This window comes from Benincasa hispida, chromosome 10 (assembly GCF_027475165.1).
Source record: "Benincasa hispida cultivar pf3 chromosome 10, pf3_genome.v1.1, whole genome shotgun sequence".
NCBI classification, from domain to species: domain Eukaryota; kingdom Viridiplantae; phylum Streptophyta; class Magnoliopsida; order Cucurbitales; family Cucurbitaceae; genus Benincasa; species Benincasa hispida.
In genome coordinates this window covers 8,437,058-8,509,146 of record NC_143487.1, presented here as the reverse complement: position 1 = coordinate 8,509,146, position 72,089 = coordinate 8,437,058, and the positions used below count along the sequence as shown (strand labels likewise).

The window sequence follows — 72,089 nt, the reverse complement described above, 5'->3', positions numbered from 1 at the left end:
GTTACGCAACAAAGACAAGTTTATGCGCCAACTTCAGTGCAAGGGCAGTTTCATTACCCTAGTACGTGGCCTTCTCACAATTTAACGCCAGCTCCTGGATTTATTTCCCCACAAAATCCTCCGTCATCAATTATAAACAATCCAATCCATTTGTCAACACCCACTTCAAACGTTTCTAATGTACCATCATCATTTGCACGTCCACCTGCTCCAGTTGCTTTCAATCCAGCTTTCCGAGGCCCTCCTGTTCCTCCGCCCAGACAACAGTTACATGTACAAGACTTACAGCAACCTTTCATGACTCAAACCAGTCATGTTGGCCAACCCAGAGTTCATGCTTTGACGATTCAACAGCCCTCACTAGTTCCATCTAATGTCTCAAATCCGAACTTCAGTGGTAGTGGTCCATTACCTTCAGGACTACTCCCGAATATGCCAGGATCATCTTTGCCTCACCTTGTTCCCAGTAGCATTCCTCCAGGATCACGGCCTGATCGTCCATTGGCACCTAGCATAGTTTCTACTGGTTTTTCTGGACCCACAATTGGCAGTTCAGCGTCTATGGGTGCAAATAACATGGGACAGATGGCTTCATCACTTCCCCCACCCTTTGGGCCTCGTGCAGCTCCACCGCTGGGTGTTATTTCTTCTGGCGCAGCACCTGCAAATACAGCAGTAGCCAATGTGGATGGATATGCATCTTTTCCTTCTGGACCATCCACTCCCCAAGCAACAGGTATAAATACAAATCATCCTAATACAGCTCCACTTCCGTCACCCCAGATGGGGCTTCGGCCACCATTTTCAGTGCCTTCTGCACTATTACCGTCACCAGCACACAATCCTCCTGGTAACTTCATTGCTGGATCTGCTTCAACTCCTCCAACACCACCTACCAATACAAGCAATTTTACATTCCAACCACGTGGCCCTCAAAATCCATCTCAAACAATTTTGAATTTAAACATTCAAAACACACCAACCGTACCTACATTGCAACAGCCTGCATCTGGGGCACTATCTTTCCATCCACCAGCTCCACATTTTCCGAGGGTTGCCAATCAACCCTTTCCCGGACCCCAAGCTGGCAGCCAAATTGGTACTCATCAAATGCAAGAGATAGCTTCGAATCCTATTGGCATGCAGGTCTCAACTAGAATTCCTGCTTTTCTCGATCCAGGTCCTCGAACACAACTGCATCAAAGAAACTTTGGTCCAGGCTTGCAAATGCAAATCCCAAAGTTGCCAGGCAATTTTCCTCAGAGACCGGGAAACCCCATGCAATTTGAACAAGGTTTCCCCATGCGAGCACCTCGACCTGAACTCCGCTTTACTCCCCCACAGTACAGGAGCAACCTGACGTTTGTTTCTGGTAAGCCACCTTCCAGTTCCGGAGGGCAGCAAATTTATGATCCATTCTCGCCTACATCTGTATCTGGTCCACAACAGCAGGGAACAATCCACTAAGATGAGAACTTTTGAACTGCATCATATGTTTGTAGCTCTGGATATGTCAAGTGTTGCACGTAAGAGGGAAATAGCTCGAATCTTTCGCTAAGGCCCCTAAATGACCATCCTGTGATGAAGGAGGTAGGTAGGGGTGATGAAAATCTCTTAAACTTAAATATTGAAATTTAACTTTGTGTGCATGTTTTGCTAAAAAAAAATAAAATAAAATGAAAAATTTCTAAGAATGGATGGATGTCATTTGATGCTTTGATGGTGAATGATACTTGCCGTTTCAATGGATCCTATGGGGCAGGGGGTTCGATTGCACTTAAATCCTCCAGTTTCAACAATAATATCCTAGAGAAGCATTTTATGCTCTCTGTAGAATGCTGCATTCTGGCAGCCTCTCCGAAACTCGAGAGCGAAAACTTATCGGGCTGTGATTGATGATATATATATACAGTGAGTGTAGACCATTTATTTAGGCTTTAACTCATTGTTTTTGTTTCTTTCTCAGTTAGCCTTTCTGACCTCCGAAAGTATCTATCTTCTTTTGAGCCCTCTTTGCCTCCGACTGTATTCTCTATATTGGGGGTGGCAGCAAACCAATGAAGTTCCACTGATAGCCATATTAGATTTAGCAGGTTCAGATAATTATCTTTTCAGCCGATATTCTTCTGAGATTTGGGATATATATATTTTTGAACGAGGGATTTGGGTTAGAATTTAAAAGCCATAATTACAAATAATAATAATAAATAAATCCTTCCAAACTCTGCCCTTCGTTTATAGAAAATGCTTTTATACTTTCAAATGTTACGATCTAAGGATCCTTAGAGTAGAAATTTGTTACAATGTTGGACAAAAATTGAGATGTAAGATAACATGACAATGATTTCAAATGAAAATTTAGTTTAGTTTAGTTTTTTTTTTTTTGTGTTATTTATTTAACGAATTTGAACATCTAACCATTTTGTGCAAAAGTATCATGTGTGATGAAAAAACAAATCTCTAGTTTGTTTGATAACTCAGAATGAGTGATTCTAACTTAGCCGATTTCAAATGAATAATTTGTTTTTAAGTGTAATGGAAGGATCAGAACTCTTGAAAAGAGAATTTTCTTTGCTAAGAAAACTATATTTTGTAAGATTTTATCCATAGTATTAAATTTTCATCGACATGTCGATATTTCTATCAATACTTTTACATTTTCATGGGTTTGATATCGATATGGGGAGTAAATTGATATATCAATTATATCGTAGAAAAATCTACTGAACACAAAAATATAAACATCATAATTCCACTAATAAAATTATAGTATAAAATAATAGAAATGTTTATTTATTTAAAAATAATAGAATGTCTGATTATTAATTTAAGTTTATTTTTTCAATTTTTTTGTTTTATAATTTTTCCAAAAGTATCTATCGAAATTGATATTTTATCAATATTTTCATAGAAATTCCTGTAAAATTAAGACTTCGATATTTTCAGACAAGTTATCCATTCTCGTTGTCTACTCTCCTAAGATAACTGAGAACCTTTCCTCAATGGGTTGTTGAGGGATATCAAGTACTAGAGCTCATGATTTTTCCCTTTTTGAACATCACTAAGATAGGTTTTTTCCCGAACCATCGACTGACCCTTGTTCGGGAGGGAGAAGTTTATTCATTCAGACTCAGACTAGATCAAACAAATAAAGCTATACTAGATCAATGAAGCTTTATTTGTTTGATCTAGTAAGGGCTATCAGACTCACTCATTTGATAGGTAGAGTGTTGTATCACCGATATCGATATTTTAAACTTTGATTTCAGGACATATCGAGTTAGTTTAACATAAAACGAGTAAACTATACTACCTACTCCTAAACTTTGGAAAGTAATGCTTCTAAAAAGGGGTAAAACATTGACTTCAAATTTCGAAATTCATTCAGCAGATGTTGAGTCAGTTTGAAAGTCTTAGAGTCGGAGGTATTAGGTATTTAGGTTGGGTCATAAGATTTTGATTCTTTCTTTAAAGTTTCTTCTTGTCAAGTGTAGCTTTTGCTAAAACTCGAGTGGTTTCTTCTCAATTATAAAATGTTATATTTCTTATTCTTGAATTTGTTTAAAAATTCAACAACTTTGAAATTTTTCAAAAAATGTTTTCTCGATAAAATAAACGATAAATGTTGATGTCATAGCTAATAAATATGGATATAGTAATAAAAGTTTGAAATATTGATGTCAATGGAAATATCGAGAACCGATATTATGGAAATATCGATATTGATGTAACTTTCGAGAAAAAATATGGAGTTGATGAAAATTAATGGAAATTGTTACAATTAGTTAATGAATATTTGATTGTGGCTTAATTAAACTATAATTAATAATTTTTAATCATAATTTCTATAAAGTAAGACAACTTTTAGATGTCTACTGTAAATGTTTGTGCAAATGTTGATGCGAGAGCAAAATATTTTTTTTAAAAAAAATGGAAAATAGTTATAAAATAATATAAAGTTTAGAAATATTTTGAGGTGAAATGATGTGAAGATTTAATGAAAAAAAGTTTGGATGAGATTAAAAATAAATAAATAAATAAAATATATATATATATATATTGTGATTTTTTCAAATTCAATTTCTTTAAAAATGAAAGTTTTGGGTAAAAAATAAAGCTAAAATTTGAGAAAAGTTGGAAATTAAAAAAAGTAACATAAAAAAGGCTTAATCATTTGTCAAAAATGACATTAGCCTTTGAATAAAATTGTGTATAATCAAGACCATAAAATTTTAAAACTTGAACTGAGCTAACGTAGTTAATTAAAAAAATCAAATTTTTCTCGAAATGTCAAAATTTCTCGAAATCCCAAAAATTCGAAGAAATGAGGAGAATCGTAGACCTAAGTGGTCATATTGGATCCTTGGGAACCATCACATGTATGACTGACCTATATTTGAACGAGAATGTTGTGTCGTCCAGCGAAGCCTAGAAGAAGGTGACTCGTGCAGACAACTAATTCCTTTTCAATAGAAAGGAATAGCCAAACCAACCCAGCTGGTTGGTCAATCTCAAAGATCTTATCGGCCAGCAAATCGGAGATGGACGACCACGATCCAGACCTTACTAGCACCGAAGGTTTACTAATCAATGAACCCTCGAAACCTACTTTCTTTTCTGACAAAATCAACCAAACCTAACCAATCACAATAGGTTGATATTCTCGAAATTTCAAAATTTTCAGAACTTTTCTCAAAATTTCGTGAAAATTAGAGAAAAAAACGAAAAAAATTTTCCAATCAAAATGTTGAGACCATGGAAATTTTGATCCATGAAAGTAATTGACGTGAAATTCAAATATTTAGATTTAGATATTATTTTGATTTTCATATTTCAAATTTTCAATAAAGTTATTTTTAAATATAGAAAATGAATCCAAATATTTACAAATATAGAAATTTAATTTTACTGGAAGTGTGTATAATACTACTTAAAATTATATGAAAATTAAGATTTATTATCGTCATTTCATCTCAACAAATATCCTTTAAATTATTTATATAATGATTTTAAACACATTAGCTACTCAATTTAGATGTCGTCTAAATAACAATTATGGAAATGGGAAATTGAACCCCAACCATGAATTGGGAGTATATATATTAGCCAACTTCACTTTGGCATCTAAGAATGTAATTAAAACATAACCTAAAATTTAGAAATATTTTATATAATTTAACCAATGATTTAAAATCCCACACTAGTAAATATTTTATTTTATTCTTTTTCTTTTTCAGTAAACATCCCAACAAAGAAATTGATTTTGATTTCAAATCAAATCAACTCTCCAGGTTCAAACACAAAACTCTTCGAGTTTTTTAGAAAAAGTAATGGAAAGTGACTTTCTGCTAATGTCATCCACATGTGATTTTACCACTTTGCCCTTGAGATGCACCCTGCACGTCTGGGCCTACCAAAGAACTCAATCCTCGATTACTCGTCATATGATCCTGGTTGGCTCATCACACAATCCTCGATGCACGGTCACTCTATACATGTGCAATCAACATGTGTATACTCTATCATAGTCACATCATACTTGATGCTCGATTAACGTATACTTGATCATTTTGAACCTTTTGAACTCTTAATCCGTTTGAAGTCCATTATTTCACCACTTCAACTCGTTTCTCAGACTATTCTCTCTTGTCTCCCGATTTTATATCCCTCGACGACTGCATTTCTACACTTAAACTCTCTCGATTCTCTTTACGTTAGGTAACATTATTCTCTTTGTTTATACATTGGCATCATTCATTTCTTTGTTTGTTATATTTTGTCATTATGAACTTGCATGTTTCTCGATGCTTGATCGATACAATTTTCATTTCGATTTTCATATCTTGGATGTTTGGCTGGAGCTCGATTTTTTTTTTTGTTTCAATTTTCATATTTCTGGTATTTCGGACCGTTTAGAGTTTATGGTTTGAGTAGGATAAGTCATGAAGTAGAAAATCAAACCAAATGCTCGATAATCGATAATTTAGTCACATGTAATATAAAGAGTAAAGGACACTATGTAGCATGTATCGTGTATCTGGTATTGAGCATTCGTGTATCATGTATCGAGTATCGTGTATCGTACATCGAGTATTGTACATCAAGTATCGAGTATTGAATGAAATGCTTAAGTTCTGGTGTTATTTGTTATTTTGTGCAATATGGCTAGACAATTCAATATTCCTCCCTAGGATCGTTCCCAAGCCAAACAACTAACCTATCCTCTCACATTCGGACAACTAACAAGATTGTGAAAGAGAACCTTACTCCCATTAAGCTTGTGCTCTTCAAGAAGACGGTATTTGGGCGATTCGTGGACATAGACATTATCTTCAATAGTCCATTGGTCCACTATAGGGGTGTACATCAATCGGGCGGTGTGGTTTTGGGAGAAAATCGACACCGAAAATCGAACCAAAAGAAGAGTGTGAAATTCGTCCGACCATCGGTTTGGTCGGTTTTGTCTTTCTTTCTTTTTTTTTTTTATTTTTTATTTTTTTTTTATTTTTTAAGAAGAGCCAAGGTGAATGAAAAGGAGAGATGAATTGATAAAGGTTATTGTTAGGTTAATAAAATGAACAACTTTTTTAATTTTAAATCAATCATTTTTTATGAAAATTTAAATAAATCATGTAATGGGTTTGAAAATTAGGTAACATAAAAAAATAATAATAAATAAATACTAAAATAGTAGGCTTGGGCTTGGGTTGATGGTAATGGGCTTGCTTTTATATTTATTTTTTTAAAAAAACAATATATATATATATATACACGTCGATCAGTTGGTCAGTTTTCAAAATTTTTTTCTAGAAAAATCGAAAATTGACCAATCGACCCCTAGTCCAGATCGATCGACCATAATTCAGTCGGTTTTCATTGGTCGGATCGGTTTTTGATGCTTTTATGTACACCCCTAGTCCACTACATTCTATTGAGAGAGGTTGTAGATGATAGGAAGGATGCAATGACCTTTGATTTGAATGGTACGGTTGTTATATTCTCCAAAGAAGACTTCCTGTTGGTGATGAGATTGTGGCGGTCACCTAATCCAACAGTTGTGAAGAGGGGTGAGCACTTGGATCACGATGTAGTAGGTACTTCAAGAATGATTTTGGGGGGGGGGGGGGGAGGACATTCACATTCGTGCCTTGGAGACAATGTACAAGGAGATGGAGTTTGATAACGACATGGATGCTGTGAAGATGACATTGGTCTATTAAACTGAATTGGGTATGATAGGGAGGGAGAAGACGAGGGCCAATGTTGACAAGACATTATTAGTTTATATGGAGAACTACGATTACTTTAATTCCATGGATTGGGGAAACGTGATATAGGAGAGGGCGTTACTTGGACTACAATGAAGATTGAGTGGCAAGACAAATAACTATAAAAAAAGATCCAGAACAATAAGAATTACATTGTTAAGTACAACCTACTGAGGTTTCCTTATGCATTCCAGATAATATCTATTCATTGGCCATAGAGATCTATTCATTTTATTTTGAATATGACTTACTATTTATTCTTGTTTTATAATTGTTTATGAATTATGGTAGGTGTGGGCATACGAGATCATATCAAGAGTTTCCGAAAAATTTGCAATCCCACTGAGTAGACATGTCGTACCTCATTCCTGAGGCGGAATTATACATACTCACCGCCGACCAAAACAATATAGTGAGATGAGTCTAGCGAGGTTAGTATATTACATCAATATTTAATTGGGTTTAAGGTGAATGTCACATATAACTAACAAATTCTTTATTCTTTTGTACAGACAAGGATCACACTCACACCACTGATCATGTCGGATAGGGAGAACTAATATAGGGATACTAGGGTTGATAAGTGACCGAATACAAGTGCACATGAGGGGTGTGGGAATGCGTACATCACTCCATGACAAAGACCAAAGAGTGTCTATGATGGAGCATAAATTGGATGATGTGTAGTCAGACTTGAAAGATGTGAAGTCTGACTTAAGTGTCCTTCAGGCTGGCGTACAAACAATCACCAGCTTACTGGGATCTTTGTGTTGGGTATGTAATATTATATTGAACTTGTTCTAATGTAAATATATAACATGTAGTGTTTGCACTAATGTACTTTGTAAACGATCTAGGGTTTAGACGTGGATTCCAACGAGACTAGTGATCCCATTCCTCCACCATCCACCGAGTCCCGTGACTCCATTCCTCTACCTTCCACTGAGTTCCGTAACCTCATCCATCTAATATCCATAGAGTCTATTAACACCATCTATCCACCATCCACCAAGTCCATTGACCCCATCCCTCCACCATCCACAGAGACCACTGACCTCATCCATCTACCATCCATTGAGACCATTGATCCCATCCCTCCACCTTCAACCGAGACTAGTGACCCCATCCCTACACTCTCCACAGAGTCCAATGACCCCATCCCTCCACCCTCCATAGAGTCCAGTGACCTCATCCATCCACCCTCTATAGAGTCTGATGACCTTATGCATCCACCTTTCTGTTGGGATTGGTATCCTAATTCTCATGGTAGTCTCATAGTTTGTAAGCACTTTGTGAACATATTGTTATTAATAAAATAAATGTTATTTTATAAGCATTTACTTAAATCCAATAAACTAAGATCCGTGGTTATTTCATGTAACTTAAGCATGTATGTGGAGACATAAAAGTGGATCATGCCTTAAGTAATAACCTAAATGGACTTTAATAGATGGATAAAGGAATGATACCTTATCCTGATGACACTACGGATACGGCCCGCTTTATAGATGTTACAAATGTTGTAAAGTGCTACAAATAGTATGATCCTGACCATTCATGTGGAGACATGTGAGTGGAGGTATCCTATACAAAGATTTTGTATAAGAATGGATCACGAGATGATTAGTCTCTTCATATAACGTCGTTGATAATTAAGACTTACATTTCACTAGAATGACCATAGTGAAGGATCTCATACCGAGAGTTCCATGAGCGTGTTCAGATCGCTCCGATCTCACTGTGACCGAAATATAACAATATACATTAATCACATACAGTTATGCAAATAAATCTAATTATCGACATGCTAAAAAAAAGATAATTAATAGGGAAAGGGTTCCATACCAGTTGAAGACTATCTTCGAACTTCAGAACCCCGACGCAGTGGATCCCTCCAACAGATCTACCAACACCCGGCGGGAACGTCGACTACAAAAACACGATCAACGCGAACACGAACACCGCAATGGGGACGACACTATCACTAATGAGCCCTGGGTATTCTCGGAGTGAAAACCCAAAGAGTGGGCTTTGGTGAATTTGGTAGAGGACAGAGGACAAACGAGTCGTGTAGGCGATAAGCAAGTGGGAGAGAAAACAGTGCTATCGTATAGTAGAAGTGCTTATCGCATAGAGGAGCTACACGATCATGTAGGAAATGTTGAACGATTGTTTAGGAAAAACGTATACGATCGTTTAGATATATCGTGAGGTAGATGATCGTTTAGACGGAGAAGCAACTATCGTATAGGCTCTCGGGCGATCGTTTCCTTTCACTAACGCGCGCTTCACAATTATTTTGGGCGATCTGACCGACGATCGAATGAAGGATTCAAAAATGAAAACCTTTTTCACTTTAACCCATCGGTTACCATAACCAACGCTGCCCACTAACCACGTTCGAATGTGGAAAAATGATTAATTATCATATAATTAATCAATCAATCAATCAATTAATATAATCATATTATATTTATATCCTATAGTTTGATATCACATATCTACTAGAGTATTTTCTCCTCTACTTGATATAAATCATATTTATATTTAATTTCTTCCAAAATAATGTATCTCATACATTTGCTAATAATATCATATATAATTAACTAGTCCAATTATATCATATATAATTGAACTTCCTCTTTCAATTTGAACATTTCAAATTAACCCAAATACTGGTTCTCGACTTTTATCCAAGCTACCTAGGGGACCTAATGGACCTGTGGCTCGAAGTTCCAACGGTACTTAAATAGCTGACTAAACTCTTTAGCCACGAGATCCACCATCCGTTAACTGTCAGTGATTCCACTAAAGACCAACAATTGAATTCTTCTTACCATAGATATATTTCTGTGTCCATCGGATATAACCAATCATGAGTACGATGACTCTTCACAGATGCTCGTAAGTCAGTTGGGCTAATTTACCGTTTTACCCCTGTAGTTAGATCTCACTCCTTAAGTACCACTGATTCCTCTAATGAAAAATACAACATAGTCCAACTATGTGTAAACACCTCTCGAGTCAAGAGAAGATGTGTAGCGTCACATCGTTCAAGCCCCGGAATCAACCCTTAAGGGAGCCATCTATCTACTTACCCCTGCCTTGGGAAAGGAGTGAATTTCATCTTGTGTAGCTAAGTTCCCAGCTCCCAAATCAGACGAATCCCCCAAATGATAGGTTTGAATCGGCGACCTGGCCAATGCACCCATACAAATCAAAGGACCGCCCTCAATGGCAGGCGTTCCCAACTCACTCAGGATTGAGGTCATGTTACCTATGGTCATCTTAGTGAAATGAAATTTCTGTCATGAACGGTGTTATATAAAGAGACGTTAACGTTTCGTGGTCAGGTCTTATACAAACTCTTTGTATAGGACGCCCCCGCTCGCATGTCCCCAACACGAATGATCAGGATCAGATCATCTGTGACAAGTCACAACACTTGTGACCATTCCACAAAGTGGGCCGCGTCCGTAGAGTTACCAGGATAAGGTTTCCCTCCTATATCCATATAGTACAGACTATTTTGGTTATCACTCAAGACATGATCCACTTGTATGTCACCACATACATGCTTAAGCCACATACAAATAACTAAGGATTATATGTTTATTGATTTGTGGTAAAGCAAATAAAACAAGTAAATGAGCAAAATACAAGATGTGAAGTAAATATCATATATTAACAACACAAACGTTCGTACAAACTGTTTACAAACTACAGAACACGAGACTTTAGGACATCAACCCCAACAATATCCCACTTGTCCTAAAGTGAAGTGGGGTTGTACAATAAACTAGGGCATAAAAGCCCAGTATAAGAAAATCTCTCACTTGCCCTAGTCCAGCCGCGAGCGATCCTGTAGACCCATGCTCCGTAGGTGACCCTCAAACACTGTAGCCGTGAAAGCCTTCGTAAACGAGTCAGCAACATTAAAATGGCCTGGATAGATTGATCCGTCTCATCTCCTCAACCTCTTAAGGCGTCTTAAGACACATTTTCGTGACAAAGTGACTCCATGCCGGAACGGCAGTAGACCCTTCTTGGAGTCCTGCATCGAGTACTTGAGCAACATCTTGTCAATGTACGATGCCAGAGACAGTGCTAGCACTTTGTTCTTACGATCCCGAAAGATCTGTATACCTAGAACAAACTGAGCCTCTCCCAAATCTTTCATTTGGAATTGGGTCATTAGCCAGTTCTTAACTGCATTCAGTAGACCTACATAATTCCCAATGAGTAGGATATCGTCTACATACAACACTAAGAAGACTACTGAAGCATTGATGATCTTCTTGTAGACACAAGGTTCATCAACGTTTTGGTCAAAGCCATACGACTTGATCGCAGTATCAAACCGTATGTTCCAAGATCGAGATGCCTGTTTCAGCCCATAAATGGACCGATTCAGTTTGCAAACCTTTTGCTCTTGACCTTGGGCTATGAATCCTTCGGACTACACCATATAAATGGTCTCCTCAAGATTGCCATTCAGAAAGGCCATCTTGACGTCCATTTGCCAGATCTCATAATTATAATAAGCTGCAATGGACAGGAGGATGCGGATCGACTTTAACATGGCAACAGGCGAGAAAGTCTCCCCATAGTCGACTCTCTCTACCTGGGTATAACCCTTTGCCATAAGTCGAGCCTTAAAGTTTGTACCTTCCCATTAGTACCCCGTTTGCACTTGTATATCCATTTACAACCTATGGGGCGAACCTCATCAGGCTGATCTACAAGATCCCATACTGAGTTGAAGTACATCGACTCCATCTCGAGATCCATGGCCATTCATCTCGGTCAACATCCTTCATTGCCTTCTTATAAGACAACGGATGCTCAATGTCGCCATTTGCTACCATGGCAAGAATTTCTGTGAAACCCAGATAGCGAACGGGTGGGTTCGCAACCTCCCACTACGTCGAGATTCCCTCAACTCTTGAGGTGGAACTGACCTACTGGATGAACTCCCATCAACAACTCTTATTGATGTAGCAGGCTCTTCAAGAACTTTTGTTGAAGTTTCAGTAGTTTCATTGGAAAGCTCACGCAACACGACTTTGCTTCGTGGACTGTGCTCCCTTATATGATCCTCCTCCAGGAAAGTAGCGTTTGTTGAAACAAACACCCTATTTTCCGTTGGATCATAAAAATAACCCCCTCGTGTACCTTTGGGGTAGCCTACAAAGAGGCACAACCTCAACCGTGATTCCAACTTCTTGGGATTAGCCTTAAGCACATATGCAGGGAAACCCCAAATGCGGAAGTGATGTAAACTAGCTTTACGCCCGTTCCACAGCTCTAGAGGTGTTCTTGCAACACTCTTGAAGGGAACACAGTTGAGTACGTACACCATGGTCTCCACTACGACACCCCAAAACGAGTCCCGTAAGGAAACGTAACTCATCATCGAGCGAACCATGTCTAACAAGGATTTATTTCTCCTCTCCGCTACATCATTCCGTTGAGGTGTACCCGACGCTGAGAGTTGGGAAACGTTTCCATGTTCTATCAAATAGTCCAGAAATGTCGAGTCCAAAAATTCTCCACCTCGATCCGATCGAAGTGTTCTAATTTGTCTATCTAATGCGTTTTCAACTTCAGCCTTGAACTCTTTTAACTTTTCAAAGGATTCAGACTTCCGTTGCATAAGATAAACATACTCGTACCTAGAATAATCATTAGTAAAACTGATAAAATACTCATAGCCACTTTGGGCTCGTACATTCATAGGACCACAAAGGTCAGAATGTAGTAACTCAAGAGGCAAGATTCGCACACAGTTAAAGAATTTTCTTCTAACTCACTTAGAAGTCCATTCTTCACCAATCTCTCAATCCTATTGAGATTGATGTGCCTTAAACGTAGATGCCAAAGTTGGGCATTTTCTTTTGGAGAAATTCATCGACGTTTTGATTGAGTTATGACAGTTCTGAACATTTCAGTATTATGGAGGGAATTAATGGCTAACGGCCTTAGCACATATAAATTCGATTCCAGATTTATTGTGCAAATAAAAACACCATCTTTATGAATAAACGTTTTCTTTAAATCAAAAGAGACAGTATATTTACTTTTCAATAAACACTTTACAGAAATAAGTTTCCTTTTTAGTTCAGGAACAATATATACATCATTTAAAACAAGAAACCTATTATGTAAAGCTAACTAGAGTCCTCCCACTGCCACAGCTGAGATGACGTGCCCCGTGCCTACTTACATCATTATCTCACCAGCCTCCAACTGTCGCCAAGATCTAATTCCCTAAAAAGAAGCATGGTTAGTGGCACCTGAATCAATTATCCAGGCAGAATCATCATTCTCCACTAACAAGTTTCAAGCACAAATAAATCATATTTATCTTTATCGCCTTGGCCTTAGCCTTGGTTGCTTTCTTCTCTTTTAGATACCGAGGCCAGTTTCTTTTCCAGCGTTCATCTTGGTTGCAATGGAAACACTTTCCTTTAGCAACTTGTGGATGCCTCCTTGAGGCGACAGGTGGTGGGTTAGCAGGTGCCTTCCCTTTACTTTTACCACCCTTATTCTTCTTCCCCTTTGCAGAGTTAGAAGAGGAAGGTGCAGATTTCGTTCCTAAGGTCGAACCTCTATGGAACGTCCTGGAAGATGAAGTAATATTTCCCTCACCCTTCTGCCTCTCCTTACTTTTCAGTAAAGATTGGTATGTCTGCAATTCGTTGAGGAGAGTTGTAAGGTTATACTTCACTTTGTTAAGAATCACATTGCTAACAAAGTGCAGGAAGCTCCTCGGCAAAGAATGCAGGATTATGCTAACCTGGCTGCCCTCATCGATAGTAGACCCATTCAACTCTGTCACATTGAAGTGGACCATCATGTTTAGCACATGTTCACGAACAGAGGTGTGTTCTTGCATTTTGGAGTTGAATATGTATTTAAGAGCCTCATGTATAAGCTGTTTAGACAGTTGTCCAAACATTCCCGTAAGGACTCCATGATCTCACGCGCTGAGACCATAGGCTCATGTTTCTTGGTCAAGACTTCAGAAAGACTTTTTAAGATGTAAGATCGAGCCTTCTCATTCGCCCTTGTCTATCGCTCGTATGCCTCCCGAACATTTCGAGTGGCATTTGGAGCTGGAATAGAAGGACAAGCCTACGTGAGAGTGAACATGAGATCCTTGATGATTAGGATCGTCATGATCACGTGTTTCCATGTTGAAAAATTATCGCTAGTTAGTTTTTTCGAAGCTTAACAACGATAACGTGGCTGTTGCCATTTGAAAATATTGCTGAAAATACGAACAAAACTTTATTAGATTTTGCTAAACCACTTTTAAACCAATTAGTTTTGCAAAACAGTTTCAAGTACCCTGAGTTATAGACTTCTATTTCGCAATGATGCCCTAGTGAGGCAGGACAAATGCCACCGATGGGGTGATCAGTTGCCCCTTCGCTGGGATGAGACATTCTCAACCATTAGGAGAACCAACTCTTGGAACTGAACCTAACAGCCACCATTTTTCGGTCCAGAATTGTTAACCTTTAACTATTCCGCATAAGTGTAACCCCTCGCTTTCGATGCCAAAGTCCTGCCCTAATGCACTTACTGTAGGAAAAAAAATAGATTAGGACAAGAGACTAAGTTACCTTATCCTCTTACAGGGGATCAAATAAAGAAACGTGCAAAACTATCATCCTTTAGGGGGACACTCCCAAGGTGCCTCGAGGCGATGCGCAGTAACTTTATTCAACCTAACGAGAGAGACCGAGGGATATACTGTCGCACTTCCCGCTCCCACTTACTATGAACATTCTCTCCATCCACCTTGATATTGACCTACCCAAACACCATCCGTTGGGGGGACATGCCAAAGGTGCCGTGAGGCCGAAGATCGATCTCACGGTGTGGACTATTGAGGAGAAAAGTGAAAGGTTTAAGTGAGACATCTTATGCCTCAAGTATCTCCCACTGAATGTTCTACCTAGGGATTCATTAATCTAGACAATCTGGCTACTGATTTTAGTCTAAGTCATCTTTTTAAACTCTGCTCATAAACAACGTTTGTCTATGAAATATGAACAAGTTCAAGTAGTCACATTTAAATACTTTAATGAACTGTCCTTAACTTGCATGCATGCATCAAATCTATCCAATTCACCTTTCCAGGTAAGTTCCCAAGTAGGGGTGTTACATTTCCGTCAACTTAAATACCCCAGCTTAGACAGAACCCGCCTTAGACAAAAAGTCCCTTATAGATAGATTTGCTACACTTTAACCTTTTATTAGCCAATTTAATCTTATTAAACTGATTAAAAGGCTAAAGCCTTAGGGTTGCTAATCGTATTAAAACCGTGATCTTAGGTCTATGTGATCCAAGTTTTAAACACTTTAAAACCATGAATTAAACCTAAGTGAGCATGCATGTCTTTCTTATTTCTTTTAGTTCTAATTTCTCTTTAACTTATAAAAAGAAATAACTAAAACTATTGTGCACAACGAGGCATTTATAACATTTATAAAATAACCTATGTGTCATGCTTCATGTAATGTCCGGTCATTACTATATATAACTTTTATATAACACGCAACAACCAATCAAACATGCTACTATTCACCCTTATACTATAACATTTATAATATAAAGATGATGCATGTCAATGCTTTTTATGCATGCATAAATATAACTCTTATATTAATGATGCATGAGCATGCTCTTACATAATTAAATCATGCTTCTCTAAATTATAACAATTACAATAAAGAGATGATGCATGATCATTTCATAACCTAAGTTGGGATTTACTATATGTGCATACCATATGACATATAAAAACATACATCGCATGTAATAAATAAAGGATTAATGGACCGGGATGAGCCTTTACAAAAAAAAAGGGGAATGAAAAACCCTATCTATTACATTTTTCATCGAGCAAACCGGGTCTTGAACCGCCAGGAGGTCTTCATCGTGTAGCAAACTCCAGCAGGTAGACGATCGTTCAACGCGCACTAGACGATAGAAGCATAAGAAAACGATTGCGTAGACGACGACGAGGCTGCGAAGCCTGACCGTCCATGCGATCGTGTAGCGCGACGACAGGTAAACGATTTACCTTGAGTTACTAAGCAATCGTTTAGTCAATTACTAAGCGATGAAGCTTGTTGACCTAAAAGATCGTCTAGCGCTCGCGCTTTAAATGATACACTAGTGTCTCATCATCTACACGATGCGTGCAACTAGGTAAACGATTTACCTTACGATACTAAGCGATCGTTTAGTCAGTTACTAAGCGATGAAGCTTGCTGACCTAAACGATCGTCTAGTGCGCGCATTAAATAATACTCAACGATCGCGTACTCGATCGTCAACCCGATGAGATCGACTCTTGATCGCATTCCCTATCGTTTAACCAATGCGTTCAACCGCGATCGCGTACTCCTTCATCTTTACGATGCGATGGACAGCGATCACGTAGAACTTCTTCTGCACGATGCGATCAACCCTAGATCGCCTTCTTCCTTGAAGAGCTGTAACGCTTGCCCAGAATTTCGATGAACGACTCAAAACTTCAAAAAAAACTTTGAATACTGACTCGATAACGATATTAATGCCAAAAAACGCAGGGGCCTTTACAAATAACTGCAAATGTAAAAGGATCTTAAAAAAACCAAGCTAATCATCCCGAAAACATCCATTAATCCGACACATCCACAGCAGATTTAACAATTAAAACAGCGTAGAAATGCACCCACTATGAATGTATATGTCATTTCGTTGCAATAGATGAAATCGGAGTATCAGAACCTAGCTCTGATACCAATTAAAGGATCTCATACCGAGAGTTCCATGAGCGTGTTCAAATCGCTCCGATCTCACCGTGACCGAAATATAACAATATACATTCATCACGTACAGTTATGCCAATAAATCTAATTATCGACATGCTCAGAACAAGATAATTAACAGAGAAAGGGTTCCATACCAGTTGAAGACTATCTTCGAACTTCAGAACCCCAACACAGTGGATCCCTCCAACAGATCTACCAACACCCGGCGGGAACGCCGACTGCAACAACACGATCAAGCGAACACAAACGCCGCAATGGGGACGACACCATCACTAATGAGCCCTGGGTATTCTCGAAGTGAAAACCCAAAGAGTGGGCTTTGGTGAATTTGGTAGAGAACGAAGGACAAACGAGTCGTGTAGGCGATAAGCAAGTGGGAGAGAAAACAATTCTATCGTATAGTAGAAGTGCTTATCGCATAGAGGAGCTACACGATCATGTAGGAAATGTTGAACGATCGTTTAGGAAAAACGTATACGATCATTTAGATATATCGCGAGGTAGACGATCGTTTAGACGGAGAAGCAACTATCGTATAGGCTCTTGGGCGATCTTTTCCTTTCACTAACGCGCGCTTCACAATTATTTTGGGCGATCTGATCGGCGATCGAATGAACGATTCAAAAATGAAAACCTTTTTCATTTTAACCCATCGGTTACCATAACCAACGCTGCCCATTAACCACGTCCGAATGTGGAAAAATGATTAATTATCATATAATTAATCAATCAATTAATTAATTAATATAATCATATTATATTTATATCCTATAGTTTGATATCACATATCTACTAGAGTATTTTCTCCTCTACTTGATATAAATCATATTTATATCTAATTTCTTCCAAAATAATGTATCTCATACATTTGCTAATTATATCATATATAATTAACCAGTCCAATTATATCATATATAATCGAAATTCCTCTTGTCAATTTGAACATTTCAAATTAACCCAAATACTGGTTCTCGACTTTTATCCAAGCTACCTAGGGGACCTAATGGACCTGTGGCTCGAAGTTCCAACGGTACGTGAATAGCTGACTAAACTCTTTAGCCATGAGATCCACTATCCGTTAACTGTTAGTGATTCCACTAAAGACCAACAGCTGAACTCTTCTTACCACAGATATATTTCTGTGTCCATCGGATATAACAATCATGAGTATGATGACTCTTCACAGATGCTCGCCAATTTACCGTTTTGCCCCTATAGTTACATCTCACTCCTTAAGTACCACTGATTCCTTTAATGAACAATACAACATAGTCCAACTATGTGTAAACACCTCTCGGGCCAAGAGAATGTGTGTGGCGCCATATCGTTCAAGCCCCGGAATCAGCCCTTAAGGGAGCCATCTATTTACTTACCCCTGCCTCGGGGAAGGAATGAATTCCATCTTGTGTAGCTGAGTTCCCAGCTCTCAAATCAAACGAATCCCCAAAATGGTAGGTTTGAATCGGTGACCTGGCCACTTGCACCCATACAAATCAAAGGACTGCCCTCAATGGCAGGAGTTCCCAACTCACTCAGGATTGAGATCATGTTAGCTATGGTCATCCTAGTGAAGTGAAGTCTCTTTCATGAACGGTGTTATATAACGAGATGTTAACACTTCGTGATCAGGTCTTATACAAACTCTTTGTATAGGACGCCCCCACTCGCATGTCACCAACACTACGGGGATTATCACTTAAGACATGATCCACTTGTATGTCACCACATACATGCTTGAGTCACATACAGATAACCAGGGATTTTATGTTTATTGGTTTGTGGTAAAGCAAATAAAACAAGTAAATAAGCAAAATACAAGATGTGAAGTAAATATCATATATTAACAACACAAGCATTCGTACAAATTGTTTACAAACTACAGGACACGAGACTTTAGGGCATCAACCCCAACACATAGGTGACATAACTTTAATTCTGAGTGAGTTGGGAACTTTTGCCTATGAAGGCGGTCCTTTTATTTGTATGGGTGATAGTGGCCAGATTGCCAACTTAACAAGCCTACTATTTTGGGGATTCGTTTTACTGGAGAACTTGGAACTCAGCTACACAAGACAGAATTCACTCCTTCCTCGAAGTAGGGGTAAGTAAATAAATTGCTCCCTTAACGGCTGATTCCGAATCTTGAACATAGTGGCCACACTCTCTCCTGACCTGAGAGAACTTAGTGATAGTAGGACTATGACTTGTTGTTCATTAGAGAAATCAGTGGTACTTAAGGAGTTAGATGTAACTACACGGGGCAAAGCGGTGAATTGGCCCAGTTGTACTTACGAGCGATTTGTGGAGGGTCATCACATTGTTGATTGATCATATGGACACAGAAATATATCTGTAGTGTGAAGAGTGGATGGTAGATCTCATGAATAAAGAGTTTAATCAGTTATTCACGTACAGTTGGAGGTTCAAGCTATAGGTCCATGAGGTCCCCTTGGTAGCTCAATGGGTTCAAGAGTATAATTAGATTTTGGGTTAATTTGAAGTGTTCAAATTAATAAGAGAAAATTCAATTATATGTGATATAATTGATATGATGTATTAGATACATTAATTGGAGGAATTAATATAAATATGATTTATATTAAATACCATAAAATAGAAAAATAACTATGGTTTATATGTTTTATATGATGAAATATTAAAACTATAGGTTATAAATATAATATGATAAGTTGGTTATTATATTTATTTATAACATATTACTTATATGATAATTAATTATTCTTTTTCTCTAATAACCGATTTGAGTGGGAGGTTATTGAAAATTTTATGGTAACTGTGAGATAAAAGGAAAATAGTTTTCCAAAATTCAGTTGATGATTCATTTAGAATAATATCACAAAAGGCTATCAAGTAAAAGTATTTTACTAAACGATAGCATAGAGAGCATACATGATCGAGTTACAAGTTAACTATACGATAGTTACTTGTTTACTCGTTACACGATCGAGTAGCAAAGTCTATACGATAAGCTTCATCTTTCTAAACGATCGAGTATTTCGTCTATACGATAGACAACATTCATCTCCTACTTACTCGATTGTCTACCTCCTGCTTTCTTCAATCCAAAATCATACAGCCCACAACTCCTGGATTCTCACACTGAGAATACCAAGGTAACCGTTGTGGTGGTGTTCTAATTTCATTCGAGGATCGAGTTGGACTCGATTGGGATCGAGGTTCATTCAGACATTCGTTGAGATCGAGTTCTGATCGTTGCATTCGAGTTCGTGCTGTTGAACGAGTTGTTGAACGAACGAGGGAAACTTGAAGAAGAGTTCTTCAAAGATTTGCATACTCTATCCTTTGTTCAGTCTTTTAAAGAAGTATGTTGTAATTTACTGTTTATGCATAATCGTTTCCGTTTAGATTGTAATTGTTTGTGTTCTTTCTCAATGGGATTTGGAACGATCTACTTCTGCTCACATCGATCTCTGTTTATATTTCCTTCACTTCCACCGTATCTAGTGACCTCATCCCTCTACTATCCACCGAGCCCATCCTCCCTATCGTTATAGTATCCACTGCTCTCCACCAAGCCTATCCTCCCTATCTTTCTATGTTGCTTCCCGAGATACCACCTTTTCCCCCATTGACACTACCACATTTTGAGTTGCTTCCACCACAAGTGTTGAAGAAGTTCAAGATTAAGGTCAAGCCGAAGGTGAAGGGCTAGCCCAATGTGAAGGGTGAGCCCAAGGTGAAGGTCGAGCCTGATGTGAAGGGCAAGTCTATGGACTTTAAGGGAGAACAGAGACGAACAAGTAAGAAGAGGAAGATGACACAACCGTATACCTCTCCAATCGCACGACTAGGGTGGCAGGGAAAAAGTAGAAATACATTCAAATAGGTCAACGTCCGACTGACATCGTCCTCTATGACCCAACACATGCTATTCCGGAGGACGTGGTGAATGCGTTCTCTGGTTAACCAATGCAAATATGGGTCCTCACTAGCCGAATAATGAAGTCTTCTTCAGGATGAATTGCACGATGAAGGAGTTGTTCCATGAGATAACATATAACAATTATTGGGTTGAGAATGACATAAGTTAACATCTTCATTACGTTTGTATGCTTGTTATTTACTATTTCCACTCATTAACCTGACTTATATATTATAGATTCTTGATACTTTATTCATGTTTCTCCAATGGAAGTTTATTAGCCAGTCGAAGATATGTGCTCGTTGGTTCATGACGTTGCCACATGGCATATTGGTATGTATTATAGATTATTAAAATTGTGCACAATTGATTTACACTTAACCTATTGTTATCTATTTTGTAGAGTCACTTGAACCTACAGGGTCCAAATAGCTTGTTTCACGTCATATATAAGAAAACGCGTGAAGAAACTACTAAATTATGAGAGAAAGAGCACATGTATGTCGATTACGTGCTCGGATTGGTAGTTGAACAACAGCCTAGATGGATATATGTCGATTTCATCTATAGCTCACTCAACTATAAGCAGCACTGGATTATGTTGGTGATAGACATGAACCTTTGACGTATCCTTTTGTATGACTCATTCCCCAAGTATATCACACAAAAGAATATGGTATCATTACTAGGGCCCCTATGGTTCACTTTCCCTTCACTAGCACATTTATGCAACTTACATGCTGCAAAGTCGACCTTGAACCTAGCCTTTGGAGGTTGAGTTGTGTCAATATAGGCTTCCTCCAGAGGTCAGATACGCTAGACTGTGGGATATTTTGTCTTAAGTTCGTCGAATACTTGGTGATCGGATCCAATCTAGAGAGTTTACAGTAAGATAAAATGCATGATTTTAGGTTGCAGTATGGTGCCGAGTTGTGGGCCGATCAGTTTTTTAATTAGATGTTTCTATTTAATTTTTTACAATTTTTTAAATGTATGAACCTGTTAATTTTATATAAGCAATTCATATATTTCCATACTTATATGAGAAATTTTTGTATGGTGCCACTACTCGATACTCGATTCTTGTCCCCCGATATTCAGTATTCTTAACTCGATGCTTACTGTTTCATAGTTTTCTCTCCCGTCATCCTCGATCCACTGGGAGCTACTCGCATGTCTCAGTGCACACTCACTCGTTCTCTTTGCTACATTCGTATGTCTCGCACAACATCAGAAAAGTAAAAAAAAAACATTAGCAAAAAATGAGGAAAAAAACTAGCAAATTTACTTACTTGAGGTGTGAGACAATATAGTGAAATGATCTGAATGCCTTTATAACTTAATCTCTGCCAAGAAAAACAGGTTTTGTGAAGTGGGTTTTTTTAGAGAGAAAGTGAGCTCAATTTTCTCATGTTTCAGTTCTGTTTGTTCTTAGTTAATAAAAAAAAATTACCACATTTCAAAAAATTGATTTGAAAGAATAGTGAGGATTGTCAAAAAATTTTCCAATTTATGTATGTTCGTACATGAGCATTAATTACAAAGCAAGTCCTCCGACAGGCGCGAGCAATTCAAAATGATCGAGTATACATTAATTGAGTATCAAGTATGACGTGACTATGATCGAGTATACATGTGTCGATTGCACACGTTTCGAGTTACCATGCATCGAGGATCGTGTGACAGGTAATCGAGGATTGAATTCCTTGGTAGGCCCAGGCGCGCGAGGTGCATCTCATGGATGAAGCGGTAAAATTATACGTGGATAACGTTAGTAGAAGGCCACTTTCCATTACTTTTTCTACAAGAGCATTTTTCATTTGGGCCTCCCAAATGAGGTCATCCATACAACAAAGGGAAATTGGAGCATATGGCAAAATTTAAGGTTCATTCTAAAAAATGGTAAAACCGCCCACAAATAAGATTTATGGCAACTCGCGTGACATGCACATGGCCACAAATTCCTCAATCTCTTATTTGCTCTTGTCTAGTTCGTAGTAGTTGTTGATGAAATTACAAATATTGGTAATTGTAGAATAAAAAATAGGGTCAAGTTATGTATATAGAGTAATTACTGATATTCCTCAAGAACAACTGTCTTCCTAATTTTGCTCATATAGTTAACATAATATCAATATTTTATTATTATTTTAGATTCTGTTTAACCACTTTTCGAATTAATCTCACCTTAATTAAATATCCAGATTTTTCTACCAAATTATATTTTAAATATCCATATATTATTAACTTTTATTTTATCCATATATTTTATTCAAATCTTTGAATGGTTTTTTTATTCCTTTATAGTATTCAATTTTATTCAAAATTTTGAATTGTTTTTCATATTTTTTATATATATTCTTAATAAATTAGTTGTATATTTCTCATATTCTTAATAAATTAGTTTTATATACTGTTTTTGCTATTATTTTAATGATTTGGAAAAAGAAATATCACTTTGTAAAAAAATGGCTATAACTTTTGTTACTCACATAAAGAAGTGTTCATCGATTTAGGTTTTGTTGTAGTTTCTTTAACAAGCTACTATTTTTGCTATGACTTTACAAACTTCTCTTTGATGGTCGATAGGAAGAGAATTCTCACTACTATGATTTTCAAAATTTTGAGGCGCATATTCCATCAAATTCATCGTTCCAACAATTTGTGGAATATATCCAAGGTAAACTTTTTCTCTCCACTGAGTTAACTATATTTCGTTTAACAATGTATTGGATTGGTTCTGTCAATTCAAATATAGTTGAAGATAAAAACATTTTTTGGTTGATGTCAGTTTTATCATAGTCCCCCCAAATTGATGAAACTACAAATAGTAATTGTAGAATAAAAAAGAAGGTTGAGTTATGTATACATGGTAATTGGTGATATTCTTTAACAACAACTACCATGCTCATGTAGTTAACATAATCCTCATATTTTATTATTATTTTAAATTTTATTAAACCACTTTTCGAATTAGTCCCACCTTAATTAAATATCCAGATTTTTCTACCAAATTTATATTTTAAATATCCATATATTATTAAATTTTATTTTATCCATATATTTTATTCAAATCTTTTAATGGTTTTTCATTACTTTATAATAGTCAATTTTATTCAAATCTTTGAATTTTTTTTCATAATTTTATACATATATTCTTAATAAATTAGCTTTACATTCTCATATTCTTAATAAATTAGTTTTATATACTGTTTTTGCTATTATTTTAACGATTTGGAAAAAAAAAATATCATTTCGTAAAAAAATGACCATAACTTTTGTTAAATATCACTTCGTAAAAAAATGACTATAAATTTTGTTACTCACACAAAGTGTTCATCGTTGTTGTGGTTTCTTTAAAAAGCTACTACTTTTTTTGCTATGGCTTTACAACGGATTAGACTCCTCTTTGATGGTCGATGGAATGAGAATTCTCACTACCATGATTTTCGAAATTTTGGCACATATTCCATCAAATTCATCGTTCCAACAATTTGTAGAATATATTCAAGGTAAATTTTTTTCCTCCGCTGAGTTAACTATATTTCGTTTGACAATGTACCGTATTGGTTATGCCAATTCAAATATTGTTGAAGATAAAGATATTTTGTGATTGATGTCAGTTTTGAGTCCCCAAATTGATGAGACTACATGTAATTGTAGAATAAAAAATAGGGTCGAATTATAGGGTAATTGCTTATATTCCTTAACAAATGGCCTCTTAATTTTGCTCATGTAGTTCACATAATATCTATATTTTATTATTATTTTAGATTATGTTTAACTACTTTTCAAATTAATCTCACCTTAATTAAATATCCAGATTTTTTTTCCAAATTTATATTTTAAACATCCATATATTATTAAATGTTATTTTATCCATACATTTTATTCAAATCTTTGAATGGTTTTTCATTACTTTATATGTATTCGATTTTATTCAAATCTATTAATTGTTTTTCTTAATTTTATACATACATTCTTAATAAATTACCTTTACATTAGCATATTCTTAATAAATTAGTTTTATATACTATTTTTACTATTATTTTAACCTTCGTAAAAAATGGTCATAACTTTTGTTACTCACACAAAGTGTTCATCGATTTAGGTTTTATTGTGATTTCTTTAACAAGCTACCTGTGTTTGATGGTCGATGGGATGAGAATTATCACATTTTCAAAATTTTGAGATGCATATTCCATCAAATTCATGGTTCCAACAATTTTTGGAATATGTCCAAGATAATCTTTTTCCCTCCGGTGACTCGTTTGACAATGTATTGGATTGATTATGCCAATTCGAATCTTATTAGGATTGTTGAAGATAAAGATATTTTGTAGTTGATGTCAATTTTGTTAAGATCCCCAAAATTGATTTATTTGTAGTGATTAACCATGTCTCATCTATTGCACCAAACATTGGAAATACACTATATTTGAATAATGAAATAGCAAACATTGATCATTCTTCCCAACTTCCTAAAAACAACATTGAAATCGTTGATTTTCAAGATTTCGATTCCTTTCAATCTTGTATTCCCACTAGAGTAGATTTACTTTTTAGGAACAAGTCTGTATTGAAAAAAACAATTTATTTCTTGCACACGTGGATTAGACACTTTGTCAGAATGCATTGTTTAGTGTGTGATAGTTGTCAAGATAGAGTGTATTTGTTGTTTTCAATTGGTTTTGAAACTCACACCCCTTTAGAATTCCATGTGGGGATAGTTTTGACAATTGTTAATCATTATTTTCTAATTTTATGATCCATTTTTACTATTTTTAAATTTTTAAAATATTTTTGCTATTTATCAGAATGAAAACTTAAATTTTACTATTTATCTAGTGAACCTTAAAAAAAAAAATTCTAAAAAAAAAAAAAAACCATTTTTCACTTCGAGTGCACTCTTTAAAATTTTCTTTAGTACCCTAAGATCGAATCTACTAGTTTTCCATTTCTTTTGTGGGTTTTCTTTTATATTATTTTTCCATTCAAAATTAATACGTAGCCACCAGAGTGGAAAAACAAGAAAAAGCTCTCTAATCACATCCATTCAACTTGTTCAAATTCATATCTTTACGGCCCTAACATCATTTTGACCAAATGCAGTACCACAAGCAGGGCACTTGCGATTCCGGCGTTCAATTCTTTGTTGAATGCATGAACTGCAGAATAGATGATAACACTTCACAATTACAACCTGCCAAAATCATTAGTAGATATATAAGTAGATCATCATAAACTACAGGAAAAGTCATCCCCAAAAAATCCATATTCGTAATGATTTAAGTGAAATCTTACCTCCTTTGGATGATCATTACAAATACTGCACTTCAGAATAGTTTTACATGCATTAATTTCATCCTGCAATTTCTTTATAGCAGCCTCTCCAGTTTCAGAAGTCAACTTGACCACCTTACTATTCAATTCCTTTAACTCTTCCTCGAGTTTCTCCCTCGAACTTCTGTTGACAAAGATTTTTCAGTTAGGCAGATAAAAGTTTGAATCGCTGCAGCTATATAACAAAAAGATGTACTTTAATCCTATGCAGTGTATGATCTGGGTAAAAAGTTTATTGAATTGGTTAGGCAGCTAGAAGTAACATTTTTTCATCCACGAATCAACAGATCGATTCAATTCCTGTACAGGATGTCCAAATTGACGATATTATACTCTAAAAGTATTTTCCCGTTCAGACGGTCCTCCAAAGAGAGACAAATATAAAATTGCAAGTTCCCCAAATGCAGCTGCAAGTGCTTGCTCGAGGAAACACTTCTACCTCATCTAAAGCTTACATATAATGAAGACGGACTACATTAGGGAGCATCTGGGGTTAAGGGATGGAGTTGTGAACTCCATAAGTCCACAAAATTGTGAAGTCTGGAGAATTGTAAACTCATGGAACCCACAATGTAAGTAGTTAGTAAGGTATAAAATTGAACTTTTTTAATAGTGAGACTCACAAACACCTTGGACCAAACAATGAGTGAAGTTCACAACTCATTATTTAGTTATTCCCCAACTCCTTGGCCTAAACACTGTTAGTGACCAGGCTATCACGTGCACAAAAGAATCTTAGAACGAGGAAAGAGTGAAGATGACATATTACTTCTTTTAACTATTTCAATAATAGCTCATGGTGTTTTAACATAAACTAAAATTGGTGAATTAAGACCGGAAAATAGTCCTAAAACACACCTTTCGCTCTCCAATTCTACTTCAATATCAGTTATCTGCTGCTGTGTTTGCTCATACTCCTTCTCAGAAGAAGAAACTGCCGTCTTGAGCCACTTCAATTCCTTCTCAGCATCAGCTAGCTCCCACTTTGCAATTTCAAGGCTAATGGTAAGATGTCTTTCTTCTCGGGTAGATCTAATTACTTCAGTCAGACTGGCCTTCATCTGCAGAATAATAAAGGTTCTTTCCTTATACTGATAGGCAGGTCATCGTCATGTCATCCTTTGCAAGGGAAAAGAAATCTAACCTGATCTTCAGTAAGAGCAATCTTAGTTCTGAGAGATTCGAGGGAGGCATTAATTTGTTGAAGTTGTTTTCCCAAGGCCTGCTTTTCAGATTGTAAAAGGCTCTGAACTTGCTTTGACTTTACACTTTCTGAAACTAACTGCATAAATCAATGATTAACTAAAATTTATCGTCCAGCTACCAACAGCATTAATAACCATAAGAGTAGATGGTGAAGTTAATCATTCGAATATGCAAGTAAATAAAAGACGCACCTTAATATTAAGATCATCCCTCTCCGTCACCTGCTGTAATAAATGCTGATTCTGTGTCTGCATATCTTCGTACGCTTGACCAATAGTCTACAAGGTAATTTTACAAGTCAAACCATGGGGGTGGGTGGGGAAAAGATTAGGAGTATACGAATATATGGAATCGAAAGCAATCATGTGTTGGGAAGAACTGAGAACAATCAATAAGCAGAGAGCAACAAAAACAAAATGAGGCACCTCTATTTCTGATATATAAGCCTCTGCCTCCCCATCTTTAATTTTTATGGCCTCAGTAAGCTCTAAGATATCCCTGCAATTAAGAATTATAGCAGACACTTTAAAACAATAAGAAATGCCCCTAAAAGGGATCATTCAGAAAAAATGTTGGAGACCAAATCATGCCTAGTTGAGAACATAAAAGTAGCAATAGCAGCTTATCCAAATGAATAAAATTTTCCCCGATCAATTCATTCAAGTCCTAAATGCCCAAAAAAATGGGGAAAAACTGAAGCACCAACCATAATAACTTCATCATATCTAGTCCTCAACAGATCTAAAACCGAGTGAACAAGCATTAGCCTTCTAGAAATATGAATAGAAGCAGACGCACCACTAACATACCCCATTCTGACCAACATTTAGTTTTACTGTGTATAGTTCTCAGATAACTCAAGTAGTTGGGAGCTTAGTCTATTGACATTATTTAGGACACACTGACCAACATACAAATCATTACTCACAAATGCAAAATAGATATATGCTCAGGTGATCTTCATCTAATTTTACCAAAACGTTCTCGCCTCAACCACAAATATTAAAAAAAAATGTGAACAATTCCTTCTTCAATGAGAGTAGAAAAGCCATTTGCACACATGTACAATATAATAACCAGTGAGAAGTTACAATTATATGTAAATAAAAAATATAAATAAAAAAATAAGTAGATGAAGATGAAGAACAAACCTCTCTACGGAATCAAGGTTGGATCTTAACTCTGCTATTTCAATTTCAGCAGCAGAAAGCCGTTGTTGACAAGCAGCTTCAGTTTCATTCGCAGCTTTCACTCTCAATTCAAGGCTATGCTCATCCAAAGCACTTCTTAAAACGTCAGCCTGAGAGCAAGCTCGGCGTTCTGATTCTTTGATCTCCACCAAATCTCTATAATAAAATTTAAAGCACGACGTGTCTTATCCAAGATAGCTCACATAAGAGTTAGCAATATGACAACGGCACAGTGTAATGTAGTCAAACAGTTCAATCGCTACCACAATGTCCTGCAAGCTTAATATGTATAAAACAGGTACTTCAATGGAAAGAAGCCCAACCAGGTCCAGTCCATTGTTCAAGATACAGAATAAGTTGCCCAAAAATTTTAAGACCTCATAATACCCAGGCTAGAGAAGAAAAGTACTACCACACAATTGTCAACTAATATATAAAATGTCTCAAATTCTGACTGGAGACACTTGGAAACCCTACTTGATTAGAGTTTCTTGTTTTCATTTTTGGAATAATATCAATACTTCGTATTCAGTGAAATAAAAGAATAACACTCAAAAGCAGAGAAAAGATGGCCCCTTCAGAACTTGGAGGTTATTCAAAAAAGAGGTACAATTTATATACAACTAAAGAACACTTCCAAAAATGATTTGTCGTACGAGTCAAATTGGAAGTGTAATTAACAACCAGTTCAAAACATTCGGCATTCTCCCGGTGAGTGTCATTGAAAGCTCGAGTGCTACTTTCCTTCCATATGTCCAAAAAAGAGAAACATTGTTCTTTTGATATTATGACACAACTAACTTTGTTAAACGAAGTCTTTTACTGACGAGGAAGGCTCCAAGAGTTGCTGAATTTATTAAGAAATTTTCTCCAGAGAGAACTGATGTAGAGTTAATAACTCTGTTGTAATATTAATTACTAAAGCTGGAACCTTAATTTTAAGAGAGTAGTTATACTAGTAACCGGCTGCCTAGGTCATTAAACCAACTTACTGGTTCAGCCGGTCACCCTCAATATGTATAAATAGGCTTCCAGCTTCTTCATTCAATAACATATTCAGATTATTCTTTAGTTCTTGGTATATTACATCAATTGGTATCAGAGCGTTGTGATCCAAAACGTACATTCTCTTCATTGGATTATTACCTCAATGGATGCGGAAGCTTCCTCATCAGCCAAAGCCTTGGAGAACAGAATGGCCTCGGTAGAATCGGCCATTGTGGACATGAAGAATGCGATGAACGACCTTCGATTTATGCTAGCCCAAATTCTGCAGCGAGTGGACGTTCCAAAACCAGTGGAAATTCAAGGACAGCAAGCTTATGGCAATCAGAAAAACAAGAATGCCTTGGCAGATCAATGAAAATCTTCAAGAAGGAACAAATACTGATGGAAATGGCCAAAACTACAATAGAACAGAAGTTGGAACCCAAGAAAGAGTTCAAGAACCAAAGAAGAACTAATCCGGGCGGACAATTTTGGGCTGACACACATATTTCCCCATCAAGAAGGCATAATTGGCAACCAAGATTGTGGGCTCCAGATGCTATGCTCAAATCCAGGATACATGATGCAAGACTCAGACTCTTCGGATGAGGATGAAAACTGCTACTTACCAATTCAAGAAAGGAGAGAATTTCATCAAGGCAGACCACACCTTCAAGAACATCAAGATTACAGGATGAAGGTGGATCTTCCTAGCTTTGATGGCAAAATGGATGTAGAAGCTTTCTTAGATTGGATCAAGAAGGTTGAAATTTTTTTTGAATACGCCAATACCCCCAAAGATAATGATGTAACTAGAAGGCTTACTTCTTTAATTAGCTATAGTTAGTTTGTTAGTTTTGACTTTAACTATAGTTAGTTTGTTAGTTTTGAACAAACTTGTAATCTCTCTATAAATAAAGTCTCTTCCCCCATTTGGAGGAGAGATTCATTTGATTCAAAATATTAGATTTTTGGTTTTCACACCAGATAAATAGGTAAAATTGGTTGCATTCAAGTTTCAAAGAGGAGCTTCAGCTTGGTGGGATCAACTTCAAACCAACCGGAGTATCATGGAAAGCCACCAATCAAGTCTTGGCCCAAACTCCTAAGACTTTTGAAGAAAAGATTCCTCCCCCTCAACTATCAACAATTCTTGTACAATCAATACCAACTTTGTAGGCTAGGGGATCGATCTATCCTTGATTACATTGAAGAATTTTACCGATTGGGGGCTAGAAACAAACTTCCCGAGCAACAACTTATATCAAGATTCATCCTTGGCTTACGAGAAGATATTAAAGAATTTCTCAAGTTACATCCAGTGGCCTATTTGGCTGATGCCATTAGCTTAGCCACCACCATTGAGGAAAGTCAAGAGGCAAAACAACTAAAAACATACCAAAGAAGACAGAATTGGGAGCGGCAACCTCCTTTCCTTTCATAGAAAGGAGCCATCTAAAACAACTGATCAAGCCTCTTCCTTGATTCAACAAGTAAAGAAAGATGACTATATCCAAGCAATGAAAGTCTAAGCCTGCTGAAACCACCTCAAACAGGAAAAACACGAATCCTTACAACCGGCCAACTCTAGGAAAGTGTTTCCATTGTGGACAACAAGGACATCTCTCGAATGAGTGTACTCAATGAAGGACGTTAGCCATCCAAGAAGAAGATGATTTTGTAGGGGATGATTGTACGGATGACAACAACAATGAACCTACTTATATTGAACCCGACGATGGAGATCAATTATCTTGTGAATGATCACATACAGAAGTGATGCCCTCCAGCCCCACTCATTTTCAGTGCCAATGATCACGTATGGAAGTGATGAGATCCAGGCTGTTTTCATCCCTCCTTTGGCTGCAATCCTTCGAATTTCACTGGAGAAAGCTACAATCAATAGGATTTTCTTAATCCTCCCTTCAAGAAAAATTCCCACTGCGACCATCGTAGCAACATGTATAAGAGTCGCCTTTCTATCTGAGTTCCCTTCGCTTCTCTTGCTGTTGTTCCTCACAAAGCAATTTGGCACTGTGTTGTGTGTCAGTTTCAGGGTGGGGAGCGAAGAGAAACCAGAAGAATGATTCATTTGGATCAACGAGTCAACCCCAAAACGTTTATTTTTTCCTAATAACCAAATACTTTTGTCTGTAAATACTGCATAGGGGAGGTGAAGTAGAGGAGAGGCAACCCTCGCCCCTCAAGGTCTAAAGTGCTCGGTTTCGGTGGGTGTTCCATTGGGTGTTGGTCGAGATAGGTTGGGTAGGGCCCCAAAGGTAGTTGCCCCATCTCTCTTCCACCCTTTCCCATGATATAGAGTTCCGCACAATTCCCTTCGTCTTCAACGTGTTCTCACACCTAAGTCTGAAAGCCACCCCCAACGTCATTCTTTATTTCGCACTCATTGCACCATCAATGGTCGAGTGTGCCAAGTAATTGTTGACAGTGGGAGCAGTGAAAAAAGTGTGTCAAAAAAGTTGATTGCTACCCTTAATCTAAAGGCTGAAGCTCACCCGAATCCTTATAAGGTCAGCTGGATCAAAAAAAGGGGAGAAGCAACAGTTCAAGAAATTTGCACAGTCCCTATTTCAATAGGCAACATTTACCAAGACCATATCACTTGTGAAATCTTAGAAATGGATACCTGTCAAGGCAGACTGTGGCAATATGACAACAAGACTCTCCACAATGGTCGTGACAATACCTACAGATTTACGTGGATGGGCAAGAAAGTGGTCTCATCCTTCTAAGAAAGTATGAAAACAACAAGAAGGTATCTTCTAATCCTAAAAAACAACTCTTTTTCCTAACCAATGGTAAAGATTTCATACAAAGAAATGATACCAACTCAATAGCTTTCATAGTTAAGTGAGATACTTTTGATACTCCCAACCTTTCCACTCTAGATCCTCGAATTTCCCAACTTTTAAAAGACTTTCCTACTCTGATAGAAGAACCTAAATGCCTCCCTCCCCTTCGCAATATACAACATCACATAGATCTTATTTCTGAAAGTTCATTGCCAAATCGACCCCACTACAGAATGAGCCCCAAAGAGTATGCAACCTTACATGAACAAATCCAAACTCTTTTAGATAAAGGCCATATACAACCAAGCCTTAGTTCGTGTGCCGTCCCTACCCTCCTAGCACCAAAAAAGGACGAGTCTTGGAGACTTTGTGTGGACAGCCGGGCCATTAATAAAATCACAATTAAATATAGATACCTTATACCCCTTTTGTCCGACCTATTGGATCAACTAGGAGGAGCCACGCTCTTTTCCAAAATAGATCTTAGGAGCGGATACCACCAAATACGAATACGGCCAGGTGATGAGTGGAAAACAGCTTTTAAGACCAATAAGGGCCTTTTCAAATGGTTAGTTATGCCATTCGGTCTCTCTAGTGCACCAAACACGTTTATGAGACTTATAAATCAAATCTTGTTACCTTTCTTGAATAAGTTTGTCGTTGTTTACTTTAATGACATCCTAATTTATAGTCCTAATTATGAGGCACATTTAGAAAACCTACATAATTTTACACTGTTTTAAAGGAACATGTCTCATATATCAACTTAAAAAAGTGCTCTTTTCTTTAAACTGAATTGTACTTTTTAGGCTTCTTAATAAGTTCACAAGGTATTAAAGTAGATCCTAGAAAAATACAAGATATCATTGATTGGCCACAACCTAAATCAATCAAAGAAATCCAAAGCTTTCTAGTTTTAGCATCATTTTACCGAAAATTTATCAGAAATTTCAGTACAATTGCAGCCCCATTAACTGCTTGTTTAAAAGCTAAACCCCCTTTACTTGGACTAATGATCAAACAAAATGCTTTTCTAAATTAAAAGAAGTTCTTAGTTCAACACCAGTTTTGGGCATCAAGAACTCACAAATTTGCAATGAAGGAAAAGATTATTTGTGTTCCCCAATGCTCTTTGCCAAGGATGCCTCCAGAAGAAACTGGTAATTCTGATACATTCTCCCAATTATATTCAGCTTTTCAAGGAAGAGAGAGCAGAAAATATTTTATCTTCTTGGAAGTTTTCCTCTAAATATGCATTGTCATGTGTTCAGGAATGACAGGTTTGAGAAAATTGGCAAGATGGAGAGACTTCCAAGGAATGGTATTGTTGCTATCCACACTCCAAATTCTTTCGTCTTCAGATGGAGATTTTGGCAAGAAATCAAGAAAATAAGAGAATTTATATCCTCAAGATTTCTTCTGAAAATAGATTCCATGGAAGGGAAGCTTTGTGCCAATAATCTATGATCTCGCTCTATCTTCAACAATTGCACGAAAAGGCTTGGCTAAATTCAGTTAGATGGTGGTCCACTATATGGTAAAATTCCCTAACCAGAAATCTTTCCAAAACTGCTTTTGCCCCGTTTAAAGAATTGTAAGTGATCAAATAGTTGAATAAGTACTGCTGTTTAATGATGAAGGGTCAGGCTTTACAGCAAAAGGATAAGAGAATATCAAATTTACAACCAATAAACTTTGTGCCAAAGGGAGTCTCTTGAAAGCCATTTGAATAATAGATTCGTGTTTCTGTCGGTGATGTCCAACGCCCAGACCAACTCTGACAAAGAGACGATATTCCAATTGAGTCCCACAGATTTTTTTTGCTCTTGAGGACATTTTGAAAAGAGATGTGATATGTAGGGATGCTCGAGAGAAATACTGAATAAGAGTCAATTTCCAACCGGTCAAAAGAAAACTATTTCTCCCCTTGAACTTTTTAGGAGAAACAGAGCTTTCAATGAAAAACATGAAAATTACCAAAGGCAATACAAAAAGCCAGACAAACTAAGGAACCAAACCCTGTAACTGTACAAAATAATAACAACAATAATAATAATAATTAAAAAATAAACTCCAATCCCAATGAATAAGACCGAGTGAAGAGTTAAAGAACTGTCTGATAATCCTAACCAAAGCCCAAAGGAAACGTTAATCCTAGTAAATAATTTCACAATTTTGATGATTTTGGTTCACATTTTGGCTGGACAGAATTTGCAAAGCCTTTGCATTTATTTCTCATTTTGGTAGTGAATGCCCGCGAGAGGATTTAGAGAAATTACTTAGAGCATGCAATGAGTGGAGAGTGAAAACAGAACTTCTTTATGGGAGAAAAATAGCACTACTTGATAACCATAAACCACCACTCAACCCAAAAAGTTTATGCTGGAAGGTTATCGTATATTTAACTAGTTATTTATATTCTCACACCCCCTGCTTATGGGCTGAAATTAGCACAAATCCCACAAGTCCAAGTGACTATCAATATTAATTGGGAAAGAAACGGATTAGAGCATATCAATCGTAGAACTTTCAGCTCTAATATCATGTAATATCAGTTATCACCACTCAACTAGAAGCTTAAGCCATTAAGCCAACAAGCTCTTGTATTCATATTCTTATCAACTCCTCTTCTACAAGACTTGAGCTGAGCATGCAACGGGGGAATGAAAACAAAACTTTTTCACTGGAAAAGTCCACTTCAACAAAAGTAGGGAACAATTCAAACGTTGGAACATAAATCACATGTAAATCACCTCCCTCTTAATTTACTATGACCCCTTACTGGTAAGAGTAAGAGTAACTAATGAACTCCAATCACCTTGTACATCTCCCCTATACATTCTGGCCTACTTAATAATTAAACCTCAATTACCAATCAGATACTTGGATCCAGTTCGTAAAATGATATTGTATAATTATTCAGACGGTGGTACATGTCAAGCAGGAAATTGTCTACCAATCATTTACTTTGCCTATTTTTTCTTTTTTGCAGCACCCATCTTTGACTGTCAACAAAACTTGATAATGATTTGAGAATGATGGTAAAATAAAAAAATTTCGCACCTTTCATCATAAGTTTCCTGCCCGTACATGTCTAGAAATAATTCCAGCTCAAGTTTGTCCTCTAGCAACTTCTCAACCTGCAGTATTAATACTATCAATATTAGTTAGTCTTTGTGGATGGAAATCCTCATTAGTTACGGAATAAAGTCAGCATGAAATCCATGTACCTACACTAGTAATACAAATAAGTGAACCTATACACTAGTAGTACGAAAATGTGATCATACAATTCTTCTGTATTATTCTTTTGAATAAGAAACAGTGCTTCTCTAATCGAAGTTAAAAAAAGAAATGAAGTCCTATATTCTATTTATCCTCAAAGATTAAAACAAATATAAATAAGCATACTAATTGCTTCCTGCCTTAAAATGGGATATCTTCAAAGTTGCACAGAGATTCCCAGGCTTTGGCTCTAATTAAAGTTCAACAACCTAGGGACTTCTGCAGTATTCAGTACTTGGGAAGTGAGAGGACTGTTTATTCGTTTCTGGGTGAGAAACCAAACTTCATACCAAATATATATATATATTAATTAATTAATTAATTTCACCTTGAGCAGTAGTGATGCAGGACATCTTTTATCTTTCTTGGGGAAATCTTGTTTTTTCTCTAGAACCTTGGATATACTTTTGGTTGTAATCTTGTTTTACCCTTCGGGAATTTTTACTTGAGTTAGGAAGCTTTTAGCCTTTTACAGCTGGTTATTCTCTGTTTTGAGGCTGTTAGTCCTTAGTTGCTGTTTTCCGGCCCATGTGTATAAATAGGAGGCTGCAGCTCTTTTGTAACACTTTTATCATCTTAATGGAAATTCTCCTCGCTTGTAGACATCAAGTAGCTGACCTCATGGAATGTTCGACTCCTAAACAGCCCTTCCCTTCCAGATTTTAAACTGATCAAAAACTTGAATGAACCCTTCCAGATTTTGGGACAAGGACTATCAGGACTATAATAACCATCTCTTGCTACAGTAAATACTATTTCAAAACCCCCAATTAGCTACTGTCAATGCTATTTCAAAATCTCCATTTGCACTACAGTTTTTACTATTTTACATTCATCATTTCTTTATTATTTGCTATAGTGTTTACTATTTCCTTCTCAAACTAAAATAGTTTACGTCTCAAACATATACTATTATAACCCAAACTAAAATAATCCCCAAATATAAACTAATATAACCTAGGACTATAATAACTAACTCCTTGCTCCAAACGCCCCATTAGTGTTCCAATCCTTACACATTCAAGTGTTCCGCAATTTTTGCAGTCGGGACAAAAATCCAGAAAAATTGTATAGAAGGAAAAAATTGATAAATAAATGGAGGTGATGATGAAATTGATGACACAATAACAAAGGAAATAAAATCTGGTTCAACTAAAACATGCATATGATGAATAAGGTCCATATCAATTAGAATAACAGAATTAATTTCTTTTGTATCATATAGCAGGAGGAGAGAATACCCATGCTGACCAAGACTCGCAAAGGAATATAATAATATTCAAGTGATACTAGCCTAAAATATACTAAAATAGTTGAATAACAAGATAGAATTGGTCAGCCCAAAGAACTTTACCAACGACTTGAGGGATTTTATCTCCATCGTTTGTTGAGCACATATGTCTGTCAAACTCTTTTTCTCTTTTGTCTGAATCACCAACCAATAATGGTTACTTCAAATGGATAAGCATGCTTTCATAAGACATAGAAGAATGAAATGTCCAAACTACGAAGATATGATGGATAAAAGGATAAGATCCAACCTTCACAGTTAACAAAGTCTCAAGTGCCTGGACTTTCTCACGTATAGACACTGCTTCATGAGCTGTCTCTTTCCAACGTTTTAGCTGAGATTCCATCATCCCCATTTCTTTAGACAAAGCTGAAGCCATTACATGAAATTCTCCTTTGATATCCTCTCTTGCTATGAATGGAAACACCTTTACAGATCAATAACATATTTAAATGGCAAAGGAAGAAAGAGATTACATCTTATGAACTTACCAGAATCTTGAACTGCCTCTTCCATTTCAATTTCTAAGTCATTTTTTTCCACCAATATTTTTTGTAGCTGATGCTCTAGCTCCTCAATCCGAGAATAGTTATTGTCAACGGAGCTCCTTGCAACATCTACAGACTCCAATTTGGCATTCAAGTCTTTCTCCCTTCTCATGACATGAGACCTGTCAGTCTGAAATCTAAATTTTAAAAGGACCTCGTATCATGGTGAATATCGACTAACATGGAAGTTGAGACAAATTATTTAACCTGCAAAGTTTCGGTCAGTGATTTATAACGCTCCACTTCAGCAGTCAAATGTTGGAGTTGGTCACTCAGTAAAATGTATAAACGCGATGAATGTACATACTTTTCATCCTTCAAATCATTCTTCAAGAATAGCAAAAATATTCAAAAATCACCAAGGAAAAGAAAGTAAATATGGAAGAGTAATCCTAAAAATAGATATTAACTGAAAAAGATTATAAACCTCAAGATCTTGCAGTTGATTTGACAAGGTTACATTATCTTCCCAGGCATCTTGAAGCTCAGACAAACGATCAGCAGCCAGTATCTATATTATCATTCATGACATTAAGTGCCTGCGTGGAAGAAAAAGAGAAAGAGAGAAACCAATCATATAACTATACCTTAGTTTCCTCAATGGAATCCTTTAATTCCCGAAATCCTATAGTTCTCTCTGCAGGTTTTTCAGGTGATAAATTTCCATTCACCACGCCCAAGTTGGGAGCATGCATTGCAATGGTAACATCTTTTTGCATCATAAGACTAACAAGTTTTCTTCTACATTCTTCAAGTTCAGCCATACTCTCATCTAGCTCCTCTATAACCAACAAAGCAAACATAGACAACAGATGAAAACTTAATTACGCCCAACAAACAATGGATTAAGAGTTTTTATCTCTTCTTCAGATTCAAATAAGAGATGTATTAAATCTAATAATAGTCCTCGAGCTCTGCAACATCAAACGAAAGAAATATTCCAACAATAACATTGCATGAAAGCCTAAAATATGGGGAAAGAAATGCCTCAAAGACCTGAAAGGCGTTTAATCTCTGTTTGATCCATCAAATGACTGTGAACATAAGTTTGAATCTCATCAGCATATTCTTTATGCTTCAAGTGGAGAAATTCAATCATCTCTCGTAGATTGGAAGCCTCCTCTTTCATCATCTCATCCATCTTTGACAATTGAATGATAGCATCTAAAAAGCCCGTGATCATATAACAATGCACTGTCACATGTCTGCTTCTACAATTGTCATTCAAGTAAAAATGAATTTCCTACATCTAAGCATCAGATAATAACCTACTGAATTAAAAAAATATATGCCAAATCTCCAGAGGGTGGGTGTGGGGCACAAGTCCATTATTGGCAACTGCTCATCACTGCAATCTCACTATACTAAATAAATAAATCATTCTGACCTTCTGATGATTGTTCCACATTCCAAGCAGAAACTATGTTTGCAGTTTTTTCCCTTTCAGTATCGAGAATATCCTCCAAGAATTTAAACAACTCCATGGTGGATGCATGACGCGAAGTGAGAGCTTCTTTTACATAGTTGACAATTTGTCCATCGCGTCTGACTTCAATAGAATCCCTCAGTAGCAATCTACAAAGAAACATATCCTCCGCAGGACATGAAGGAATTGAACCTAGAAAGTACTTCGATCAATGTAAAGGAAAACGAAATTCAATTCTACTTTCACAAGAAACTGAGAGAGTAAAGATAACATTTCAATAGCCAAGTGTTTGTGTGTACTTGCAACCCAAAAGTACCTTGAGAATGGCCAGCTTGTCCTAAATTTTGTAAGACCTCTCTGCCTCCTCCAGCTTGTAGTCCAAGAAAAACTAAATCATCAATCAACTAATAGAGAGAGAAAGATTAGAGGCAATTAAAAAACAGGAAGTTTATATGAAAATTCAGAAGGAAAAGGATATCTAAGGATCACCTGATTCCAGAGTTGGTTGATGACAATCAATGAGTCATCATAAGAACTCTGCTTTTCCTTCAATTGATAAATTTTGGTTTCAAGATCTTGCAACCCGTGCTTTTGAGAGTCAGTCTCCTGGACAAGTTTTTGATTCTGGAAATGAAGGACGGTTGCATCAACCTGGAATGATGGTCAAAGATCTTTAAAGAGCTAAGTAAATCATTGTGTGTGCAAAATGGTTTTCTAGCTCACAATAATCAAACATCTTAAAGTTTGTTAAATGGCCATTTTTCTTTTTCATTTTTCAAATTGTTCTGATAAAATGACAATCATTCGGATTTTCTTTTATTAGTTTTTCATTTCCTCAATACCCTTGTTTGAAATCAAAACCAAATTTTCATATTTCAGAGATTAAAAATAGGTTTTTGAAAACTGATTTTTGTTTTTTTAATTTTTAAAATGCAAATGACTTTGGAAGTATTAGAAAACAAAGAAAATGATTAGTAAATAAGCTTGTCTTTCAGAAGTAGAATATTACAAACAAAGATGTTACCAAATATAACATGTTAAGGCAGCCCATTGAGCACATTTATAGTTAGTTTGTTGTGTTGTGTAAAAGCCCATTATATGCAGACCCAGTTTAATTCCCTTCTAGAAGCCTTTCTAATCCCGTTACCTGAGGTTTTAATTCAGTGTGTGTATGTTCAAGGCAAGAGTTTTTCATCTCAAGCTTTTCCTGCCTATCTGTAGGCGTGAGAGATCAACTGTGTTTCTATTTAAAATCCTATGTGGTGATGATTTGATGTTTCTTCGGGTTGCTAATCTCAAGCTTTTCCTATATAGCTGAACCCTATTCATCAATTATATATAATAAAAGCTAGGGTTTTTTTTCTTGCAAATCAATATGGTTCTCTCTATGCTCTATTATGTCAATTTATATAATTAAGTTGGTATCAAAGCAAAACGGCAAAGGGTTTCCCTTCTCCTTCGTGTTCCGCTTACTCATTTAAACCCTAATTTCTTTTTCTCTCATCTTCTCGATGAGTACTCAGAACTCAATCGTCAACGATGGGAACGGCCAGATCGGAGATTTCTTCCTCGATCTCTCAAATATTCAGCTCGGGTAACAAAATCTCTACTGTCAAACTCAGTGATGATAACTTTTTCTTGCGGAAATTTCAGGTTATCACTGCTTAGAAGGCTACGACCTTGAGAAGTATCTTGAGCCAAAATCGAAAACACCACCAAAGTCCATAACCATTCCTCCTAAGATGAATTCGACTTAGACTGCTACTTCTTCATCCGCTGGAACTCAAGTCCCAAATCCTGAACTGTGGAAACGTCAAGATCGTCTCATCTCATCCTAGTTTCTTGGCTCTATGAGTGAGGATAGCTTATTAAATCAAATGTTGAACTTTAATTCGACCAAGGAAATTTGGGCAACTCTAATATATTTACTCAGCCAGACTCGGGCAATGCAATTCAAAAATAAGTTACAAAACATCAAAAAGAAAGTCGTGCCTCTGAAGGAGTATTTTCTGAAAATTCAACAATATGTTGATGCATTAGCTTCAGTCGGTAAGCTTGTATCTCGAGATGATCATATTCTTTATATTCTTGCTGGTTTGGGTGCTGAACACGAATCCATGATAGCTAGATTTGATTCTCTGTCTACTCAAGATATTACTTCCCTGCTACTTACTCAAGAAACTAGGATTGAGAGTAAAATTAGTACAGAAGGTGCTCTGCCCTCGGCTTATCTTGTCTCACAAACAGAAGGTGATAATCCTTCCAGGGAGAACACTTCTTATCAATCCAATCAGAATAATCAAAGAGGTCGTGGAGGAAGGTCCAATCGGGGGGATCAATTGAACAATAATGGTTGGCACAACAGGAATAAGCCTCAATGTCAAATTTGCACAAAGTTTGGCCATGCTGTGGATCGATGCTTTCTTCCATATTTGCCCCCTCGCACCACTAAACCAGGTTCTTCTAGTAATCATCTTCCTCCTATTTCTACTAATTAAAAATAGTTTTCCACAGATGTCTGCTATGATTGCCTCTCCTGATTTGAATGTGGATAGCAACTGGTATCCAGACTCAAGAGCCACAAATCATCTCACAAGTAACTTCAACAACCTATCTACTGGATCTGAGTATGGAGGAGGAAGTCAGATCTATGCAGCAAATGGTTCAGGTTCAGGTTTATCTATACTTCATTATGGTTCTTTTTTTGTCTTCTCTTTCACCTTCTCGGTCTCTCATCTTAAATAATCTTCTTCATGTTCCTTCCATTACGAACAATCTACTTAGTGTGTCTCAATTTTCTAAAGATGTTTATTTTGAATCTCACCCTAATGCTTGTTATGTGAAGGATCGAACCACTGGACATCTACTTCTCCAAGGGCAGCTCCAGGGTCTCTATTGTTTCAATATCACTCCATCTCATCACAAGTCCACAGTGTCTGAAAACAATTCCATACGTCCTCAAGTGTTGAGTACGGTCTCCACTCTATCATCCATTTTCATCGGTTAATTCTGTTGATGTTTGGCATAGGCATTTAGGCCATCCGCATTTGTCCATTGTTCGTTCTGTTCTTAAGCGTTTTAAATGTCCCACAGTGAATATAAATAAAATCCATTTCTGTGATGCTTGTGCTTGGGAAAGAATCATGCTCTTCCCTTCCCAAATTCTACAACTAAATATACTAAACCTCCATAACTCATTGTTTGTGATTTATGGGGACCGGCTCACAGTTTCTCTCGGAATGGATATATATATTACATTAGCTTTATGGATGTTTTTAGTAGATATACATGGATCTATTTTCTTCAATCCAAGTCCAAAGCATTTTATGTGGAAAAATTGTTAGGCCAATCTATCCTTCGTATTCAAACTGATAGGGGTGGAGTGTTTAAGCCTTCATACCTTTCCTTACACAACTAGCATAAACCATCGTATTACATGTCCTTATACATCCTAGCAAAATGACATTATTGAAAGAAAACATAGGCATATCATGGATACTAGTCTCACTCTTATTTCTCAGGCTTCTCTTCCTTTGTCTTTTTGGGATGAAGTATTTGCCACCGCTGTTTATCTAATCAACAGACTACCAATATCGGTACTCAATCATGTCAGCCCTTTGGAGAAGCTCTTCGGTCTCAAATCTATTTTTTTTTTTTTTTTTTTTTTTTAAAAAAAAATAATAATAATAATAATAAAAGCTTCCATTGAGAAAGAATGAAAGAATACAAGGGCATACAGAAAACAAGCCCACAAAAAAAAGAACCCTCTACAAGAAGGTTTTCCAGTTAAGAGAGATGTCACCAATAGAATAATTACAAAAAAACTTCGAAACCGAAGCCCAAAACGAGACATTAAACTTCACTAAGGACCAAACTTCACTAGGGTCCTCTAATTCTCTAAACACTCTCGAGTTCCTCTCGCCCCAAATATCCCACAACAACACACACCCCAACAGACCAAAAAAAAGGTCTCTCTCTAAAAGGAAGATGGAGGAGGAACTCTCTGATCATCGTACGAATGTCCCTCTGACATGCAATCTACATATCAAACTCCTGCAAGAAGCAAATCCAAACAGACCTCGCAAACTGGCAACCCTAAAGCAGGTGATCCAGGTCTTCCTCCGCCTTCCAACAGAGAATACAACAGAAACTGAAAGGGCCCATCAACGTGGGCAACTTCCTAGCAATCCTATCCAAAGTGTTCACATGGCCTAACAAAACTTGTCAGGTAAAGAACTTGATTTTCTTTGATATCTTTATCCTCCAAACCACATCGAAGACAAACTCACTACGAAGAGAGGGGCCCAGAAGCAAACTGAAGAAAGACCTACAAGAGAAGTCCTCTGAAGGATTGTTCCTTCAAACATGAACATCCCTTCTCCCCTCCCTAAAAACACACTCTTCCAGCAAGGAAAGAAGAGAAGCAACTTTCGTTGTCTCCCTATTGGTTAAATGACGACGAAAACCAAAAAAAAAAAGGACACAGAGCTTCCTGACCAAACAACAAAATCAAATATCAAACGATTTTTAAGGGAAGAAAAAGATATAGATTAGGAAAAACAGGGCAAAGAGGGCTATCCCCCACCCAAATATCTTCCTAGAAAAGCGTATCTTTACCATCCCCCACAAAGCACCTGACCCAAGGAGAAAAAGAGGGAAGCTCAAGCGAGATGTCTTTCCACGGATTTCAGTATGTGCCTTTAACCCCCTTCGCCGCCCACTCAAAGGGGAAGGAGCCATGTTTACTCACAATGATCCTATGCCATAAGGATTCGGGCTCAAAGGACAAAACGCCGAAGCCACTTAACCAACAAGGTTTTGTTACGCAACATTAGGTTACCAATCTCCAACCTACCCTAATTCACAGGGTGTCTAACAACCTCCCAACTGACCAGATGAGAACCCCTCCTTTCATCCACCCATTCCCAAAGAAAATCTCTCATTAACTTCTCGAGGTTTTTGCAACGGCATTGGGAGCCCTGAATAAGGAGAAGTAATAAAAAGGAATGCCATTAAGCACAGATTTTATCAAAATTAACCTACCAACCTTAGAGGAAAAAAACTTTTCTTCCAAGAGGCCAACCATTTGCGAATCTTCTCAGAAACAGGATCCCAAAAGACACGGCCCTCGAGTTACCCCCTAAAGGAAGACCGAGATACTGGTAGGAAGGGATCCCACCTCACAACCAACCACTCTAGCCTAACTACCAAGCTTAGCCTGATCACATTGACCCCCAAGATTTGGCACTTACTCTTGTTGATTTTAAGCCCGGACATCACCTCAAAAAACCCCACCATATGCATGAGGGTGAAGAAAGAGTCTTCTCCACAAGAACAAAACAACGTAGTATCATCAGCAAACTGAAGGTGAGACAAGGCAATCTCATTAGAACCAACTTTGAACGGCTCAATAATATTTCCTTCCATTCCCCTATAAATCAGACGACTTAGAACATCCACCACAATTAAGAACAGAGACAAAGGGTCCCATTGTCTTAAGCCTCTAGTAGCCTGAATCGAACCTTTTGGGGTTCCATTCATGAGAATAGAGTAGTTCACGTTCTTAACGCATCCCCAAATCCACATTCTCCACTTATACCCAAAACGTTTCTTCCCCAGCACCTTATCCAAGAAGTCTCAACCATAAGCTTCTCGAAGTCAAGTTTGAGGATAATGCCTTCCTTCTTTTTATCTCTGTAGTCTTCAATGGCTTCATGGCTATAAGGGCTTGGTCGAGGATCTACCTCCCAGCAACAAAAGCTCCTTGCGTCTCAACTATAGTTGAAGGGAGCACTTTCTTGAGGCGATTAGCAAGAACCTTAGCCAAAATCTAATAGATACCCGTTATTATGAGACTAATAGGTCTGAACTCCTTAACCCTTCGGGCATTCCTTTTTTTGGGAATAAGGCACACAAAAGTTTCCACCATCGAATGGTTCAAAATGCCTATCTCAAAGAACTCTCTAAAGACACTAACTGACTCGCCCTCGAGTAAATCCCAATAATATTGGAAAAAGCCATCGAGAAGACGACAACTATCCTTCACTAAGAACATTTGGGTGTAAGTGTTTTTCCTATTTACGACCATATCAATCTCATAAACTATCTTTCGTTCTATTCCATGCACTTTCATTGGTTATAGCAATTCTCATAAGGCTATAAATGTCTCTCACCTGATGGTCGTCTTTATATATCTCGTCATGTTATATTTGATGAAATGTCTTTTCCTTTTGCCTCTTTTCTACATCTGTGATACAAAATTATCCTACCACTATTTCTATGTCTCCTATTTCTACTAACATTAATTCTAATACACAGAACCATAATGAGGTGAGGCAAATCTCTGTTCCAATTACTGGTAACTCTGACCATCCAAGCCCTACGAATGTGTATCCTTTAGAGACAGGTTATGTTAAAGATCATGGCGATGATGATGTCTTATCTCCAGCTGAAGCTCCTATAGTAGCTTCTGCATCTCTGGCACCTCTGCACCTTCAGCACCTCCTGTTTCTACTCATCCCATGATAACTCGAGGTAAGAATGGTATCTTTAAGCCTAAAGTTTACTTAATTGATTACACTCAACAAGAACCTTGTGATGTTAAAGAGGCTTTAAAACACCCTCACGGGAATAAAGTCATTGAGGCGGAATATAAAGCTACAATGCAGAATAATACATGGGTTTTGATTCCCAAACCACTTGATAAGAAAGTTGTAGGGTGTAAATGGGTTTTTAAAATAAAAAGAAACTTTGATGGCTCCATTGCTCGATACAAGGCTTGGTTAGTAGTCAAAGGCTTCCATCAAACACCTAATATCGATTATACTAAAACTTTTAGTCTTGTTGTGAAACCTGTTACTATTCTTATTCTTCTTACTCTTGCCATAATGAAAGGTATGACTATTCGTCGACTTGATATTTTTATTTATTTATTTATTATTTTGTAAAAGAAACATTCCATTGATAAATGAAATCAAGGAATAACCCCATTCGTCAGCTTGATATTAATAATGTATTTCTTCATGGTTCTCTGCATGAGTTTGTTTATATGGAGCAACCTCCTGGTTTTCGAGCTTCTAGTTCTACACCTCTTGTATGTTATCTTAAGAAAGCTCTATATGGGCTAAAATAGGCCTTGCGGGCTTGGTATTAAAGACTGAGCTCTTGTTTACATCATCTTGGGTTCAAGATTTCACAAGCAGACACTTCTCTACTAATGTGTGTCTTCTGTTGCTTTTTGTTATGTTTTAATATATGTTGATGATATCATTGTTATGGGCAGTTCTCCTTCTGATATAAATCGTTCTTTAAATGCTTTTTTCGCTCTAAAAGACCTCGGGCGTCTTAGTTTCTTTTCAGGCATTGAAGTGTCATATCCTATAGCTGGTGGTCTCTCTCTCTCTTTTTTTTTTTTTTTTTTTTAATAAGAACAACTTTCATTGAGAAAAAATGAAAGAATACACAGGCATACAAAAAATCAGCCCACAAAAAAGGGAAATCCCACTACAAGAAGGGACTCCAACTAAAAAAGATCATGTCAATCGAATAATTACAAAAAACCTTCGAAATCGAAGTCCAGTAATACACATGAAAGCGAACAAGAGACCAACTCTCCCTAGCATCCCTCTCAAGCCCCTTAAACACCCTACTATTCCTCTCACCCCAAGCTGATGTCTCTTTCTTTCTCAGTCCAAATATATATTGGACTTGTTAAGTCATACAAAAATGGCAGAGGCTAAACCAATAGCCACCCCTATGGTTAGTGGCCCTATTTTGTCTATTCATCAAGGTGAATCCCTTTCTAATCCTTATTTGTATAGAAGTGTGATTGGTGCACTTCAATAGTAGCCCGGAGTTTTCTTATAGTGTGAATAAAGCTTGCCAATTCATGCATTCACCTACTCACTCGCAATGGCAGTTAGTTAAACGGATATTTTGTTATTTGAAAGGAACTTTATCTCATGGTATACTTCTTCAAGCTCCAAGTGAGCCAAACCTGTACGGGTTTGCTGATGCAAATTGGGCTTCTGATCCAGATGTAGAAAGTCTACTTCTGGTTTTTTGTGTCTTCTTTGGACGTAATTTGGTTGCTTAGGGCTCCAAAAAGCAATCTATTATATCTCGTTCCAGCACTGAAGCAGAGTATCAATGCCTTGCTCTTGTGGCTAATGAAATGGTATGGATTCATTCCCTTTTAAATGAACTTTGTATTGATTTAACTCATCCTCCTATTTTGTGGTGTGAAAATCTCAATGCAGTCCATTTAAGTGTGAATAGGATTCTTCATTCAAAGACGAAACACGTTGAACTTGATATATATTACGTTCATGACCTTGTGTTTAAGAAGAAGATCGTGGTGTGACATCTGCCAGCTATGGAGCAAATAGTTGATGTACTCGCCAAACCTCTATCAGCTACCAGCTTTCAGAATCTAATGTTGTTGTTGCTACTGAGATCGGTTTGCAGAGGATGTTAGGGCAGTCCATTGAGCCCATTTATAGTTAGTTTGTTGTGTTGTGTAAAAGCCCATTTTATGAGGGCCCGATTTTATTCCCATCTAGACGCTTTTCTAATTATGTTACCTAAGGTTTAATTCAGTGTGTGTGTTTACGGCAAGAGTTTTTCATCCCAAGCTTTTCCTATATATAGCTACACTTTGTTCGTCAATTATATATAATAAAAGCTAGGGTTTTCTCTTGCAAATCAATACGCTTCTCTCTCTGCTCTATTATGTCGATTTATATAATTAAATTAACATTCTAGATAAATGCCACGATCGTTTGAACTTCGAAGGCACGCAAGTTTGCAACACGCACTTTAAACTATTGGGCTAGCATGCATCCTATCTGATAAATAAATGTTCAACAGTCACTTCAATTTCTGACTCCATGGTAAAGAACTAAACAACATAACAAATTTGATACAATCCTCAAAGTGTACAAGGGATTGTAAAAAAGAGAAAATAAGGAACATGGGGAGCCTGATGATGAACTGCAGGCTCGGAAGATGAAAGGACCTAGCTTTACATTTAAGAATTCATAAATACAATAAATCAGGGCACCTAACCACGATGAATGAAAGTGCATAAAATGAAGAAAAGCGTATAAATAGCTTCATACTGTGATTGGAAAAAGAAAAAAAAAAGAAAAAAAAAAAAAAAAAGAGAGAGAGACCTTCTAGTGGGGGAAATTATCCAAAATCCATAAATTGTTTGGTTTTCAGCTCAATGCTCATTCTCTGAAACAACCTTCTTCCAATTGTAAAACACATAGCAAAATGAAACACGCTAATGGCGAAATTTTAGGTAAAATGGAGACGCAGAAATCCAATAGCTGTGCGTAAGTACTGAAAAACTGTTTAAACGAACAATTTGTCCAAAGAAAGGAGAAGAAGTATTAATTGAATACAAGGAGGGAGTTAAGAGTTACGCTGTTGTTGTTATGTGGTTGTGAAGTGGTGGAGTTGCGAGCCATAACGGGGGTAAGTGAGCTCAAATGAGGCCTCTTCTTATCAGGCTCATCGGGGTCAGCGCTTTCCATTTACGACTGCGAGAATCGGAACAGCAATTCGAGGCATAAAATTAATGCTTCTGCGAACCCTAGCGACGTACCGGAGTTCTGGGTAGCAACCGGGGCAGCGGCAGTTCCCAAAAGGACCCGGAGCGACAGTTTTCTTGCGACGTCGTTTCACACGCTTCGTATCAGGCCGACACGTCGCTTTGGTGGTCTTCTTCTTTTTTTTCTTTTTTTTTAACCGATATTTTTTTTTGGGGGTTAAATTTTAAACAAAACTCATTTAATTAGGTCCATTTTTGTAATCATTTCATTTTTTGTTCTTTGTTTTCTAAAATTAAGTCTATTTCTTTTCCTATTTTTTATCATGATTTGTATCTTTCTTAACTAGAATGGTTGGGTTCTTAACCAAATTTCAAAAACAAAAACAAGTTGTTAAAACCTACTTTTCTAAGTTTTCAAATTTTAGCTTGATTTTTTAAACCATTAGTAAAAGTAGACAACAAAGGAAAAAATTTGAAGGTTTAAGTAGGGACATTCAAAAAATCCGATAATCCGACCAACTCGGACTACACAACCCAAACTGTAAGGGTTGGGTTAAAAAGTATTAAAAAATTAAATTCTGAGTCGGGTCTCGGGTTACTCCCGTTTAGGGTCGGGGACCCGAATAAGAAAGACAAACTCTTGTCCGTCATGGTTGCACTCGCAGCGTAGTGACATGATCCCCCTCATCTCATGCCTCATGCCTAAACGCCTCACAGTCGCGCCTCTGGCATCACGTAGACTCACAATCGCCTAACGTTTATGGCCCCACGCCTCGATCCCTCACGCCTCACGCCTCCGACCTCATGGTCCCTCACACCTCTACTATCTCGGTCCCTCACGGTCGCCCTTCATGCCTCTGCCTCAAAAGTCAGATATGTTGTCCTTCACGCCTCTGCCTCAGATTTGTCATCCTTCACGCCTCTGCCTCCGATTCAACGTCCTTCATGCCATATCTTCGTCATCTGTTTCAGTCTCTTGCCAGATCTCTCAGTCCTTCATGCCAGATCTTCACCGTCTATTTCTTTTGGTATGGAGTTTTTGCTTTCTTTTTTATTAATGATGTTGAATCGAAAATTTGCAATATTGTTTGTGTGTGTGTTAATCACTATTAAGTCAATATTATGATGAATTATGAGTGGTTAATCCCTAAATTATTCATTACTTAATTTTTGCCTTACCATTATGTAACTAATTGAATTAATTTTTGTTTAACCTCGCAGTGTCACGAGAATAGTTAGATTCTCCAAAGTCATCACGATGGACAAAGAATCAGACATAGCCGAATCATCATTTTCTAACTTCATCGTGAGTAAAATAACTTAATTTTTATTGTGTACATATACTATTTGTGTGTGATTGATCTTTATACATGGGTTGTTCTTGGTTATTAATAAGTTAGTGTTTGTTTTTTTCAATTGTATAGGTAGGTGTAATTAGTTGTTTACTAATTTCATTTATTTTATAGATGGACAACAGTAGTGGTAATGCAAGTGGAACCAGTAATAATGAAATGTCGTCGCCTCCTCCTCCTCTCCCTCCTAATGTTAGCCAAACTCCTAAAAATATACCACTCCTACCTCCCAATTTCAATCGAAAGAGACCTAATAAACCAACTTTGTTTGTGTGGAATCATTTCATAAAAATGGAAGCGAGTACTAATGATGGAGTTAGGTGCAAGTGTAACTATTGTGGTAAAGATTACGCATGTGACAGTAATACTTATAGAACTAGTACTTTATGGAAGCACTTAAGAAATCAATTAAAAAGTGTAAGAGTGTATCAACATAAAACGGAAGCAACAAGGATCAATAAGCATTTAAATTCACTAATTTTGGCAGGAACTAAAGCATGCTCATCTAATAAAAGAGGGTTTGTAGACATACTTTTGTATAACTCTTCAAGATCTTGATCAACAACAGTTGTCTCCTCGAAAGATCACCATGAACCACCTCAAGATCTTCCCACTATCCTCTTAGAGCGTTAGAACAAGTTGTGGGACTCTAGAACAGCTTGAAGCAATGAATAAACAAGGAGAAGCTTACTGCACCACACTGCTTGAAGAACTCTTCTTCAACCCGAAATTTTCTCTAAAATTTATTTAGAATGCATGCCTCAAATTCACTTCAATCTTCTTTATTTATTGTAGGTGAACATGCAAAGAAGATCAGTGCATGAGTTGCAGTTCATGCTTGGAGTAAATGTGAAGAAGGAAATGGTGTTTGTGTGAGCTAGTAAAAGATGGGTAATGGAAAAACCATTTTTTTTCCCATTTTGTGCATGTTTCCAACTTTTCAATTTTTCCCAAAATTAAATGATTTTCAAAAACTGAAAATTTTATTAATTTTATAAAATTAATTTCATAAATTAATTTTTAAACAATTCTAATTAATTTAATATCAAATATTAAATTAATTTTTACACAAATCCATTTTCATGTATTTAAATCAAATTTAAATATAGATTATCCTATTCCATTTAATTCTAATTTGGACGTTTCAAAATAACTTCTCAAGCTACTCTAAAGCTTATTCATTTGCGAGTTAGTAGGGGGACCTTGCGGACCTACAGATCATGGACTCCAACGATCCGAGATTAATCGACTAAACTCATTAGATGGAATTAATCCCAATTCGTTAACTAATGGGTCACTCCACTATAGCCCATAGTTGAACTCCCCTCGCGGTAGATAGATTATGTCCACATTATATAACCATTATCAGTAAGTCAATCCTTCACAGGTTGTTCGTAATCACAGCTAGGTCAAAATAACCGTTTTACCACTGTGAATACATCTTGTTTCTTAAGTTCCCACTGACCCTCTAATGAACAATTTTTTGATTCATAACACTCATGAATCAAATCCTTTCTTTAACATGAGAAGGTGGGGCCCCGATTGTTCAAGATCTAGAATCAGTACTTAAGAGAACAACCTACCTACTAACCCTAAATCGAGTAGGAGTGAATTTCATCTTGCGGGGCTATGTCCTCAGCTATTCATCCGGTCTTATCCCCAAAATAGGAGGCTTATTGAGCAGTGCTGTTGGACTTCTCTCACCATTTTCAGATCAAAGGATAATCCCGAACAAGTAGAAGTTCATAGCTAGCTCAAGATTAAGATCGAGTTAACCTAGGTTACTTAATAAATGAAATAGTCAATTTTAACAGTAAACGGTCGTTATAAAGAAAAGTGACTATTTTCGTGATCCAGTCTATATGCAAACTCATTGCATAGGATGCCCTCACTCACATGTCTCAACATGAACGACCTGTGGATCACATTGTTTGTACCACTTTACAACTTCTTGTAACAACTATAGAGTGGATTGCATCCAATAATTTTACCAGGATGAGATACCCAATTTCATCCATATACCTATTAAACCATTTAGGCTATATACTGTTAACTTGATCCTGTTTATGTCACTACATAAAGTTACAGTATTCAGACTATAGTCATGGATATGTTTATTGGATTTTCATAATAGAATGCAAATTTATTATTATTGATAAATAGAATGTTTAACACAAACTACGAGTTCTAGGACATTCCCAACAATCTCCCACTTGAACTAAAACTCCAGTGAGAACAAATATATATAATATAATATTGAGAAACATAGAGGGAAAATACAATAAACTAGGGCACCTCTAATACCATAGATATTCTCCCACTTGCCCTAGATTACACTACTCGAAGTTCTAGTCCAACTAGATGGCCCTCGAATACTTTAGTCGAGAGGGCCTTTGTAAATGGATCAGCAAGGTTGTCTTCAGAGACAATCTTTGTGACGATCATATCTCCTCTGTATACTATCTCTAGGATGAGATGGTACTTTCTTTCAATGTGTTTTCCATGTTTGTGACTCCTTGGTTTTTTCAAGTTGGCAACAACACTATTGTTGCCAACTTGATAGGCAGGTGCATATCTGAAACTACTTCCAAATTAGCCAAGAATTTGCACAACCATACTGCTTCTTTAGCAGCTTCACATGCAGCCACGTATTCTGCTTTCATTGTGGAGTCAACGATACAACTTTGCTTAATGCTTCTCCAAACTATAGCTCCTCCGTTAAGAGTGAAAACTAATCCTGAAGTAGATTTCCTAGACCTACGTCAATTTGGAAATCAGAATCAGTGTATCCTATAAGGATCAAATCCTTAGGTCCATACACAAGCATATAGTCCCTCATTCTCTTTAGGTACTTAAGGATGTTTTTTATAGCAGTCCAATGATTGTCCTGGATTGGATTGGAACCTGTTGATGATTCCAACTGCAAAGCACATGTCAGAGCATGTACACAACATGGCATACATCAAACTCCCAACTACAGATGCATATGGAATTCTTGCCATCTCTTCAACATCTTGAGATGTCTTAGGACATTGTTTCTTCGACAAATGAATTCCATGTCTAAAAGGTAACATACTCTTCTTGGAATTTTGCATATTATATCTTGACAACATCTTGTCAATATAAGATGTCTGAGATAGTGCTAATGTTATATTCTTTCAGTTCCGAAAGATCTGTATTTCTAGAACATACTGAGCATCACCCAAATCTTTCATTTGGAACTGTGTTGCTAACCATCTCTTTACGTCAACAAGGAAACTTGTCTCATTCCCAATGAGCAAGATATCATCAACATAAAGAACTAAGAATGCAACAGTCTTGTTGACTATCTTTTTGTACACACAAGGTTCGTCAACATTCTATTCAAAGCCATAAGATTTGATTGTAGTGTCAAACCTTATATTCCAGGATCTGGATGCTTGTTTCAATCCATAAATGGATTGATTAAGCTTACAAACTTTCTGTTCCTGTCCTTTATCGATGAACCATTCTAGTTGAGACATAAAAATACTTTCATCAAGATAGCCATTCAAAAAAGCTATCTTAATATCCATTTGCTATATCTCATAGTCATAATATGTGACAATGGAAAGAAGTATTCTTATTGATTTTATCATGGAAACAGGAGAAAAAGTTTCTTCATAATCAACTCCTTTTCTTTGGGTAAAACCTTTTGCCACGAGTCTAGCTTTTTAGGTCTACACCTTGCAAGTTTGGTCTCGTTTCCTCTTGTAGATCCATTTGCAACCTATAGGTGTAACCCTATGTGGTTGATCTACAAGTTCCCAGACAGAGTTGAAGTACATAGACTCCATTTCATCGTCCATGGCTTTTATCCATTGCTCTCTGTCAACATCTTCCATTGCCTTCTTAAAGGTTAATGGATCCTCTAAACCATCATTCTGTATGATGTTTTGAGTTTCTGTTAAACCCATATAGTGTTCAGGTTGTTGAATAATCCTCCTACTATGTCGAGACATCTTCAACTCTTGGGATGGATGTGACGGGACAACAACAGTTGATGATGGACCAGCTTGATCAACAACTCTTGTTGATATTTCTGTAGCATCTTTAGTTAGTTATTGCAATATTAGTTTACTGTGAGGTAGATGATTTTTAATATGATCCTCTTCCAAAAATGTAGCGTTTGTTGATAAAAATACTTTATCTTCTTGGGGATCATAAAACAATCCTCCTTTTGTTTATTTGGGGTACCTTACAAATAGGCATAATTTCGAACCAATTTGTTAGGATTCTATATCAACACGTGTGCTGGACAACCCCAAATACAGAAATGACATAAACTAGTTTTGCGTCATTTCAATAATTCATACGGTGTTTCTGAAACACTTTTTGATGGAACAATTTTTAGAATAAATATTGCAGTCTGTACTGCATACCCTCAAAAGGATTGAGGTAACTGAGCATAACTCATTATAGACCGAGCCAAGTTTAACAAGGTTTGATTTCTCCTTTCTGTAACACCATTTTGCTGTGGTGTTCCAAGTGTTGTGAATTGGGATTGAATTCCATGATCTACTAGATAGTTATGGAATTATAAATCCATATATTCACCCACCTCGATCAGATTGAAGTGTTTTAATTCTTCTAGTTAACAGATTTTCGGTCTCAGCCTTAAATTCTTTGAACTTTTCAAGAGTTTCAGACTTATGACCGATTAAGTAAATGTAGCCATATCTAGAGTAATCATTAATAAAACTGATGAAATACTGATAACCTCCTCGAGCTTTAACATTCATCGGACCACACAGGTCTGAATGTATACGTTCGAGAGGCTCTTTGGCACGTAGACCTTTGTCAGAAAAATATTTGTTAGTCATTTTTCCATCAAGACATAATTCACATGGTAAAGAACTATCTTCTAACTTATTTGGATGATCGTTTTTTACCAATCTCTCAATCCTGTTGAGATTAATGTGATCAAGTCTGAGGTGCCAAAGATAGGCATTAGGAAAAAATTTCGGCTTCTCATTATGAGTCTCAACCGTTTTAAACACCTCTATATTTAAAATGGCTCTTGCTTCAGTTGGTTTTAATATGTACAAGTTGTTTTTAAGTCTTACAGAAAAAATATGAATACCTCTTGAATAAACAAATACTTCATTACATTCCAAAGATATACTGTACATATTTTCTAGCAAACAGGAAATGGAGATCAAGTTTCTTTTTATCTTAGGTACATAAAATACATTCTTAAGTAAGACAAAAGAATCTTCAAAAAATAACTTGACATCTCCCACTGCTTCAGCTGAAATGACTTCACCCGTTCCTACCTTGAAAGTCATCTCTTATTCAAAAAGTCTTTTCTAAGAACTAATTTCTTATAGAAAAGTGCAAACATGATTAGCGGTGCCTGAATCCAATATCTAGGTAAGGTGAAAATTCTCCACTAGACATATTTCAACCACTAGTAAATCAGATTTACCTTGTTTTGTCTTTTCTACTTTCTTCTCAGGAAAATACTTATGGTAGTTTTGTTTCTAGTGCCTAACTTCTCCGCAATGGAAATATTTTCCTTTGGGAGTTTTGTTTTTGTTTTTCTTAGCAGCGGATTTCTTTTTCCCTTTTTCCTTTCTTCTTCATTTGTGCGGTTTTGTCTTTAGAAGAAGAAGGACCAAACTTCTTATCATTAGTGGTTTCGTTCCTGACGTAAACCCTTTATAAAACTTTTTAGGTTTCGAAATTACATTTATTTATTTTTCCTTCAGTTTCATCATTGATTGATAAGTCTGTAACTCATTCAACAATGTGGTCAAATTATAAGTGATTTTATTCATAACAGCATTTGTTCTGAACAACAGATAACTCTCCGGGAGAGATTTAAATATCATGCTTACTTGACTCGTTTCATCTATTATCGCCTCGTGAGCCTCCGCAACATTAAAATGAACCATCATATCAAGAACATGTTCTCTTACGTTGGTTCCATCTTTCATGCGCATGATATAGACATACTTAATGGCTTAATGTCTAACAGAGGATGAGGTTGCTTGAACATCTCCCGTAATGACACCATTATCTCACGGGCGGTGGGCATGACCTCATGCTTCTTATTGAGTACATAAGATATACTCGCTAAGATATAGGCCTGAGCTTTCTCATTTGCCCTCACCCACCTATCATAGATGTCCTAAATGTTTTGATTGGCTGTTGAATTGGGAACCGGAGGACATTCCTCTGTCAACACAAATCTCAAATCATCTATATCTAATATTGTATTGATGTTTGTCTTCCAGTTCGAATATCCCTCACCATTAAATTTATCAGAAGCTAGCAATTGTATGATTGAGTTCGACATTGCTGAAACATTTTAAACAAACTCTATTAAATAATGTATCGAATCCATTTTTTTAGCAAATAATAAAGTACTCAATAAATCTTTATTTATTTGCAACGATACTTTAGTGATTTAGAACAAATGCTACCGAGGGGTAATCAAAAATTCCTTCACAGAAGTAAGACAGTTCTTAACCAAATACTATCTCTAGAATAACTTATATTCTGGTAATTGTTTTGGTTATTATTTTTGGTCAAGATCTTTACTAACAATTGGTAATTCTTGTAAGTGTGACTCGCCATTTTCAGATCTTATAGAACGGTATGAACATACCTCCGAAATAGAAGACAATACCCAAGACGGAACTATAAGACCCTATTGATTTTACTGAAGCCTGGGTTATTCCGAATCCTATGTTACAACCCTTCGAGGGGATCACCGCGGTTAACGACTAGCTAGTACCGCCTAAAAACGAAAACAAACACGACATAGGAATCTCACGGTTTAGACTAATGGAGGAGACCGTAGGACAATGTTGACACATTTTCTTCACCCACTTACTATGAACTATTTCCCTCATTCACCTTGTTATTAACCCATGCAAACACTTTTCGAATGGAGCAGTCGCGGTAAAAGCGACACAAAACCGAGCATGGATCTCACGGTGTGAACTCTTGAGGACGTGAAAGCTAATAACTATATATCAAATATATTTTTAATCTCTCACTGAAGTGTTCTATGTGTTTGATATTTTACTTAGATGTAACGACTAATTTTAAACAACCTAAGTCTAAGTGGTTTATTCAAGTATAATGCTTATAATTGGATTTAACCTACAATGTCTAGGTGATAAACCATTTTATTACCTCACATTGCTCACGCAAGCTCATAAAATCAGTTAACAATGCTCAATCTTTCGGTCATAATCCCTAGGTAGAAGGTGTTCTGTAAATCGTCAACTTAAGTATCCCCAGCCTTAGACAGGTTTATGAACCGATATGAGTTTGTAACTGAATTTTATAAGGTAACAATCTATTTTAACAATTAAAACTAGTTGTTAACCTAAGTGAGCATGCAACTATTCTTTGTTATGGATTTTAAACGTCTAATACAATTTTATAACAGCGGACAAAATTTTAGACATGTTAAACATCCACAACATTCAACAAAGGTATTCAATATTTAATATAACCATTATATTAAATATAACCCTAACATGCATACTATATATTATAACAATTATAACATACTTTCAATGCATGTAACATGCTTCCTACGATGGGGTTTTAAATCTATACGGCATACTGTATGCATATACATGATTTATTTAATTATTACATACATCACATGCATAAACAATTAAATACTAACCGATATGGTTTTAGTTTTGGCATAAACAAGCAAATAGAAGCCTAACTATTACAAACAACTTTAAAACCATCTTTGAACCGCTCGAACCGCTCCAAACCGAACCCGAGCATCTTGAACCAGACTGAATAAGTCTGAACCAGACCAACCAAAAACCCTTTGAGGCTGAACCGGATTGGACCTCGAGAAAACTGGTCGAACCGGCTGCTCTCGGTCCAACCTCAAAATCTCGGTAAGGCTGATCGTGCAACACTGAAGGCTATCGTCTAACATCATCGCCTAGTGCAGAGGTACACGATCGCTCAGTATCTTCTGTCTATCGCATAGTGTGATCGTTTAGCTCTCGGGTAGAACTACACGATCGCTTAACACCATATCATAGCGCTTCATATCATCGTTTAGTGTCCGCTGCAGCTACACGATCGCTTAATTCCATCACATAAAACTTTTATCGCATCGTTGAGCGTCGCAGCTACACGATCGCTTAGTTCTATCGCATAGAACTTCATCACATCGTTGAGCGTCGCAACTACACAATCGCTTAGTTCCATCGCATAGAACTTCAACGCATCGTTTAGCTCGCGCCGCAGCTACATGATCGCGTAGTGCTATCATATAGCATTTCAACGCATCGTTTAGCTCCCAGAGATACACGATCGTCTAGCGTCCAACATCACAACGACCAACGCCAGTAGCTATATGATTGTCTAGCTTTTCTTCACATCAATAAACATTCAAATTCACTAATTTTCGTAGGAACTAAAGCATGCTCATCTAATTAAAGAGGGTTTGTAGTCATACTGATAACAGGCAGAAATGTACGTTATTACAGCGCAAAGTTATAAAACAATGCAAGATTGCAACGGTAAAAATATATAATATTGCATCCAAAAGCATTAAGATTGCATTGCGATCGCATGCGTCCATCGCATTAAAATAGCTAACTTATGTATTTTATGCAGGAAAATGCGTTGGCGCAAGGCAAAAATGCGATCCGAAGAAATTATCATCCGAGCGCATTACGAGATTGCGACGCCAGGCTATGCGATCATTTGCGCTCGCAAAAATCTGCTAAAAAAGGTGGTCGCATAGAGCCGACACATTAAGGTGGGCGCATCTGGGTGAAAGCTTAATAAATCACGATAGGACAGAAAGCTGATGACGATTGATTCCGAATTAAGTTGACAAGTCGTTAACGATATACTATAGCAAGTATACTCAACTTTTTGGTGACAAATATTCGGCGCATCAGACAGAGAATTAATGACATCCTATCAGTACAATCATTCGAGAGAAAAAGTTCTTCACCCTGAAGCTCTATAAATACCGAAGTTCACCTTCGTTGAAGAAGTTCGCTCGATTTACAGAGTTCACCATATAGATAGAAGTTAGCTTTGTTCATAGTTTTTCTTTTACTTAGAAGACGAAAGCGAGTGAAGGGAGATTACACTGAGAGATCATTCCGGTGAACTCGGAAGAGTGCCGGGAAGCGTCGAAACCAGAGAGAGGGTCAAATCTTATGGAAGCAAGAACATCTTTTGGATAGAATAGAGATAACACAGTGTAAAAGCCTTGGGAAACAAGATATTGCTACCATGCTCTCTACCCTTATTTTCCATTGTCATTTTGTACTCTGAACCTATTTATAAAATAAAAATTGCATCTTTATATCTGTCCACTCTCTGTACATTACGCATAAGTAGCTAAATCTGTCGATTAGGTTGAGAAGCACTTAACTAGCATAACCTAAGATCTTCACTTTATGTGATCATCTTGTATTATGTATGCGTCGTTCGTCCATTAGAGATACTAGGGAGGGTATTCTAAGGATAGAATCTAGGCTTGAAAAAGTCATATTAGAATCTAGGCTCGGGAGAGTCAGATTAGAAATGCATAATCAAGAGATAGAAGCTTAGGAATAAGTTCTGTTTGCTATTAATGTATCGGATGCACCTTAAAGATAGGATATGATTGTATACGGTCTCCTTGTCCTTGTGTGCATCTTTCATCATCACATAGGTAAGAAGTAGAGACTTAGGAATAAGCTCTATAGACATTAACCCATTCATTGCATGCATCCTAAAATTAGGAGCTATCGCATTTGCATTGGAAAATGAATTGTTGTCGCATGAGTGTAGCATGATTGCATAGCTTGAACGCATTCTCAGGAAATGTTAGCTAAAGACCTTCTCAACCCGTTCTTCCACATACTCATTGTATTTGTCGCATAATTACTCTTTTCTCAAATCCGCCGCATACACTTTATACCCTAAACAACAAACCAACCAACACTTTGATTTATTTGTTACCGCAAAGTAATCGAAAATTACCACCACATACTGTGTCCTTAGTCCCTGTGTTCGATCTTGGACTTACCAGGCAACTCAGTAGGATTTATACTTGGGTCTTGCTAAGAAAACTTGCTTGCACAACACATCTTCCACCATCGCATTCCTTACCATTATTTCATCGCATAACAACACACATCACATATCTTTGTAGATCTCTTCAAGATCTTGATCAACAACAATTTTCCCCTCGAAAGATCACCGTTAACCACCTCAAGATCTTCCCCACTATTCTCTTGGAGCTTTAGAATGAGTTGTGAGACTCGAGAAGAACTTGAAGCAATGAATAAACAAGGAGAAGCTCACTGCACCACACTGCTTGAAGAACTCTTCTTCAACCCGAAGTTTTCTCTAAAATTTCTTTAGAATGCATGCCTCAAATTCACTCCAATCTTCTTTATTTATTGCAGGTGAACATGCAAAGAAGATCAGTGTATGGGTTGCAGCTCATGCTTGAAGTAAATGTGAAGAAGGAAGTGATGTTTGTGTGAGCTAGTAGAAGATGGGTAATGGAAAAACCATTTTTTCCATTTTGTGCGTGTTTCCAATTTTTCAATTTTTCCCAAAATCAAATGATTAAAAACTAAAAATTTTATTATTTTTAATAAAATTATTTTTTACACAAATCCATCTTCATATATTTAAATCATATTTAAATATAAATTCTCCTATTCCATTTAATTCTAATTTGAATATTTCAAATTAACTTTCAAGCTACTATAAAGCTTATCCATTTACGAGCTAATAGGGGGACCTTGCGGACCTACAAATCATGGGCTTCAACGATCTGAGATTAATTGGTTAAACTCATTAAACCAAATTAACCCTCATTCGTTAACTAATGGGTCACTCCACTATAGCCCATAGTTGAACTCCCCTCACTATAGATATATTATGTCCACATTATATAACCATAATCAGTAAGTCAATCTTTCACAGGTTGTTTGTAATCATAGTTGGGTTAAGATAACCGCCTGTGAATACAACTTATTCCTTAAGTTCCCACTGACCCTTTAATGAACAATGTTTTGACTCATAACACTTATGAATCAAATACTTTCTTTATCATGAGAAGGCAGAGTCCTGATTATTCAAGACCTGGAATCAGTTTTAAGAGAACAACCTATCTGCTAACCCTAAATCGGGTAGAAGTGAGTTTCATCTTGCAGGGCTATGTTCCCAGCTATTCATCTGGTATTATCCCCAAAATAGGAGGCTTATTGAGCAGTGCTGTTGGACTACTCTCACCGTTTGCAGATCAAAGGATAATCCCGAACAAACAGGAATTCATAGCTAGCTCAGGATTACGATCGAGTTAACTTAGGTTACTTAATAAATGAAATAGTCAGTTTTAACAGTAAACGGTCGTTATAAAGAAAAGTGACCATTTTCGTGGTCCAGTCTATATGCAAACTCATTGCATAGGATGCCCCCACTCACATGTCTCAACATGAACGATCTGTGGGTCATATCGTTTGTACCACTTTACAACTTCTTGTAACAATTACAGAGTGGGCCGCATCCAATAGTGTTACAAGGATGAGATACCCAAATTTATCCATATATTTATTAGACCATTTAGGCCATATACTGTTAACTTGATTCTATTTATGTCACTACATAAAGTTACAGTATTCAGACTATAGCCATGGATATGTTTATTAGATTTTCATAATAAAATGCAAAATCAACAATTTGTCATTATTGATAAATAGAATGTTTAACACGAACTACGAGTTCTAGGATATTCCCAACAAAAAGTACCCGTATAAAGAAGAAGAAAAAGGACAAATCACCCCAACTCTTGTACCTTCAAATGATGGAAAAGAAGTCATGCTAGTAATTTTTTGACGACATTGTTTAGCCAACAAGCGTAGACTAGCATGCGCTAAGATGATAATTATGAATGAATTATCATTCAAATTTGTTAAGACGGAGGGTTTTAGACACTTTTGTAATGTTTCGTGTCCTAAGTTTGATGTTCCATCGAGAGTAACAATCGCTAGAGATGCATATCAATTTTATCTTGAGAAGAAAAAAAATTGAAATCATTTCTAGTTAAAAGCTCTAAAGAGTTTGTCTTACTATCGACACATGGACTTCGTTACAAAATGTGAACTACATGGTCATCGCTGCATATTTTATTGATTCTAAATGAGTTTTGCATAAAAAGATTTTGAGTTTTTGTCAAGTTGCTAATCATAAAGGGGAGACTATTGGGAAGGTGATTGAGAGTTGTTTGTTGGAATGGAGGATTGACAAAAAAATTTCCATCAGCATTGATAATACAAGTTCTAACGATTTGGCTATTTCTTATGTTAAGAGAAGACTCAAAAGTTGGAAATCTGTTGTTTTAGATGGAGAACTATTATATATAAGGTGTTGTACCCACATTATTAATCTTATTGTAAATGATGGATTGAAAGATATGCATTATTCTATTGCTAATTTTCATAATGTTGTAAGATATGTTTGATCATCACCTAGGAGAATGGAAAATTTTAAAGCTTGTGTGAAACAAGAAAAAAAATTAAGTGTAAGGCTCTTATTTATTTAGATGTGGCAACTAGGTGGAATTCTACTTATTTAATGCTTGAACATGCAATTAAATTTGAGAAAGCTTTTAGAACTTTAAAGGAAGAGAAAGAGGACTCAGATTTTGTTGATTACTTCGAGGAAGATGACCGTGGAAATAAAAGATTGGACCCCCAAGTATATCTGATTGGTTGACTGTATGTGTGTTAATAAAGTTTTTAAAAAGATTTTATGAAACCACCACAAGGACAAGTGATTTTCATATGTGACTTCTAATGTTGGTTATAAGGAAATTAATAAAATTTAGTTTGCTTTAAACAAACGGAGCGATAATACCAACTCTGTTCTAAGTATGATGACTATGAATATGAAGACAATGTTTGATAAGTATAGGGATTCACTTGAAAAAATGAATAAATTGATGTTTGTGGCTATGGTGATTGATCCTCGGTACAAGTTAAAGTACTTGAATTACTGTCTTTCCAATGTTTATGAGAGTGATATTGTTAAGGATATGGTTAAGAGTGTGAAGTTATATTTGTATCATCTATATAACTTTTACAAATCACATAACACTTCAACTCGAGGTAATCATAATACCAATGATTCCCAACAATCAAAGACTATAACTATAAATGAAGATGATTATGGTGTGGACGATGAAATAGATGATCTGTGGATAACTTTTAAGAGATTGAGAGAAGAAGAAAATTCATTGGAAGTGGAGAATGATTTGACTTCTTATTTGTTTGACAATGATATAGAAGATAAAGATGATTTTGAGATTTTGTACTGGTGGAAAACGGGTAACTACAAATATCTCATTTTATCAAAAATTGTTTGAGATGTTTTAGCGGTTCCGATATCTATAGTGACTTCTGAATCTGCGTTTAGTAACGAAAGGAGGATTCTTGATTCCTTTTGAAGTTCTTTGACTCTAAAAACAATGGAGGCCTTGATATGTACACAAAGTTTCCACCCACAACTTGAAGAGTTAGAGGCTTGTGAAAATATTGAGTAAGGTAATTAAATGAACTATTTATTGTACATATCTAACATGTATTATGCTCAAATAATTAATATATTTAATTTTGCATGATTTGTTTTGTAGAGAACCCATTCTGTTGTTTTGAAATAAGGAATTAGATTTGGAGTATAATGATGATTTTATTTGTAAGTTTTGCTACCATACGATCAAATATTATTATTACTTATAAATATCCTCTTGATTTAATGTATTCGTAATTTTTTTTCCAACAATAGAAGTGAAAAGACCAAAAATGAAGAAGAAAACTCACTCAAGTCATTCGTCATGGTGTTTTTATTTTATACGCTAATAATAGTTATTATTGAACTTGAAATTTTATGTAATAGACTAATAGTTATTATTAAACTTGAACTTTTCACTGCTCGAAATGGGTGTTGTTTTTCATTACTCTTTTGGAGGTGTAAGGGCTCTTGGCTTGGAGTGTTTGGATATTGAGCCAGAACACCATCATCCGAAGTGAAAGCTATTATAGAAGGAATGTGCCTCTCTCTTGACCAAGCTTCTCGGACAATATTGTTGAACCAAACTTTCTGTGGCTGTTAATTTGCTCAATGGTGTTTATGTTTCTTATTATGAAGTTCAATGTCTGATTTATAGTTTCGTGAGTACACGCTGTTTTTTAGAAAACAAAAAATTGTTCATGTAAAGTGAAGTTTGAATTCTGTTGCCCATGAAACTACTGTGAGGAGCTATGAAATATAGAATTTGTGGTGTTTGGTGTAATTTCTTCCCGAATTGGGCTATCTCCTTGGTTGCTATAGACTTGTGCGTAAATTCTTGCCCTTGACGCTTAGTGAAGTTTCCTTTTTTTTTTTTAAAGAAAAAGAAATGTAGGCCGATTGAAGATGGTAAATTGGCAATCATAAATAGGATACTGTACTAAAAAACTAAGTAAATCTTATAAGATATGTTATTGATTTTGAATTTTAAAAATCGCAATCACAAACGACTTTAGCACAAATTAAGATATATTTTCAGAAGTCAAAGTGAGTTTGACTTTGTGACATTCGCATGACCTCTATCCTAACAAATCTAAACACTTGAAACCAACTTTTTGATTGTTTTTTTTCCTAGTGTTTAATGGTCAATATCTCCCTAATTCTCACTTTCACTATGTTGTCGTGGCTACCACCATCCTTTGTGGGCAGCCACCACTAAAAACCTACTCCGACCACTATCACGGACAAGCTTCTGTAACTGCCATCAGCCACCTCTAGCCACCACCTTCGTGCTACTGCTGCTAGCCACCTCCTTTATAGTTTTGACATTACTAAATACCTTTAGAATATAATAAATCAAACAAACTTGTATATATAGGGGGTTTTGTATGAAAGGTCTCTTTTTAGGGTCCCAAATGAAATTTGGCCCAAGATTCAAATTTGTTCGAAAACGACCTCCTGTTTACGTCAATCCCGTGTGAAAATACCATATTGTCTCCACAGATCAAGCACGAAGGGTCTGGCGCTTTAACTAATTCTCACTTCTCATTCCTTTTTCTTGTTCCTCATCAGGTATAACTATAATTTTTTTCGACTTTTCCTTTTGTTCATATTCTTCCTCTTGCTTCTCCTCTGGCTTCTCGTTTTGGCCTCTTGTTCTTCATCAGACACAACTGTAATTTTCTTTTTCAGAAAAAAAAAACTGCAAAACGAAGAAGGAAAAGAAAAAAAAATGGAGAATAAGGAAGAAGAAGAAGAAAAGCGCTGGAAAAGAAGAAGAAGAAACACGTGGGAAAAGAAGAAGAAGAAGAAGAAGAAGAAGAAGAAGAAGAAGAAGAAAAGCGTAGGAAAAGAAGAAGAAGAAGAAGAACACAGGAAAAAATGGAAGAAGAAGAAGGAAAAAAAAAAAAGAAGGCGCGGTAGAACTAACAGGAACCAGAAGAAGGAGAAGAAGCGGAAGAAGAAGAATGCAAAAGATAAAAAAGAAGATGAACGCATAATAAAGATGTAAAATTTTTTCTTTTGCAGATTGAGCAACTGCAAAACGAAGAAGAAGGAAGAAGTGCATTGGAATTAAAGTGGTAGTTTCTCATGGTACTGGCATAAACAAAAGGCCAAAATTAATTGATTTTTAAATATTGGTTTACTTTTCATTTGGACCCCTATATTAGGTGCCTTTCGTACAATTATTTCGTATATAAGAACACTTTTTAGAAAGAATTATCAAACACATACGAATTTTTATTTTAAGGATTTTTTTTATATCAAGAATGCTTAAATAAAAATACATCCTTTTCATGCATCTTCACCCTTTTTTATAGGATTTTTGAAAAGCTTTTTTTGAGTCATTCTAAACCCATCCTTTTCATGCATCTTCACCCTTTGTTTATCGTAGTGAGCCCAACAAAAAGAAAATCACTAAAAATTATATATTAAAAAATGTTGTCATTATAAATTCATAACAAATCATGGCTGGACAGAAGGAATAAATTGCACAGAGATAAAAGATAAATGCAACATACGCTAAAGATTTTTCAAAACTCTACTTGGAACCTGTGAAACACAAGTGCTTTAAATTATTCATAAATCAAATTAATTACTGATTTAATATTATATTAGTGGAATTAAATTGAATGGTCGTTTTCAAACGTCCATCTCAGGTGTAGTTTGTACGAAATAATTGATGGGACAATGTGAAATTTGAGCCCAACTTCTACTTTCCACTTCCTCACGATTTTACATGTACATCCAACCTACCATTCTTCAAATTAAGCCATTAATTATCTTCCTTATCTTATGTCCGCTGTTATTTTGAAATAAAGAAAAACAAATTAACTTCTTTCTAAATATAACAAAATCTTACTATTTATCAACAATAGACTATGATTATGATTGGTAAAAATTCTTACAGATAATCATTTCGATCGGGATGAAGAATCCCCAATTTAAACAAGGATAGGTCAAACCGAGAACACAAAATAGGTCCCCAATCGAAAATAGGGAGAGTATTCCACTCCATCCTTGACCCAACCCCATCCCAATTATTATTATTATTATTATTATATATATATATATATATAATAATAATAATAATAATAATAATAATAATAATAATAATAATAATAATAATAACAACAACAGGTTGGCTTAATGTTATTATAAATTTTATATAACAGTAGCTTGACATACTGTTTTTATTAATTTTTTTATTAATTTCTTTTTATAATATAATTAACTTTAACTTTATATTAAAATTACAGCAAAAAAGTATAATTTTTTAAAACTACTAATTTAAATACATAAAATAATAATAATACTAATTTATTGTCTAAAATATTAAAGGGACGTTTGAAATAAGGAGTTGGTTACTATAGTCTTAAGTATTTTTTAAATTATTAATTTAAATACATAAAATAATAATAATACTAATTTGTTGTCTAAAACATTAAGAAGACGTTTGGGATAAAGAGTTGGTTATTATAGTCTTAGATTATTATAGTAAGGTTATAATAAATTGTGTTTTGGATGTAGATTATTTTAGTTTTAGTAAATGAGTGTTTTGAAATAGTGTTGACTATAGTTAATTGGGGGTTTTAAAATAGTATTTACTGTAGTAATATATGGTTACAATAGTCTTAGGATAGTTTTTGCCCCAAACGCTCCCTTATAATTTCAATATAAAATATCAAATTTTAATTAGTTTTAAACAAATAAATAATTCAAAATAAAATATAAACGAAAATTTTTCTCCGCGGGACCCGACCCCCGAATGGGGATTCCTCGACCCCAACTCCGACTTCCCAAAATGGAAAATAGGGTGAGGATGAAGATTACAAATCTCCACCAGGATGGGGATGGGGAATACATCCCCCTCTCCTGCCCCGTTGCCAACGCTAACCGTAGATATCCATCACTGACACTGATAGATGTCTATCACGGTCTATCATTGATATACAGTGATATTTTGTTATATTTGAAAATATTCTCAACAATTTTAACATTATGAAAAATTATATAGTTTTTTTTATTTTGTTTTTCTATGTATTGCAGAAACATGAGGGCAACCCCAAAATTTATTAAAATAATATTTGCAAAAGATTCAAATCTTCGTGGAAGAAAAAGAAATCAACACGAAAAAGATAAACTGATTAATCATAACCTAACAGATTAAATTGTGGTATATTGATCTAAAATTTACCTCAATCCACAAATGTATTGATCATGGACGAAAATAGAAGTAATATTTTGGTGTATGTCAAGATGTACCGATCTTCATGTATACATCCCCTTTCATCACTCACATAAAAAAAAGAATCAAAATATTTTAAGAAATTTGTCACATGACAAGTTATAATTGGACAATTTGATGGGATGTACAAAAATAAATATTATTTGGGAAGCACTTAAGTATTTTTCAAAATTAGGCCACGTTTATTTTTCAATAAATATAATCAATCCATTATAATATAAAAAGTGGAATCCATTTAAATATATTAATAATATTTTATGAATTATGAATAATAAAAGAGTTTATTATGATGGTAACAATTTTGATTATGGAGCAAAGGTGTTTGTTTTGAGCTAAGCTAAGCCTGCTTTTCACATGAATTTTAAGCTTGGCTTAAAATTTAACACAAAATGAAAATGAAAGGTGTGGAGCCCACCCAAACACAATGAATAATAATAATAATCAAACAAACCATATATACAGATTACACACTCAATAATTTTAAATTTAAGGCTTATCCATTTGGTTTGAAGTTTGTTTCTACCTTTCCATGTCCGTTTCCGTGAACTTGTGGCCCATTTGAATGAAACTCCTGGAAGCGACGTCGTATGGTGTTAGTTTTGTTGAGGCAGCTGCTTCTAATGCTTTTTCTTCGTCGTCGGTCATTAATGAAAAGTAGTGGGCGGCGTTCTTGGGCGTTTCTTGTTGGTATAGTTTAAGCAGAAGCAAATGAAATGATAAAGCGAAAATGATGAGTGCAATTAACAGCCAGCTGAACTGAAGGTTGATCAGCGCCTTGGCTCGCTGAAGTGGCTCCTCCCCGGCGCAACGCACCACCTTGTGCCCATCTTCCAAGTGCATAAAGCAACCTATATATTATACAATTATATATCAAATCCATTATTTTAATATACCATACTATAATTTCTTTATCAATGTTATTATTTGGACAAATGCAATCTAATCTGCAACTAATTTCATACTCATTTTTTTTATATATATATAAAAAAGAAAAATATAAAAATAATCATTTAAAAAAAAAAAAAACTACTACAACGACAGATTTCAACAAATCCACGTAAACGGATAGGTATTAATTATTTACCAACCATTGTGTGTCTTGGCAAACAAGAAATGAGGATAGAAAACTACCAAAAGAATGTTTTTTTCCCATTCTTTTAAAAAATAAGGGAAAATGCATTTTTGCCTTAAATTCGGGGCGTAGTTTTTATTTAATATCTAGTTAGATTTTAAAATGTTACATTTAATTCTTAAGTCTTGAGTTTAGTTTTAATTCAATATCAAAATTTTAATTTTTAAATTTGAAATTTGTTTCAATTTGGTTTATAGATTTCAAGATCATTAAATATTTATTTTGGTCATTTATGGTGATAAGAAATCAATTCATTTAAACTTTTAAATTGGTTGATGATTTAATATAAAATAAAAGTTTGTGAAAAATACCTCTTGTCTTATTACCCCTTCGTTAAATTACTTGTAGATGAGACGAAAAGAAGATAGAAACAAACTAGCTACAAACTTAATTTTCCACTTTTTATAAAAGAGAGAACCAATAATTGTCAAATTATTTTCCGCCGTCATAAATTTTTGAAAAATATTTAGACAAAAATTTTCTGGAAATATCTGTGAATAATTTTTTGGTTACCATACCTTTAGGAATGAAAGAAGGAGTCCAAAGCGCGAAGCCCATGAGCATAAGCCAAAGGCCTTGAAAAACAATGCTAAGAGATCTCACAAACGCCACCAAGAAGCTAGTGGGAAAAGCAATCCCAAGGAGAGTTGTGGCAAAAGACACAAACACAAGAAGCTGAAGAAGCAAGTGGTATTGTCCTTCAGGGCCCATATGGTCAGCCGAGTGAAGGTGAAACAAGAGAAGCTCTTGCCCAAAAGCCACACCCCCAACAAACTGTGTCAGCTCAAAATAAGCTTTCGGACGAAGCCGATCCAAAACAACGCAAAAGGCAGCAAACACAAAGAAAGTCATGGAAATGTTGGAGTGTTCGAAGTTGTGGAGATGGTAGGAAGGGATGGTGCCGTCCGTGTCGAACGGCTGGTGCTGTTGTGGGCCGATGAATAACTCCATGGCTATGGAGGCCGAGGCGCCAACCATGATCAGACACGGCTCTAAGTACTTGAATCTTGAAGTGGGGAACCATGAGAGGAATTTAACGGTATTTGGAGGATCGTTGTTACGAGCTTCGATTTTGGTATTGTTGAAGAGATGCCATAGGCCAATGATGAAGAACCCAAACCCGGGCGCTACATGACCCACTAAAGTCCCCATAATAATAACAAAGAAAAAAGAGAAGAAGGGAGGTAGAGTTATGAAGGGGATTGTAACTTGTAAGTTTATGTAATGTTAACTTATAAGAGAAGGGTCAAACTTCAAAGGGTCTAGAGGGTTCGAATTGAGTTGGCGAGGTTGTTTTTGTTGAAGCTTTGAAGTTTGAAGAAGAAAAAAAAAAAAGAAAAAAAGAGGGGTATATTAGGGATATTTAAAGTTTAGAGTTGACTAAAAATATAGTTACGTATTTGATTAGGTGTAGTAGAAGGATTAGTGGGCCAACCCAAGCTCGCAGCCTCTTGGCTTGTTTGGTTTGAGTCTACTCTTCAAGCCTACATTTAACCTAATCTTTTGTAGAGAGGGAAAAAAAGGCAGCCTAATTTTTAATTATTTGTTGTCAATTACAATTTTGCCTTGGCAGGTCAAATTTCGAGACCCAACAGAAGAAAAATATAATACAAAATAACATAACCAACAGCAAGAAGACAATTACCATGCCTTAATTTAACCCTGTATATTAGTAGCTACATGTGTTATGATTTATGTTACGATTTATGTTGTCCTAACATCACTATAAGTGCAATAATATTTAATGGGGTGTTTGACCCGAACTTGAGGTTAGTAGAGTGATTATTAACTTCAAACTCTTACATTATTGTTTACTATTTCTTATCTAGACTAAAATAGTTTATATCTCAAATATAGATTATTATAATTTAGACTAAAAATATCTTCACCTCAAATACAGACTATTATAATTTACTAACTATAAGAGTCGTTGACTCCCCTTCAACCCATTTCACTGCTAGCCTACTATTGGTAATCTAGCTTTTGATTTTGATATTGTAGAATTATTTTTTTAAAAAAAAATATTTGGTTAATGGTCAAAAACCGACATAAATAATATTCAATTTTTTTTTTTCATAATTTCATGCATAATCTGAAAAATGAAATTGGTAGACTTGATTGATATTGAAGAATGAAATGATATCGGTTAATATTAAAGTTATTAAGTTATATTTGAATACAACGAAAATTGAACTTTTGATCTCAATTATGATATTGGGCGTCGTTATTTATTAAACTATATTTGAGTTGATTCGATTGTAATCTAAGTATATACATATAGTGAAACAATATGCTTAATTGAGTAAAGGTAAGAGAATCAAATACTTCTACGATTGTTTAACTTTTAAAAAATAAAAGAGAGAGACTATTGAACTTTGCCTCGATATATACATGTTTCATTTTTATATATAGATGTAAAAAGTTAGTTGCTTTAGATAACTGTCATTTCTTTACTTTATGAATTGATTTGGCAATATTCTATTCTGATTTATAATACAAAACGCTGTCCATTAAAAGAATTGTTTGTAAAATTGGAGAAGAAGTTTCTGAAGTTGGAAATTTATTCTTATTTTTCATAAAGTTATCATTACTATTTGTGCTATGAATCAAGTGCATAAACTCATATCACTCTATTTTTTTTTTTAGTTTTGTTATTATTTTTTATATTTTAAAATTCACGCTACCTACTTCATGTATATCTTCTATTTTATATTGGATACACTATATCTAAAAATTTGTTGGTTTCTTTACAAGATGTGATCTGTTTATATTATAAAATTTTGAACTTACAATTGATCTTTTTGAACAAAAGACCAAATTCAATATAAAATCCTTAACGGTAAATAAAGAGAAATAAATAGTCAAATACAATTTTTAAAAAATAATTCAAAGTTTTAACTTGTCGTGGAAGAATATGAAAAATAATCCAGTAATAAATTAATGGAATGAAATAAAAAAAAAATATTGAGGACTACGTGTCTCCTAAGTATGCATATGATGACGTAGGATTGCTCTTTTGATGTGATTTATTATATTTCTTTAATAATTGAGTGTGAGAATCCAAATACTAAGGACCTGCTGGAACTAAAATAATGTTCATCTTATATTGGGATATCCCCATATTACTTTTACCTATATATTTTCGAGGAGAATATTATATCCATCCCTT

General features: G+C 36.0%; 3 protein-coding genes across 5 annotated transcripts in view; 1 reads left to right on the top strand and 2 right to left on the bottom strand.

Moving 5' to 3' along the window:
- The window catches only part of LOC120088264 (RNA-binding KH domain-containing protein), a 12,904-nt gene extending 11,210 nt beyond the window's left edge, over positions 1–1,694 (top strand). Inside the window, 2 exon segments of the mRNA XM_039045416.2 lie at positions 1–1,453; positions 1,456–1,694. The exon segment at positions 1–1,453 is cut by the window's left edge and continues 108 nt beyond it. Coding sequence (XP_038901344.2) covers positions 1–1,453; positions 1,456–1,472 — 1,470 coding nt within the window. The 3' untranslated portion in view covers positions 1,473–1,694.
- A 24,269-nt stretch (positions 1,695–25,963) lies between these two features.
- Positions 25,964–48,827, bottom strand: HUB2 (histone mono-ubiquitination 2). Of its 3 annotated transcripts, XM_090305509.1 has the most exons (20): positions 48,524–48,699; positions 48,269–48,332; positions 39,585–39,746; positions 39,412–39,499; positions 39,057–39,287; positions 38,666–38,833; positions 38,257–38,450; positions 38,097–38,180; positions 37,877–37,996; positions 37,613–37,799; positions 37,372–37,532; positions 37,185–37,256; positions 35,609–35,685; positions 28,707–28,901; positions 27,981–28,053; positions 27,747–27,833; positions 27,494–27,631; positions 27,208–27,410; positions 26,311–26,473; positions 25,964–26,209 (listed from the first exon to the last, which is right to left on the bottom strand). In XM_090305509.1, the coding sequence occupies exons 5-20, from the start codon at positions 39,256–39,258 to the stop codon at positions 26,078–26,080; spliced, it is 2,256 nt and encodes a 751-aa protein (XP_090161635.1). In that variant the 5' UTR covers positions 39,259–39,287; positions 39,412–39,499; positions 39,585–39,746; positions 48,269–48,332; positions 48,524–48,699; the 3' UTR covers positions 25,964–26,077. The 3 variants fall into 3 exon arrangements, with proteins under 3 accessions (XP_090161635.1, XP_038901107.1, XP_038901108.1); XM_039045179.2 differs by lacking the exon at positions 48,269–48,332 and having other exon boundaries at positions 48,524–48,827; XM_039045180.2 differs by lacking the exons at positions 39,585–39,746; positions 48,269–48,332; positions 48,524–48,699 and having other exon boundaries at positions 39,057–39,297; positions 39,412–39,475.
- Positions 48,828–68,022: 19,195 nt separating this feature from the next.
- On the bottom strand, positions 68,023–70,188 carry LOC120088575 (uncharacterized). Its single transcript, XM_039045968.2, has 2 exons — positions 69,439–70,188; positions 68,023–68,636 (listed from the first exon to the last, which is right to left on the bottom strand). Exons 1-2 carry the CDS (start codon positions 70,070–70,072, stop codon positions 68,308–68,310), a joined length of 963 nt encoding a protein of 320 aa, XP_038901896.2. The 5' UTR covers positions 70,073–70,188; the 3' UTR covers positions 68,023–68,307.
- Between the last annotated feature and the right edge of the window lie 1,901 nt (positions 70,189–72,089).

Excerpts from the sequence above, each read along its gene's own strand:
- HUB2 (XM_039045179.2), bottom strand. The coding sequence starts at position 48,634 with ATGGAAAGCGCTGACCCCGATGAGCCTGATAAGAAGAGGCCTCATTTG. Across the intron at positions 39,747-48,523 it reads AACCACATAACAACAACAGC|GTTGATGCAACCGTCCTTCA; the intron begins GTAACTCTTAAC and ends CCATCATTCCAG. Across the intron at positions 27,834-27,980 it reads CTTATATATCAGAAATAGAG|ACTATTGGTCAAGCGTACGA; the intron begins GTGCCTCATTTT and ends ATTACCTTGTAG.
- LOC120088575 (XM_039045968.2), bottom strand. The coding sequence starts at position 70,072 with ATGGGGACTTTAGTGGGTCATGTAGCGCCCGGGTTTGGGTTCTTCATC. Across the intron at positions 68,637-69,438 it reads TCCTTCTTTCATTCCTAAAG|GTTGCTTTATGCACTTGGAA; the intron begins GTATGGTAACCA and ends TATAATATATAG.